The sequence below is a fragment of the Anolis carolinensis genome, chromosome 2 (assembly GCF_035594765.1).
Source record: "Anolis carolinensis isolate JA03-04 chromosome 2, rAnoCar3.1.pri, whole genome shotgun sequence".
NCBI classification, from domain to species: domain Eukaryota; kingdom Metazoa; phylum Chordata; class Lepidosauria; order Squamata; family Dactyloidae; genus Anolis; species Anolis carolinensis.
This window is the reverse complement of record NC_085842.1, coordinates 12,793,331-12,865,419: the sequence shown is the minus strand read 5'-3', so window position 1 is coordinate 12,865,419 and position 72,089 is coordinate 12,793,331. Positions and strand designations below refer to the sequence as shown.

Here is a 72,089-nt window from a genome sequence, read left to right as displayed (position 1 = left end):
CTTCTCTAAGCATCTGCAGGTCCTCCAGAACTATTCTATGTTCAACTTCTGGAGGAATTCAACCATAAAATTGTGATGGAAGACCTAGAGATTCCTAGAGACCTAGCTCTTCCCTAAGCATCTGCAGATCCTCCAGAGACATACTAGGTTCAACTTCTGGAGGAATTCAACCATATAATTGTGATGGAAGACCTAGAGATTCCTAGAGACCTAGCTCTTCTCTAAGCATCTGCAGGTCCTCCAGAGCCATTCTATGTTCAACTTCTGGAGGAATTCAACCATATAATTGTGATGGAAGACCTAGAGATTCCTAGAGACCTAGCTCTTCTCTAAGCATCTGCAGGTCCTCCAGAGCCATTCTATGTTCAACTTCTGGAGGAATTCAACCATAAAATTGTGCTGGAAGATCAGGAAATTCCGAGACCTAGCTCTTCCCTAAGCATCTGCAGATCCTCCAGAGCCATTCTATGGTTACCTTCTGGAGGAATTCAACAATAAAAATTTGTGCTGGAAGACCAAGAGATTCCTAGAGACCTAGCTCTTCTCTAAGCATCTGCAGATCCTCCAGAGACATACTAGGTTCAACTTCTGGAGGAATTCAACCATATAATTGTGCTGGAAGACCTAGAGATGCCTAGAGACCTAGATCTTCTCTAAGCATCTGCAGATCCTCCAGAGACATACTAGGTTCAACTTCTGGAGGAATTCAACCATATAATTGTGATGGAAGACCTAGAGATGCCTAGAGACCTAGCTCTTCTCTAAGCATTTGCAGGTCCTCTAGAGCCATTCTATGTTCAACTTCTGGAGGAATTCAACCATAAAATTGTGCTGGAAGATCAGGAAATTCCGAGACCTAGCTCTTCCCTAAGCATCTGCAGATCCTCCAGAGACATACTACGTTCAACTTCTGGAGGAATTCAACCATATAATTGTGATGGAAGACCTAGAGATGCCTAGAGACCTAGCTCTTCTCTAAGCATCTGCAGGTCCTCCAGAGCCATTCTATGTTCAACTTCTGGAGGAATTCAACCATAAAATTGTGCTGGAAGATCAGGAAATTCCGAGACCTAGCTCTTCCCTAAGCATCTGCAGATCCTCCAGAGCCATTCTATGGTTACCTTCTGGAGGAATTCAACAATAAAAATTTGTGCTGGAAGACCAAGAGATTCCTAGAGACCTAGCTCTTCTCTAAGCATCTGCAGATCCTCCAGAGACATACTAGGTTCAACTTCTGGAGGAATTCAACCATATAATTGTGCTGGAAGACCTAGAGATGCCTAGAGACCTAGATCTTCTCTAAGCATCTGCAGATCCTCCAGAGACATACTAGGTTCAACTTCTGGAGGAATTCAACCATATAATTGTGATGGAAGACCTAGAGATGCCTAGAGACCTAGCTCTTCTCTAAGCATTTGCAGGTCCTCTAGAGCCATTCTATGTTCAACTTCTGGAGGAATTCAACCATAAAATTGTGCTGGAAGATCAGGAAATTCCGAGACCTAGCTCTTCCCTAAGCATCTGCAGATCCTCCAGAGACATACTACGTTCAACTTCTGGAGGAATTCAACCATATAATTGTGATGGAAGACCTAGAGATGCCTAGAGACCTAGCTCTTCTCTAAGCATCTGCAGATCCTCCAGAGACATACTACGTTCAACTTCTGGAGGAATTCAACCATATAATTGTGATGGAAGACCTAGAGATGCCTAGAGACCTAGCTCTTCTCTAAGCATTTGCAGGTCCTCTAGAGCCATTCTATGTTCAACTTCTGGAGGAATTCAACCATAAAATTGTGCTGGAAGATCAGGAAATTCCGAGACCTAGCTCTTCCCTAAGCATCTGCAGATCCTCCAGAGACATACTAGGTTCAACTTCTGGAGGAATTCAACCATATAATTGTGATGGAAGACCTAGAGATGCCTAGAGACCTAGCTCTTCTCTAAGCATCTGCAGATCCTCCAGAGACATACTACGTTCAACTTCTGGAGGAATTCAACCATATAATTGTGATGGAAGACCTAGAGATGCCTAGAGACCTAGCTCTTCTCTAAGCATTTGCAGGTCCTCTAGAGCCATTCTATGTTCAACTTCTGGAGGAATTCAACCATAAAATTGTGCTGGAAGATCAGGAAATTCCGAGACCTAGCTCTTCCCTAAGCATCTGCAGATCCTCCAGAGACATACTAGGTTCAACTTCTGGAGGAATTCAACCATATAATTGTGATGGAAGACCTAGAGATTCCTAGAGACCTAGCTCTTCTCTAAGCATCTGCAGGTCCTCCAGAGCCATTCTATGTTCAACTTCTGGAGGAATTCAACCATAAAATTGTGCTGGAAGACCAAGAGATTCCTAGAAACCGAGATCTTCTCTAAGCATCTGCAGGTCCTCCAGAGCCATTCTATGGTTACCTTCTGGAGGAATTCAACAATAAAAATTTGTGCTGGAAGACCAAGAGATTCCTAGAGACCTAGCTCTTCTCTAAGCATCTGCAGGTCCTCTAGAGCCATTCTATCTTCAACTTCTGGAGGAATTCAACCATAAAATTGTGCTGGAAGATCAGGAAATTCCGAGACCTAGCTCTTCCCTAAGCATCTGCAGATCCTCCAGAGACATACTAGGTTCAACTTCTGGAGGAATTCAACCATATAATTGTGATGGAAGACCTAGAGATTCCTAGAGACCTAGCTCTTCTCTAAGCATCTGCAGGTCCTCCAGAGCCATTCTATGTTCAACTTCTGGAGGAATTCAACCATAAAATTGTGCTGGAAGACCAAGAGATTCCTAGAAACCGAGATCTTCTCTAAGCATCTGCAGGTCCTCCAGAGCCATTCTATGGTTACCTTCTGGAGGAATTCAACAATAAAAATTTGTGCTGGAAGACCAAGAGATTCCTAGAGACCTAGCTCTTCTCTAAGCATCTGCAGGTCCTCTAGAGCCATTCTATCTTCAACTTCTGGAGGAATTCAACCATAAAATTGTGCTGGAAGATCAGGAAATTCCGCGACCTAGCTCTTCCCTAAGCATCTGCAGATCCTCCAGAGACATACTACGTTCAACTTCTGGAGGAATTCAACCATATAATTGTGATGGAAGACCTAGAGATGCCTAGAGACCTAGCTCTTCTCTAAGCATCTGCAGGTCCTCCAGAGCCATTCTATGTTCAACTTCTGGAGGAATTCAACCATAAAATTGTGCTGGAAGACCAAGAGATTCCTAGAAACCGAGATCTTCTCTAAGCATCTGCAGGTCCTCCAGAGCCATTCTATGGTTACCTTCTGGAGGAATTCAACAATAAAAATTTGTGCTGGAAGACCAAGAGATTCCTAGAGACCTAGCTCTTCTCTAAGCATCTGCAGGTCCTCTAGAGCCATTCTATCTTCAACTTCTGGAGGAATTCAACCATAAAATTGTGCTGGAAGATCAGGAAATTCCGAGACCTAGCTCTTCCCTAAGCATCTGCAGATCCTCCAGAGACATACTACGTTCAACTTCTGGAGGAATTCAACCATATAATTGTGATGGAAGACCTAGAGATGCCTAGAGACCTAGCTCTTCTCTAAGCATCTGCAGATCCTCCAGAGACATACTACGTTCAACTTCTGGAGGAATTCAACCATATAATTGTGATGGAAGACCTAGAGATGCCTAGAGACCTAGCTCTTCTCTAAGCATTTGCAGGTCCTCTAGAGCCATTCTATGTTCAACTTCTGGAGGAATTCAACCATAAAATTGTGCTGGAAGATCAGGAAATTCCGAGACCTAGCTCTTCCCTAAGCATCTGCAGATCCTCCAGAGACATACTAGGTTCAACTTCTGGAGGAATTCAACCATATAATTGTGATGGAAGACCTAGAGATGCCTAGAGACCTAGCTCTTCTCTAAGCATCTGCAGATCCTCCAGAGACATACTACGTTCAACTTCTGGAGGAATTCAACCATATAATTGTGATGGAAGACCTAGAGATGCCTAGAGACCTAGCTCTTCTCTAAGCATTTGCAGGTCCTCTAGAGCCATTCTATGTTCAACTTCTGGAGGAATTCAACCATAAAATTGTGCTGGAAGATCAGGAAATTCCGAGACCTAGCTCTTCCCTAAGCATCTGCAGATCCTCCAGAGACATACTAGGTTCAACTTCTGGAGGAATTCAACCATATAATTGTGATGGAAGACCTAGAGATTCCTAGAGACCTAGCTCTTCTCTAAGCATCTGCAGGTCCTCCAGAGCCATTCTATGTTCAACTTCTGGAGGAATTCAACCATAAAATTGTGCTGGAAGACCAAGAGATTCCTAGAAACCGAGATCTTCTCTAAGCATCTGCAGGTCCTCCAGAGCCATTCTATGGTTACCTTCTGGAGGAATTCAACAATAAAAATTTGTGCTGGAAGACCAAGAGATTCCTAGAGACCTAGCTCTTCTCTAAGCATCTGCAGGTCCTCTAGAGCCATTCTATCTTCAACTTCTGGAGGAATTCAACCATAAAATTGTGCTGCAAGACCAAGAGATTCCTAGAGACCTAGTTCTTCTCTAAGCATCTGCAGGTCCTCCAGAGACATTCCATGTTCAACTTCTGGAGGAATCTAACCATAAAATTGTGCTGAAAAACCTAGAGATTCCAACAAAGAGCACTCCTCTAAGCATCTGTAGGTCCTCTAGAGTAGGCATGGGCCAACTTTGGCCCTCCAGGTGTTTTGGACTTCAACTTGCACAATTCCTAAAGCCAGTAGGTAGCCTGTTATGAATTGTGGGAGTTGAAGTCCAAAACACCTGGAGGGCAACGTCTGGAGGACATCAACCACAGAACCACACTGGGAGACCTAGAGATTCCTAGAGAAGTGTTCTTCCAGGTCTAAATAATAAGAGCAGATATGTATTTGTGGTTCTTCATGGAGCTGCTGTGCTCCTCACAACTCAATAGGAAAGTTGAAGGCCAACCATATGTTCTCGGAGAAGATTAGCTGAGAACTGATTCTCAAGGAGAAGCAACAAAGCAGGATGAACTCCTTTAATCAAACAGAACAAAACTGAAAACAGGGAGATTAAAAAAGAGAAAGAAAAGAAAATATTCTCAACTAAACCAACTTTATATTGCATGTGCAGCTCTCCTTACCGCAGTTCTGGTTGACCACCATGGACCCAACCCCAGTCCACGGAAAATTATTAATATATTGCTCTGAAAATAGGAGGCAAATCATGGCTTATTTTCATGGGAAGATGACTTGGGGAAGGAAGAATATGACCCACAGACCACACAATTCCCACCAACAACCAATAGAGTTCAGCCTCAGTTGTCACACTGGAATTACTAGTCCACAGGTGGGTTTTCGATTGATCGTTAAGGCAAGTTAAGCCAAAGTTATGGACCCATAGGCTCATCCAATATGAATTGTGTGGCTTTCCAGATGTTCCTGAACTACAATTCCCATCAGCCCCAGCCAATGGGAAGGGATTGCGGAACTGCAACTCAACATGTGCTGCACTTGGAAGTTCTTCTCATGTTCCAGATGAGTTTTACCTGGAGGTCTTGTTGGATCTTCTTTTGATTAGTAGGTGGTCTCCATGAAGACAGGAGCATGTTCCATTTCTAGAGATCCTCACTTTTTGAGGGCCTTCACCCCAAGTTCAGGTGTGTTTGTGTCCATACTGGCCTCTTCTTCCATCAAGAGATGGGGATGTTTTGGAAGGTCTCCATGAAGACAGGAGTGTGTTTTATTTCTAGAGCTCCTAGGTCTGTTGAGGGCCTTCAACTCTTATGATTCTATGATTTCAGGTGTGTACGAGTCCATATTGGGTTCTTGATGTAAGAGGAACCCAATATGGACACACACACACACCTGGAAACTTTGGAAGAATTGTTCACCTCATTGGGGTTGTGTCACTTCTTTTTCATGTTTCCATAACATGCTTTGCTTTTCCTTCACACGTTGGAGAAGCTCAAGGAAGTAAGACTGGGGTTGGATGGCCCTTGTGGCCCCTTCCAACTCTTATGATTCTGTGATGGATCTTCAAACCTGGCTCATTTCCCACTTTTGTTTAGTTTGAGAAGACGGAGCTTCTGAGATGGAGAAGAGCTTCATGGAAAAGGGCCTTCTCCGATGTCCTGTTGGGCTGGAGACAACGGCCTGGAGAGACAAACTTGACCCATCGCTTGGTTTTATTGCATACATTGGTTCTGGTGTCCACTCAGGCACACGATTATGAGTCAAAGATGTCCATACCATTGAAATGGTGTAGCCCTTGAGATACAACTCCTAGGAACCAAAGGAGGAGGAACAAGAAGTTTCAGGAGAGCCACACAACTCCAACCTGGGCTTGCGTTCTTCTGGACTGACTTCTACTCTAATAGACCGAATGACCAACCAGCAAGCCAACACCTGTGTAAACTCTGCTGCTTTCATGGGTTGACCCAAGTTGGAATGAAGTGTTGGGTCTAGCCCTTACACCGCGTCTCTGTTGTGCGAATTATTTGTCGTGATCTGGGGCCCGGCGTGTGGCGGAGCCTCTTTCTGGCCCCCTTGCCCGCTCTTCGCCTCGTGCACCTTCTGGTGCATCTTGTGGTTCCAGCTGTGGCTGAAGCAGCGTCCGCACTGGGCGCACCGGTAGGGCTTCTCCCCGGTGTGAGTCCTGAGGTGCGTCCGGAGGTTGGCGCTGTAGCTGAAGCACCTCCCGCACTCGGGGCACTCGTGGGGCTTCTCCCCGGTGTGGGTCCGCTGGTGCAGCCTCAGCTTCGTGTTGAACTTGAAGGCCTTCCCGCACTCCAGGCACTGGTGCCTCTTCGGGCCCCCGTCTTTTGACAGGCGCCCCTGCTGAGCCTTCTGATACTCGCGCAACGGGATTTTGGGGAGGTAAGTCCCTTCGGGGGAGATGAACGTGACGCCGTAGTCCCAATCCGGGCTTTCGGCGACCGCCTCCTTCTGATTCCCGCGGGTTTTACTCTTCTTGTTGGAATCATCTGAAAGAATCAAAAGAGAGTATCCGTTTGGGAAGAGTAGATCTCCAAGTCACCCCAACCTCTCAACCAACAGAAAATACTGGAAGGGTTTGTTGGATTATGGTTGTATGTGTATGAAATGTAAATCAAGTGTTTTCTGCTGTCAAGCAAGAGTGTATTTTTCAGTAATGAAACAGTTAACAGCAGGCTAGTTTTGACTGACAGCCTGTTGTGATTGCTATGACCTATCAGGCATGACTTCCAGCCTTTGGGGGTCGGAACTTCCTCCGGACTGAGGAATGTGTTTTATCTTATCTGTGGTGTTCGGCGTGAGCATTCGCTGAAGATGGACAATGAATGCTATGCTCTGAAGCCGAGAAATGCAACTGTAAATAGATATGTAAATAAAGTTTAACAACAGTTGATTTTCAACTGACCCCTTCGCCTGCTGGAGTGTTTTTTGACCAGTGCTGATTCTCCGCATGGGAATACAGTCTGGAGAAGGAAGTGAGACCGGGATGATGAATTTTGGAATCCACTCTGCACCCCATCATCCCCTGACAGGGTTGAGGAGAGAAATATACTCCAGATGATGGGAATTGCAGTTCACTCTGCATCCCGGAAGAACCCCCAGAGAACACTGTCAACTCTATTGATGATACTTATGGACCAAATTTGGCACAAAGACCCATCATGACCAATTTTAAGTATTGATGGGGGTGACACTGGGACAAAGGAAATGGATCCTTATGCATTTTTGAAATGGGATCGTTCATAAAATCCAAAACCAAACAATGACTTCTTCTAATAAATAGCATTACAAAATATCTAACCCGGGGATCTAATGTTTATCCTTACCGAATTACCTAACGCAAGCATTATTATATACCGTGTTTCCCCGAAAATAAGACAGTGTCTCATATTACTTTTTGCTCTCAAAGATGCTCTACGTCTTATTTTCAGGGGATGTCTTATTTTTCCATGAAGAAGAATTCACATTTATTGTTGAACAAAAAAAAATGAACATTTATTATATACTGTACAGTAGTTGTCATCACAAACCAGCATAACTAGACAAATTGCGAATCCTATCAAGAATTTCTTATTACTGCCATTATTTCCATGCACAACACTCTATGGTAGGTACATTTACCGATCCTGCATGCTTCCAAACAAAAACTTTGCTAGGTCTTACTTTCGGGGGAGGTCTTATATTTAGCAATTCAACAAAACCTCTAGTAGGTCTTATTTTCTGGGGATGTCTTATTTTAGGGGAAACAGGGTACCTAAGCTAGTCTCTATACACATAATAAAAGTGAAAAATGTGTATGTATGTGGAGGAGGTGTCCACTTACACAGCCTTCCACCTCCACAAACAACTATAGTTCCCATTGAGCAGGAGACACCCATGGCCCTCCCTCCACTGACATGCAGGTTATAGTGAACACCATAAACATGATGCCCAAACCCTGCCCGTGTCCTCCACAAACACCATCCTGCCCCCACCCAAGTGGAGGCTTTCATTGGGGGGCCCATTTTATCCTAGATGTTCTGTTTTTCCTCCAGAATGGACATTTCAGGGTTCCTTCATTTGCATAACCCCACCCACTGCCTCTACCTTAACCCTTAACCCTTCCCTACCCGTTCCTATAGCACACAGGACCTACATCCAGAGAGCACTGTGAACCCAACCAACGATGGCCATCCTTCTTTGGGTTCAGTGCACAATAGGGCCATGGAGGTACCCGCTGATGCCCAGGATAGGGATTCTGTGATGATCATTATTATAAGTACTCATGGTTCGTTTTGGATTTTATGAAGTGGCATTCCAGTATTTCCCATTCCATGGAAAACAGGTACCTTGAGCTGGAGAGGCGACGTCCTCAAAACTCTCCTCCACGACTTCCATGAGCAGAGTGCTCTCTCCAGGATCTGTAGAGATCCATTCGTCCTCTGCAGAAGGTTCGGCTTTTCTCTTAAGGGTCACTGGATCCTCAAAACTCTCGACTTTCATGTGCAATGGACTCTCTCTTGGACCTGGTGGGATCCATTCCTCCTCTGCTGAAGGCTCGTTCTCTCTCTTAATGGCCACCAGATTCCGAAAACTCTTTCTCGGATCTGGTAGGATTGATGCTTCTTCTGTTGAAGACTCAGGGCCCTTCTTAATGGTCACCTGATTCTCAAAATTTTTGACTGTCATGTCTTGACTCTCTCTCGGACATGATGGGATCCATTCCTCCCCAGCAGAAGATTTGGGTTCTCTCTTAATGGTCACCAGATTCTGAAAATGAAATGGCAGAATCAAAGACAGGTTAATGTGGATGGAAGTTCTTCTGAAGGACCTCAAGTCTCCTTGATTTCACAGAGAGCTTCGGACTGAGTCACAAGGAGAAAATACAGAGGGGGCCTCAATATCCGTTGGGATTTGGTTACAGAACCCCCCTTAGATACCAAAATCTGTGGATGTTCAGGTCCAGAAAGACATATTGACAAGCCATCTATACATATAAAAATGTAATGTGCGTTTTCCCCATGAAGTGAACAACAAAACCACTGAACCAAATCACAACAAATTTGGCCACAAAAGACATAGTCATTATCAGAGTGGCTTTGCTAGGCACACACAGCAGAAGTCTCTCACTAGGAAGCTCTGGATAAATGACGACACTGCAGTCTTCAGTTTTCTATCAAAAGTTTACTTACGAACGGAAATCCACAAGACAATACACAGCTCTCACGCAGGCACACACGGGAAGGGGCAGAGAGAGGAAGTTGAGGCTATTTATCTCATCCTCTGCTGTCTGATGCAATCCAAGCTTAACCTTTTACACACTGGTATAGTAGGTAGTATATGATGCAATCACAGTGTATGATGCAATCCCCAGCACAGATTGCACACATGACTCAATTACATTTAAACAACTCTATATACAATCATTCCTACTTCAACAATCATCCAATCTATGTCTTTCAATAAAAAACCTAGAAAAATAAAGTCCAAATAACAGAAAAAAAAACCCAATTGCCTACCAACTTGAATAGCACTGAACAGGCTTGCAGCTTCAAAGCCAGGCTGCTTCCTAACCAGAGGTATCCTAACCACCAGACTATGCCACAGCAACACGTGGCCGGGCACAGCTAGTCCTTTACATAAAAGATGAGTTCTGGAGGATCCTTGAAGTGATACTAGAGCAAAGTCCTGCCTACACATCATCATAGCACTTGTCAAAACCAAGGTTGACTCGACAGGGGCAGAATCAGGAGGTAAAGAGGGCCGACTGTTCTCCCCTCCCAATCCCCGACCCTTCTTTCCTTTTACCTGATTTAATGGGGCGTCCAGAGTATCTATTCCACCCCGAAGAGAAGGCAACCTAGAAGGAACCTTGAGGGTTGTTTTATGGCCTCCGACTTCCATGTCTTCTCCTGGAAAAAAAGGATGAATAAGGTGGGGAAGTGTTTCGCTCCATGTAAATATTTTCAGACCTCAAACGAAATCAAGACTCCCTCTTCTAGGGGTGTGGAATCCCCAGTGTCATCCATCTATTCATCCACTTGTCTATCTATCCATCCAACTACAGATCCACCTATCTATCTATCCATCCATCCAATCACCTACTTACCTGTCCATTGATCTATTTAGGCATCCATCCATCTTCACATCTGTCTATCCAGTCATCCATCCATCTTTCTATCCATCTTCACATCCATCTTAGCCATTCACCCATCTTTCCACCCATCCATCTACTCACCCACCGACCCACCTACTTATCCATCCGTCTATCCACCCACCCACCTACCTATCCATCTATCCATCCAGCTACCTACCTACTCATCAACCCACCCACACACCTACCTATCCATCAGTCCATCTAGCCATCCATCCATTCAACTACCTACCTGTCTACCCATCCATCTATCCATCCTTCAACCCACCTACATACCTATCCATCCTTCCATCCATCTAGACATCCACCCACCTGTCTATCCATCCATCCTTCCATCAATCCAGCTATCTATCTATCCACCTATCCACTCATCAATCTACCTACCTATCTGTCCATCTAGCCATTCTTCCAACTGCCTACCTACCTACCTACTTTCCAATCCGTCCAGCCAGCAAACCATTCATCCATCTACTGTACCTACCTATCTACCCATCCATCCACCTAGCTACCCCCTTAACTATCCACCCACCCACCCACCTACCTATCCATCCATCTATCTAGCCATCCATCCATCTACCTACCTACCTCTTTTCCTATCCAGCCAACCAGCAAGTTATTCATCCATCTACCTACCTATCTACCCATCCAGCCACCTACCTATCCATCTATCCATCCAACTACCTACCTACTCATCAACCCACCCACACACCTACCTATCCATCAGCCCATCTATCTAGCCATCCATCCATTCAACTACCTACCTGTCTACCCATCCACCCATCGATCCATCCATCTATCCATCCTTCAACCCACCTACATACTCACCTATCCATCCTTCCATCCATCTAGACATCCACCCACCTGTCTATCCATCCATCCTTCCATCAATCCAGCTATCTATCTATCCACCTATCCACTCATCAATCTACCTACCTATCTGTCCATCTAGCCATTCTTCCATCTGCCAACCTACCTACCTACTTTCCAATCCGTCCAGCCAGCAAACCATTCATCCATCTACTGTACCTACTACCCATCCATCCACCTAGCTACCTCCTTAACTATCCACCCACCCACCTACCTATCTACCCATCCATCCACCTAGCTACCTCCTTAACTATCCACCCACCCACCTACCTATCTATCCATCCATCCATCTAGCTACCTCCTTAACTATCCACCCACCCACCTACCTATCTATCCATCCATCCATCTAGCTACCTCCTTAACTATCCACCCACCCACCTACCTATCTATCCATCCATCCATCTAGCTACCTCCTTAACTATCCACCCACCCACCTACCTATCTATCCATCCATCCATCTAGCTACCTCCTTAACTATCCACCCACCCACCTACCTATCTATCCATCCATCCATCTAGCTACCTCCTTAACTATCCACCCACCCACCTACCTATCTACCCATCCATCCACTAGCTACCTCCTTAACTATCCACCCACCCACCTACCTATCTACCCATCCATCCACCTAGCTACCTCCTTAACTATCCACCCACCCACCTACCTATCTATCCATCCATCCATCTAGCTACCTCCTTAACTATCCACCCACCCACCTACCTATCTACCCATCCATCCACCTAGCTACCTCCTTAACTATCCACCCACCCACCTACCTATCTATCCATCCATCCATCTAGCTACCTCCTTAACTATCCACCCACCCACCTACCTATCTATCCATCCATCCATCTAGCTACCTCCTTAACTATCCACCCACCCACCTACCTATCTATCCATCCATCCATCTAGCTACCTCCTTAACTATCCACCCACCCACCTACCTATCTACCCATCCATCCACTAGCTACCTCCTTAACTATCCACCCACCCACCTACCTATCTACCCATCCATCCACCTAGCTACCTCCTTAACTATCCACCCACCCACCTACCTATCTATCCATCCATCCATCTAGCTACCTCCTTAACTATCCACCCACCCACCTACCTATCTACCCATCCATCCACCTAGCTACCTCCTTAACTATCCACCCACCCACCTACCTATCTATCCATCCATCCATCTAGCTACCTCCTTAACTATCCACCCACCCACCTACCTATCTATCCATCCATCCATCTAGCTACCTCCTTAACTATCCACCCACCCACCTACCTATCTATCCATCCATCCATCTAGCTACCTCCTTAACTATCCACCCACCCACCTACCTATCTACCCATCCATCCACTAGCTACCTCCTTAACTATCCACCCACCCACCTACCTATCTACCCATCCATCCACCTAGCTACCTCCTTAACTATCCACCCACCCACCTACCTATCTATCCATCCATCCATCTAGCTACCTCCTTAACTATCCACCCACCCACCTACCTATCTACCCATCCATCCACCTAGCTACCTCCTTAACTATCCACCCACCCACCTACCTATCTATCCATCCATCCATCTAGCTACCTCCTTAACTATCCACCCACCCACCTACCTATCTATCCATCCATCCATCTAGCTACCTCCTTAACTATCCACCCACCCACCTACCTATCTACCCATCCATCCACCTAGCTACCTCCTTAACTATCCACCCACCCACCTACCTATCTATCCATCCATCCATCTAGCTACCTCCTTAACTATCCACCCACCCACCTACCTATCTACCCATCCATCCACTAGCTACCTCCTTAACTATCCACCCACCCACCTACCTATCTATCCATCCATCCATCTAGCTACCTCCTTAACTATCCACCCACCCACCTACCTATCTATCCATCCATCCATCTAGCTACCTCCTTAACTATCCACCCACCCACCTACCTATCTATCCATCCATCCATCTAGCTACCTCCTTAACTATCCACCCACCCACCTACCTATCTATCCATCCATCCATCTAGCTACCTCCTTAACTATCCACCCACCCACCTACCTATCTATCCATCCATCCATCTAGCTACCTCCTTAACTATCCACCCACCCACCTACCTATCTACCCATCCATCCACTAGCTACCTCCTTAACTATCCACCCACCCACCTACCTATCTACCCATCCATCCACCTAGCTACCTCCTTAACTATCCACCCACCCACCTACCTATCTATCCATCCATCCATCTAGCTACCTCCTTAACTATCCACCTACCTACCCATCCATCTATCTAGCCATCCATCCATCCATCTACCTACCTACCTCCTTTCCTATCCAGCCAACCAGCAAGTTATTCATCCACCTACCTACCTACCCATCCAGCCACCTACCTATCCATCCACCTACCCACCTATCTGTCCCTCCGTCTTATCTATCCATCCATCTACCTATCGATCTATCACAGATGGGCAAATGGGGTCTCTCTGGCAATGTGAGGACTCTATAGTCAAGGTCACCATGAAAACCTACCACAGAATCATCTGAAGAACCTAGGAAATGGGGTTGTTGTGTGTTTTCCAGGCTGTATGGTCATGTTCCAGGAGTATTCTCTCCTGACGTTTCGCCCTCATCTATGGCAGGTATCCTCTGAGGTTGTGAGGTATATCTATGGATGCCTTCCAAAGATGTGGGCGAAACGTCAGGAGAGAATACTTCTGGAACATGGCCGTACAGTCCGGAAAACACACAACAACTCTGTGATCCCGGTCATGAAAGCCTGGCATACTCACTTTGACTTTTATATCTATCGAAGATAACCAAGAGAGCAAAACATTGTGACAGCAAAGTCAAAACAAAGGAGTGGTTAGTTGGATGACAGTAACACTCTCCTATTCTCATTGTATGTTTTTAAGGCAAAAAGTCAATTTTAATGTTTTAGTCTGCGATTAAAGTTATTAAGAAGGGAAAGCTAATTTTAATGAATGGCCTAAATTATGGATTGGAGAAATTACTGACATTATCAATCATATAATGATATTCATAATGCTGGGGGAAAAAGAGAGACTAATAGATAGATTTCCCTATGGATATGCAAATATTCCAAAATCTCAAATTTTGCATAACACGTCCTCTATCTTACAAGTTTCTTGGTGGTTTTAGTTTGCATCATATATTATTAATATATATTTTAATATACTATTGTTTATATTCAATGTCTTATGTTTTAATGCTATCTGCAGATATTGCAATCCAATTATATTATTGGTATATATTATAGAATATGTTTAACGCTGTTATATTCAAAGATAAATATGTGTTATATTACATTTTAATGCCATTGCATTTTAATGGCATCATTGTATACATTGTACTATATCATATAATTACTTTACATTATAGTATATGTTTAATAGCCGTCTTTGATGTCTTATATTGTATTTTTAATGATATCATTAGAAAGATTGTCTCATATTATTATAGTATTATACTACAGAGTGTACAATTACTTGTCTTCAAGGACTTGTATTTTAATGGCATCATTATACATATCGTATCGTATTATTACTATAACATATTATAGTACACTATTGCTTATTATATATATTGTATTATAATTATATATTAAAATACAGTATTGTTTATCTTCAATGTCATACCTTGCATTTTAATAGCATTGCATTTTAATAGCATGTAATATATTATTCATGTAATATATTATTATATTACTATATTGCATTATAATACAATAGTGTTATAGTAATAATATAACACCATTGTATTATAGTGTAATGCCATTAAAATACAATATAAGGCATTTAAGAGAATGTCTTGTATTGTATTTTAATGGCAATGCATTTTAATAGCCTTGTATGACAATGTTACAATATTACATTACTATCTGTTATATTTATGTTTTAATATATATTACTATTATTCTTATATATTATACAATATTGCACATGCACTATTACAGTATTATATATTATAGCATTATTATGCATTGCAATAATATAATGTAATGATGTAGTATAATAGTGTATTATTATAATACATCACAATCTAAGGTGCATTATTATCTATTATATTATTACTATTACATTATATATTATAGTATTATGCATTGTAATAATATAATATTGCAATGATAAAGTGTAATAATGTATTATTATAACACATCACAATATAAGTTGTATTATTATCTATAATATTATTACTATTACATTATTATATATTATAGTATTATTATACATTGCAATAATATAATATTGCAATGATGTAGTACAAGAATGTATTATTATAATACGTCACAATATAAGACGTATTATTATCTATTATATTATTACTATTACATTATTATATATTATAGTATTATTATGCATTGCAATAATATAATATTGCAATGATGCAGTACAATAATGTACTATTATTATAATACATCACAATATAAGATTATTATTATCTATTATATTATTACTATTATGTTATTATATATTATAACATTATTATGCATTGCATAATAATATTATATTATTACTATTACGTTATTATATATTATAACATTTTATGCATTGCATAATGATATTATATTATTACTATTACGTTATTATATATTATAACATTATTATGCATTGCATAATAATATTATATCATTACTATTACGTTATTATATATTATAACATTTGTATGCATTGCATAATAATATTATATTATTACTATTACGTTATTATATATTATAACATTTGTATGCATTGCATAATAATATTATATTATTACTATTACGTTATTATATATTATAACATTATTATGCATTGCATAATATTATATTATTACTATTACGTTATTATATATTATAACATTTTATGCATTGCATAATGATATTATATTATTACTATTACGTTATTATATATTATAACATTATTATGCATTGCATAATAATATTATATTATTACTATTATGTTATTATATATTATAACATTTTTATGCATTGCAGAATATTATATTATTACTATTACGTTATTATATATTATAACATTTGTATGCATTGCATAATAATATTATATTATTACTATTACGTTATTATATATTATAGCATTATTATGCATTGCATAATAATATTATATTATTACTATTACGTTATTATATATAACATTTTATGCATTGCATAATAATATTATATTATTACTATTACGTTATTATATATTATAACATGTTTATGCATTGCATAATAATATTATATTATTACTATTACGTTATTATATATTATAACATTTGTATGCATTGCATAATAATATTATATTATTACTATTACGTTATTATATATTATAGCATTATGCATTGCATAATAATATTATATTATTACTATTACGTTATTATATATTATAACATTTTATGCATTGCATAATAATATTATATTATTACTATTACGTTATTATATATTATAACATGTTTATGCATTGCATAATAATATTATATTATTACTATTACGTTATTATATATTATAACATTCTTATGCATTGCAATAATATAATATTGCAATGATGTAGTACAATAATGTATTATTATAATAATACGTCACAATATAAGATTATTATTATCTATTATTACTATTACATTATTATATATTATAGTATCATTATGCACTGCAATAATATAATATTGCAATGATATAGTACAATAATGTATTATTATAATACATCACAATAAATTTATTATTATCCATTATATTATTACTATATATTATAGTATCATTATGCATTGCAGTAATCCAGTATTGCAATGATGTAGTACAATAATATATTATTATAATACATCCCAATATATTTATTATTGTTTAATCTATTATATTTTTATGTGTTATAATAATTCATTGTTGCTTTGCATTCCTACAATGTTATTGTGTTTGCACTGGATTTTAACAGGAAACATCTCCAGGCCATATTGTTTCATGCAGCACTTTTTCTAGGGTTTTATTTTGCAGCCTTTTAAACACTGCATTTATGTTTTCTAGGCAACTGGCCTGTGCTGCTCCAGCCATTAAGAAACAGCTCATATTCTCCCCCCAATGAACCCAACAATCTTCCTCCATTTTTTATTTTTGCAAAGGTTAGTCAATGCACTGGGATTCATGCACCCAGGCCTCCCTTCCCGGGGTGCATTCATCCCAGTGCATTAATTAATTGGGCCTTAATGAGCCCCCTTCCAAGCCAAAACAACAACAAAAACTCAAGGCAAACCTTGCAACGTCCTTCTCTCCTTCTTGGGCACAAAGGCAAAGGGAGGCAACACTTCGGGTTCCCAAGCGACTTGTAGCGAGTCATTGAGAAAAGGGAGCGCCAGTGCGCATGCTCATACAGAGGGCATTCGCACGGGAGCCGGAAGTGTCGGGGCTTCTTTGCCTCTCCTCGTTGGCTTGTTCTCTTTGTCCCCCATTCCAACCTTGGCCGAGATTCCATTGCTAACAACAACAACAACAACAACAACAACAACAACAACAACAACAACAACAACAACAATAATAATTGATTGAAGTCAAAAATCAGAAACTCCTCAAAGCACAGCAGACAAAAAACCAGTACAAGAAAGCCGCACTACAAACTAGAGCTGACAGCTGGCACAACAAAACATTGCATGGAAAGTTCCTTGACAAAATTGAAGGAAAAGCTGATAAAGAGAAGACCTGGCTCTGGCTCACGAATGGGACCCTGAAGAAGGAGACAGAAGGCCTGATCCTTGCAGCCCAGGAGCAAGACATCAGGACAAAGGCAATTAATAATAATAATAATAATAATAATAATAATAATAATAATAATAATAATAGAAGACCTGGCTCTGGCTCACAAATGGGACCCTGAAGAAGGAGACAGAAGGCCTGATCCTTGCAGCCCAGGAGCAAGCCATTAGGACAAAGGCAATTAATAATAATAATAATAATAATAATAATAATAGAAGACCTGGCTCTGGCTCACGAATGGGACCCTGAAGAAGGAGACAGAAGGCCTGATCCTTGCAGCCCAGGAGCAAGACATCAGGACAAAGGCAATTAATAATAATAATAATAATAATAATAATAATAATAATAATAATAATAGAAGACCTGGCTCTGGCTCACAAATGGGACCCTGAAGAAGGAGACAGAAGGCCTGATCCTTGCAGCCCAGGAGCAAGCCATCAGGACAAAGGCAATTAATAATAATAATAATAATAATAATAATAATAATAATAATAATAATAGAAGACCTGGCTCTGGCTCACAAATGGGACCCTGAAGAAGGAGACAGAAGGCCTGATCCTTGCAGCCCAGGAGCAAGACATCAGGACAAAGGCAATTAATAATAATAATAATAATAATAATAATAATAATAATAATAATAATAGAAGACCTGGCTCTGGCTCACAAATGGGACCCTGAAGAAGGAGACAGAAGGCCTGATCCTTGCAGCCCAGGAGCAAGACATCAGGACAAAGGCAATTAATAATAATAATAATAATAATAATAATAATAATAATAGAAGACCTGGCTCTGGCTCACGAATGGGACCCTGAAGAAGGAGACAGAAGGCCTGATCCTTGCAGCCCAGGAGCAAGACATCAGGACAAAGGCAATTAATAATAATAATAATAATAATAATAATAATAATAATAGAAGACCTGGCTCTGGCTCACGAATGGGACCCTGAAGAAGGAGACAGAAGGCCTGATCCTTGCAGCCCAGGAGCAAGACATCAGGACAAAGGCAATTAATAATAATAATAATAATAATAATAATAATAGAAGACCTGGCTCTGGCTCACGAATGGGACCCTGAAGAAGGAGACAGAAGGCCTGATCCTTGCAGCCCAGGAGCAAGACATCAGGACAAAGGCAATTAATAATAATAATAATAATAATAATAATAATAATAATAATAATAATAGAAGACCTGGCTCTGGCTCACGAATGGGACCCTGAAGAAGGAGACAGAAGGCCTGATCCTTGCAGCCCAGGAGCAAGACATCAGGACAAAGGCAATTAATAATAATAATAATAATAATAATAATAATAATAATAATAATAATAGAAGACCTGGCTCTGGCTCACGAATGGGACCCTGAAGAAGGAGACAGAAGGCCTGATCCTTGCAGCCCAGGAGCAAGACATCAGGACAAAGGCAATTAATAATAATAATAATAATAATAATAATAATAATAATAATAATAGAAGACCTGGCTCTGGCTCACGAATGGGACCCTGAAGAAGGAGACAGAAGGCCTGATCCTTGCAGCCCAGGAGCAAGACATCAGGACAAAGGCAATTAATAATAATAATAATAATAATAATAATAATAATAATAATAATAGAAGACCTGGCTCTGGCTCACGAATGGGACCCTGAAGAAGGAGACAGAAGGCCTGATCCTTGCAGCCCAGGAGCAAGACATCAGGACAAAGGCAATTAATAATAATAATAATAATAATAATAATAATAATAGAAGACCTGGCTCTGGCTCACGAATGGGACCCTGAAGAAGGAGACAGAAGGCCTGATCCTTGCAGCCCAGGAGCAAGACATCAGGACAAAGGCAATTAATAATAATAATAATAATAATAATAATAGAAGACCTGGCTCTGACTCACGAATGGGACCCTGAAGAAGGAGACATAAGGCCTGATCCTTGCAGCCCAGGAGCAAGACATCAGAACAAAGGCAATTAAGGCCAAGATCGAAAAATCAGCTGATGACCCAAAATGCAGACTCTGCAAGGAAACCAAAGGAACCATGGATCATATCCTCAGCTACTGTAAGAAAATCGCACAGACAGACTACAAACAGAGGCACAATTACGTGGTCCATTGGAACTTCTGCCTCAAGTCCCACCTCCCAGCAGCAAAGAACTGGTGGGACCACAAACCTGCAAAAGTATTGGAAAATGAGCACGCAAAGATACTGTGGGACTTCCGAATCCAGACTGACAAAGTTCTGGAACACAACACACCAGACATCACAGTTGTGGAAAAGAAAAAGGTTTGGATCATTGATGTCACCATCCCAGGTGACAGTCGCATTGACGAAAAACAACAGGAAAAACTCAGCCGCTATCAGGACCTCAAGAATGAACTTCAAAGACTCTGGCAGAAACCAGTGCAGGTGGTCCCGGTGGTGATGGGCACACTGGGTGCTGTGCCAAAAGATCTCAGCCGGCATTTGGAAACAATAGACATTGACAAAATTACGATCTGCCAACTTCAAAAGGCCACCCTACTGGGATCTGCACGCATCATCCAAAAATACATCACACAGTCCTAGACACTTGGGAAGTGTTCGACTTGTGATTTTGTGATATGAAATCCAGCATATCTATCTTGTTTGCTGTGTCATAATAAAATAATAATAATAATAATAATAATAATAATAATAATAATACTTTCACATTTGATGTACATGGATGACCTGAAGCTGTATGGGAAAACGGAAACTGAAATCCAGTCTCTGACCAACACTGATATCAGCATGGAGTTTGGTTTGGACACGTTGGTCAAGGAACTTCCCATGCAATGTTTTGTTGTGCCAGCTGTCAGCTCTAGTTTGTAGTGCAGTTTTCTTGTACTGGTTTTTTGTCTGCTGTGCTTTGAGGAGTTTCAATCAAAGCAGGTTCTTCACTTTGCTTTCTATATTCTGCCAAGGCATGTTCTTCTTCTTTGACTGCTTGTTTTACTTGTAAGAGTCCTCTGCCCCCTGATCTTCTAGGCAGATATAGCCGGTCAACATCACTGCGAGGGTGCAGGGAATGATGAATGGTCATGAGTTTTCTTGTTTTTCTGTCCAAATTGTCCAGTTCCATCTGTGTCCAGTTTATGATGCCAGCAGTATATCTTATGACAGGTGTTTATGGCCCAGGTGTTTATGGCCTTGATGGTGTTGCCTCCATTGAGCTTGCTTTTGAGAATTTTTCTGACCCTTTGTGTGTATTCTCTGCTGACCACAGTTTTCACATGTTCATGCTTGATGTTGTCCAGCTGTAATATGCCCAGATATTTATAGGCCTCTGGCTGGTGAGACTTTATTGTTTGGCCATTGGGCATATTTATGCCCTCACTTTCAATGATTTTCCCCTTCTTCAATGCCACTGTCGAACATTTGTCCAAACCAAACTCCATGTTGATATCAGTGCTAAAAATTCGGACAGTGTTGGTCAGAGACTGGATTTCAGTTTCCGTTTTTCCATACAGCTTCAGGTCATTCATGTACATCAGATGTGAAATTTTGTGAGAATTCTTAGATGTTTGATAGTCGAGGTTTGTTTTTTGTAAGATTGTTGACAGAGGGATCATGGCGATAATGAAAAGCAGAGGGGACAATGAGTCTCCCTGGAAAACAAGTCCATAACTTTCATTTCCAACAAACAGTTCAGTTTTCCAGTGCTCCATCATGTTTTCAATGAAGGTGCCAACTGTTTTACAAATCCCGATGGCGTCCAGGCACTTGATGATCCAGCTGTGTGGGAGTGAGTCAAAGGCCTTTTTGTAGTCAATCCACGTCGTGTGAAGATTAGCTTTTCGGCTCTTACAGTTCTCCAGGATCATTTTGTCAATCAATAACTGGTCTTTTGTGCCCCTGCTTTTCCGTTTGTTGCCTTTCTGTTCGTCTGGCAAGATGTTTTTTTCTTCAAGATAGTCTTGAATTCTGTCAGCTATGATGCCAGTCAGTAGTTTAAACATAGTGGGCAGACACGTTATTGGCCTGTAGTTTCCTGGTGCTGCTCCTTTTGCTGGATCCTTTTGTATCAGGTATGTTCTTCCAGTTGTTAGCCATTCACTGATACTTCCTTTCTGCAGCATCTCATTGAATTGTTGGGCCATTTTTCCATGTAAACTAATCAGATGTTTGAGCCCAAATCCATGAAGTTGATCACTACCAGGCGATTTAATGCCTTCTTTGCCTCGGTCTTCTCAGAAAAAGAAAGCCAGCTTCAACCTCAGCAACACGGAATGGACGAAGGATTGGGGGAAATCCAACCCCAAATAGGGAAACAAGTTGTCCAGGAACACTTGGCCTCTCTAAACGAATTCAAGTCCCCAGGGCCAGATCAGCTACACCCAAGAGTACTGAAGGAACTAGCGGAAGTTATTTCAGAACCACTGGCAATTATCTTCGAGAGTTCTTGGAGAACGGGAGAAGTCCCAGCAGATTGGAGGAGGGCGAATGTGGTCCCTATCTTCAAGAAGGGAAAAAAGAACGACCCAAACAATTACCGTCCGGTCAGCCTCACATCGATACCAGGCAAAATTCTGGAAAAGATCATTAAGGAAGTGGTCTGCGAACACTTAGAAACAAATGCGGTCATTGCTAATAGTCAACACGGATTTACCAAAAACAAGTTATGCCAGACTAATCTGATCTCTTTTTTCGATAGAGTTACGAGTTGGGTCGATACAGGGAATGCTGTGGATGTAGCGTACCTGGATTTCAGTAAGGCCTTCGACAAAGTCCCCCACGACCTTCTGGCAAACAAACTAGTCAAATGTGGGCTAGACAAAACTACGGTTAGGTGGATCTGTAATTGGCTAAGCGAACGAACCCAAAGGGTGCTCACCAATGCGTCGTCTTCATCATGGAAAGAAGTGACAAGTGGAGTGCCGCAGGGCTCCGTCCTGGGCCCGGTTCTGTTCAACATCTTTATTAACGACTTAGACGAAGGGTTAGAAGGCACGATCATCAAGTTTGCAGACGACACCAAACTGGGAGGGATAGCTAACACTCCAGAAGACAGGAGCAGAATTCAAAACGATCTTGACAGACTAGAGAGATGGGCCAAAACTAACAAAATGAAGTTCAACAGGGACAAATGCAAGATACTTCATTTCGGCAGAAAAAATGGAAATCAAAGATACAGAATGGGGGACGCCTGGCTTGACAGCAGTGTGTGCGAAAAAGACCTTGGAGTCCTCGTGGACAACAAGTTAAACATGAGCCAACAATGTGATGCGGCTGCTAAAAAAGCCAATGGGATTCTGGCCTGCATCAATAGGGGAATAGCGTCTAGATCCAGGGAAGTTATGCTCCCCCTCTATTCTGCCTTGGTCAGACCACACCTGGAATACTGTGTCCAGTTTTGGGCACCGCAGATGAAGGGAGATGTTGACAAGCTGGAAAGCGTCCAGAGGAGGGCAACTAAAATGATTAAGGGTCTGGAGAACAAGCCCTATGAGGAGCGGCTTAAAGAGCTGGACATGTTTAGCCTGCAGAAGAGAAGGCTGAGAGGAGACATAATAGCCATGTACAAATACATGAAGGGAAGTCATAGGGAGGAGGGAGCAAGCTTGTTTTCTGCTGCCCTGCAGACTAGGACACGGAACAATGGCTTCAAACTACAGGAAAGGAGATTCCACCTGAACATCAGGAAGAACTTCCTCACTGTGAGAAAGGCTGTTCAGCAGTGGAACTCTCTCCCCGGGGCCGTGGTGGAGGCTCCTTCCTTGGAGGCTTTTAAGCAGAGGCTGGATGGCCATCTGTCGGGGGTGCTTTGAATACGATTTCCTGCTTCTTGGCAGGGGGTTGGACTGGATGGCCCATGTGGTCTCTTCCAACTCTACTATTCTATGATTCTATGATTCTATGATGTCCAGTTCTTGGCTTTTTGCTGATCATTTCAGTTGTTATTTCCATCAGTTCCATTTTGTTCTGTGAGAATTTTCCTTCAAACTCCTTTATCCACCCAGCGTTTTTGTTGTAGTTTTTATTGTTTTCCCAAAGTTCTTTCCAGAACTTTGTTGTTGCAGTTTTCTCTGGTTTTATGGTTACTGTGTCTGTTGTTTGGTTCAGACTCTGGTAGAACCGTCTTTGGTCTGATTGAAACAGTTGATTTTGTCTGTACTGGATGATTCTGGCTTCATGTCTTTCAATTTTTCTGGCTGTTGTTGTAATTTGTTCTTTCACGATTTCCAAAGCTTCTTCAATTTTTCTGGTGTTCAGCCAGTACTTTCGGATCAGGTATTGCTTGATGTTGTCATTCTTCAGTTTCTTCTCTTTCATATTTTTCAGGTTATTTGCATCTGATCTTAGTTTCTTGATTTTCAACTCTAGCCTGACCTTCCACTTTGGTTTTCCAGTCGATTTTCTTTGGGGCTGCCTTGGTTGTAGGAGCCCAAGTTCTTCTGTTACTATCACTGCTGCACTGTAGGCATACTGGTTTGTTTGTTCAATTGATGTTATTTGGACAGTTGTCAAGACCCAGGCTGCAGAGCACCAATAACCATGCGCAGAGGCCAGAAACTATCTAATATCTTTATTAAAGGAATATATAAAGTTAATAAAAACAAGTGAAGAATATAGTTCAGAAGTAGACCTTTCAGGAAAGGTCAAATATAGTCCAGGAAAACAATGTTCAATATGAGATATTAAAGTCCAAAGTTATAATCCAATAACCGAAACACACACCTTGCCAAGCAAAGCGTGGGGAAATGACAGGGTCCTTTAGTCCAATGGAGCTTGGCAACAAAGGCTGGAAGCAAACTAGATGCTTGGCAAACAAGGCTTGATACGTGGCAACAAGAGGCAAGAAGCAAGAACGAGGTCCGTGGCAAGATCCGAGGACAAGGCAGGCTTGAAACTGGAACAAGGTCCGAGGGAACTGGAGTAGCGTAGTCCACACACAATCTACTCCCGAAGCTGACGAATTGACTCCGCAAGGATTCCTTTGCGGGCAAACACCTATATAGGATCTTGTTTTCCCGCCAAGGAACACTTTCTCTGGGGAACAAGAAACGAAACCTATACTGTGTCCAGATGCAGGACTCCTTAAAGTTTCCCAAGGGAAACAGACTTAATCAGCTAATTGTCTGGCAGCTATCCTGGCGCTCCGGCGAGTCGCCTCCCGAGCGCTTCTATCTTGATTATAATAAAGCCGGCGAGAAAATGGGGGAGATTTCTGCTCAAGGCTTGTTTGGCTGACTTCTTGTGGGCAAACATCTTGCAGGTGCAAGGGCTCCAAATCTGGCAGAAACGGTGGGAAACCCAAGTTTTCCTCTTCATCTGCCACAATAGTACTAGGAACGGGACTACATGGCCCATGAGTCATCACAACAGTGGAGAGTGCTGCATTCACATCTTTCATGAGAGGCGCCAGGTGTCTCTTGGGCACTGTTTTTAGAGTTGGGAGCCGCTGTCTTATTGCATTTGCTGCAGCATGAGCCATGATCTTATCCTTGAGCTCTTGTTGTCTTGCTGTCAAGGTTCCTGGTGGTTCAACAGGTGTTTCAAGTGCTGGTTCATGAAATTCTTGCAAAAGCTCCACACTTTCTTCTGGTTCAATCTGTTCCACCATTCCAAGTGTTGCTGGAGTCTCTGCTGCTGTCTGTGCTGTGGTCTGATGGTAATTTGCTTTGCAAATTTTCTGGATTTCTTCAAGTTCAACTTCACTGAACACTTCGTTGGTCAGCCAGTCGGGGTTCTGTTATCTGTGAGTCAGGGTACTCTTGTTTCCACAGTTGATGCATCCTTTTTTGGTAGCCACGCCTTTGAGGTTCAGATTTGTAGTAGCATTTCATAATTGTGCGGTTTTCTGGCATTGTATATTTTTGCCGCTTCTGTGACTGTTCATTTGGGTTTTGATGATTCCGTAGCCCACTTGTCAATGGATGTCCAGAATCAGCAGCATCCACCGCGGTCCTTTTTATCCTGGGCGACGACCGAGCCAGTATAGACTTCGTTTGGGTTTGATTCTCCATAATGCTAATGGGTAATAGTAGCAACAATAATAGAGATAAATAATAAATGTAATAATACCAATAATAATAGAGAAAAATAATAAATGTACCATATATTCTCGAGTATAAGCTGACCCAAATATAAGCCAACCAGGACCCTCACCCGAGTATAAACCGAGGGGTTTTTTTTTCAGTCTTAAAAAGAGGGCTGAAAAACTAAGCTTATACTCGAGTATATACAGTATATAATAAAAGTGAATGTTTGTATGTATGTGTGTACATACCCTGGCGTGTTTTGGGGGACGATGGACCATGATAATGGGACTTGCAATACCTTCACTCACTTCCAGAGACCATTACGACCCACACCAATGACTATTCAAAACCAAACCTGGCACACAGAGCCCCGATGACCCACTCTACAGCCTGGTCCTGTTTGAAGGAGGATGGACTATGGATGATGGGACTTGCAATACCTTCACTCACTTTCTGAGAGCACTGCAACTCCCAACGACGAATCAGTACCAAACTTGGCACATAGAGCCCTCATGACCCACTCTACATCCTGGTGGGGTTTCACAGGGGATGGACCATGGATGATGGGCCTTTCACTCATTTCCCGAGACCACTGCAACCCCCACCAATGTCTGATCAAGACCATACTTGACACATAGTGTCTCCATGACCTACTTTACATCCTGGCGATGTTTAGAGCAGGATGGACCATGGACCATGGGACATATGGGAGTTGTAGTTCACCCGCACCCACTAAACTCAGCTGACATTAGATCTAGACTACACTTCTCAAATAACCCAGGAACCGCTGGGTCCCCAAGCTAGTAAATAAATAAAAGGTCTGGAGACCCTGAATCCCCATGAGGAGCATCTTAAGTACTGGGCATGTCTAGCCTGCAGAAGAGATGGTTGAGAGGAGGCATGATGAGGGTCATGGATGAAGATGTGAAAGGGCGTCCTAAGGAAGAGGGAGCAGGCTTGTTTTCTGCTGCCCTGGAAACCTGGACTCCATGGAGACATGGGTTCAAATAACAGGTAAGGAGATGCCAATGAACATGAGGAGGAACGTAAGAGCTGTTCAGCAGTGGAACTCTCTGCCTCGGAGTCTGGAGGAAGCTCCTTCCTTGGAAACTTTTAAACAGAGGCTGGATGGCCACCTGTAAGGGATACTTTGTGCTTTTCCTGCATGGAAGAAGGGGGCTGGACTGGATGGCCCCTGGGGTCTCCTCCAATTCTATAGTTTGGTGATCTTTGTTCTTCTCCGCTCTCTTTGCAAAGGGCCCAGGCCAGGTCTCTTGTAATTGTTATTATTCTATGATTATGTGTGTTTATTATGCCCCTCTTTTCTGCTCCAGGAGGAGACTGGCTGCATGCAGGCTGGGCCATTGGGGTTGCATTGCAAAGGAAGGAAGGAAGGAAGGAAGGAAGGAAGGAAGGAAGGAAGGAAGGAAGGAAGGAAGGAAGGAAGGAAGGAAGGGCTACCCATGAGCAATTTACCACCAGCTTGGATCGTTACCTTGACGTGGTGCTGGGGCTTGAGTGCCTCGATGAAGCCATGAGCTATACCGTGCAGGGCCACCCAAGACGGAAAGGTCATGGCAGAGAGGTCAGACCAAGCACGATCCCTGGGGAAGGTAATGTAAGGGAGTGTGTAAAGCGGAACCAGCAGCGTCCAGTTAACACCATGTGCGAAAGACTCAGACCAGGCAGAGGAATTGAAAGAACAAAGGAACTTTACTTGTTGAGTTGAAGTTAAGTAAACAGTTCAGCAATCGTACAATGTCCTTGTAGTTGCATAGGATCAATAACTAATCAATCAGCATTCAATATATACAGCATAGCATATTTAAACCGCTACTTGACTGTAGCTAGAGAGCCTGTCTTTTCTGTGCTCTCCCTGCAAGCTCAGATTCCCAACTGACAAACCCAGCCATCTGCCAGCAAACCGATACATTGTTTGAGGCGTGGCTTGCCTCCGCAAAAGCCCAGCTCCCTTTTTGCAGAGATCCTCTGTAAGCAACTTTGCAAGGATTTCTTTACACACACACATAGCAATTTGGCGCAATAGGTAATGGCAACCCACTCCAGTATTCTTGCCATGAAAACTAAGTGGATCAGTACAACCAGAGAAGTGTCGGTATACCATCGGAAGATAGGACCCCCAGGTCGGAAGATGGTTAAAATGCTACTGGGGAGGAGCAGAGGACTAATCCAAGTAGCCCCAGATGTGATGACGGTTAGCTCAAAGCCAGAAGGAAAGCTAATGGCAGACGGTGCTAGAGGTGAAGGGCGAATCCAATGTTCTAAAGATCAACACACTATAGGAACCTGGAATGTAAGATCTATGAGCCAGGACAAACTGGACGTGGTTATTGGTGAGATGTCAAGATTAAAGATAGACATTCTGGGAGTCAGTGAACTGAAATGGACTGGAATGGGCCACTTCACAACAGGTGACCACCAGATCTACTACTGCGGACAAGAGGAACATTGAAGAAATGGAGTAGCCTCCATAGTTAATAATAAAGTTGCGAAAGCATTGATTGGAATACAACCCAAAAAATGATAGAATGATCTCAATTTGAGTTAAAGGCAAGCCATTTAACATCACAGTGATCCAAACATACGCCCCAACCACAGCTGCTGAAGCAGAATTAGATAAGTTCTACGAGGATCTGCAGCACTTAGTGGATAACACACCAAAAAGAGACATTATTCTCATTACAGGAGATTGGAATGCTAAGGTGGGCAGTCAAATGATAACCGGGATCACAGGCAAGCATGGTCTGGGACAACCAAATGAAGCAGGATGTAGGCTGATAGAATTTTGCCAGGAAAACTCAATGTGCATAACAAACACTTTCTCTTAACAACCTAAAAGACGGCTTTACACATGGACTTCACCAGATGGTCAACACCGAAATCAGATTGACTACATCCTTTGCAGCCAAAGGTGGCGGACATCCATCCAGTCGGTGAAAACAAGACCTGGAGCTGACTGTAATTCAGATCACGAACTTCTTATTGCAAAATTTAGAATCAGACTAAAGAGAATGGGGAAAATACACAGACCAATTAGATTTGATCTCACAAATATTCCCAGTGAATATGCAGTGGAGGTGAATAATAGATTTCAGGGACTAGATTTAATATATAGAGTCCCAGAAGAACTATGGACAGAAGTCCACAACATTGTTCAGGAGGCAGCAACAAAGTACGTCCCAAAGAAAAAGAAAATCAAGAAGGCAAGATGGTTGTCTGTTGAGACACTGAAAGTAGCCCAAGGAAGAAGGAAGGCGAAAGGAAACAGCGATAGGGGGAGATACGCCCAATTAAATGCACAATTCCAGAGGTTAGCCAGGAGAGACAATGAACTATTTTTGAACAAGCAATGCATGGAAATGGAAGAAGACAATAGGATAGGAAGGACTAGAGATCTCTTCCAGAAAATCAGAAACATCAGAGGCAAATTTCTGGCAAAAATGGGCATGATCAAAAACAGAGATGGTGTCAGGACCCTGGCTGCAGAGCACCAATAACCTTACACAGAGGCCAGTCTCTATCTAATATCTTTATTAAAGAAATATATAAAATCAATAAAAACAAGTGAAGAATATAGTTCAGAAGCAGACCTTTCAGATGAGGTCAAATATAGTCCAGAAATGTATTGTCCAATATAAGATATTAGAGTTCAAAGTTTTAATCCACTTGACCGAAACACACACTTTGCCAAGCAATAGTGTGGGGAAATAACAGAGTCTTTAAAGTCCAATGAAGCTTGACAACAAGGCTGGAAATAAACTTGATTCTTGACTAGATCCGTGACTGGAGGCAAGACGAACATGAAGCATGAACAGAGTCCGTGGTAAAACCGTGAGACAAGGCAAGGCTTGAAGCTAGATCCGGAAAGCAAGGAACTGGGATTACGAAGTCCACACACGATCTCTCTCCTCAAGCTGATCAATTGACTCCGCAAAGAATCCCTCGCGCCAAACACCTATATTGGGTCTCGTTTTCCCGCCAACAGAACTCTTTCCCTAGAGAACGAGAAGCGAAACCCAACTCTGTCCAGATGCATGACTCCTTAGAATTTCCCAAGGGAAGCAGACCTAATCAGCCATTTGTTTGGCAGCGATTCTCAGGCTTCTCCGATTAGCCTCCCTGACTCCCCTATCTTTAGAATAATTTTCCCTCCTGGAAAACGGGGGGGAGTTCTGCCCAAGGCCTGTTTGGCTGAACTCTTGTGGGCAAACATCAACATCCTGCAGGTGAAGAGACTCCGGCTCTTGTTGAACCGGCGAAAACCCCATGTTTTCCTCTTCGTCTGCCACAATAGTACTAGGAACAGGACAACAAGGCCCATGAGTCATCACAGATGGCAGGGACCTAACAGAAGCTGAAGAGATCAAGAATAGGTGGCGAGAATATACAGAAGATCTGTTTAGGAAGGATAATAATATAGAGGATAGCTTTGACGGTGTGGTGAGTGAATTAGAACCAGACATCCTGAGGAGTGAGGTTGAATGGGCCTTAAGAAGCATTGCTAACAACAAGGCAGCAGGAGACGATGGGATCCCAGCTGACCTGTCTCCTGAACCCTGGAGCCTTGAATCTCTGGACTGACTATTGACTACAGTATATACTCTTGATCCATGGACTTTAATAAGGTCAGTCTTGGCCTCACCCTGAAGGGCGGAAATCACCGTGGGCGCCCAAAGGAAAGGATGTTTTGGAGCTTAATTTGTTGCTGGGCAAGATGGCGGCATGAAAACAGCCTCCGTGATTAGCTCCGCCGACGAGGAGCAAAAATACCGCCACTTATCTTTGTTATACGGCCCCACCGTACCCCCAACCGGCTGCTATTAGAGGGGTGAGGCTGCTGGCTAACTCTGGAACGTGGCCTTACTGTAAGGGCTGTAGGAGCTGCCGACCGAGCTGCAGAAGACCAGGAAGGAGAGGAGAAGCCCGGCCGCCATTACGGCTGCTCGATCTGAGATTCCCGACGGTGGTGGTGAGCATTGGGGGGGAGCTCGATTGCTCCCAGCTCTCTTCTGTTTATCCGAGGCCACGCCGAACCGGGTGGCCTCGCCCCGGTTTCGTCCTCAATCTCTGGAGGCAGCGCCGAACCGGGCTGCCTCCCCGAGTGCTCTTACCAGCCTTGGAGGCTTTTTTCTGCGCCTGCCTCGGCCTCCGGTGACCACCCTCAGCTTCCTATCCGCTTCCTTTTCAGCCTTGGAGGCTTTGGAGGCAGCTTCGAATCGGGCGCCCCCCCCCCCTTCAGCTGTCAGATAACAACGAGGCCTCTGGAAGCCGCGCCGAACCGGGCGGCTTCCTGTAGCCTTCACTCAGCCTCGAAGAGAATCTAGGCCTTTGGAGGCCACGCCGGACCGGGTGGCCTCCTCCAACCTCTTTTCGGCCTTGCAAAAAACTAGGCCCGTGGAGGCCGCGCCGAACCGGGCGGCCACCTTTAGCCCTCTCTCCGACTCTTTAAAGAGAATCGGCCTTCGGGGACCGCTCCGGACTGGGCGGCCTCCCGCAGCTCTTTCAGCACTGTGCCTTGGGGGTTTTCGGGCCTACCCTGAGAGCTGTTGGAACTGTTTGAAGGCTGTGGTGGATCGTGGAGGAGAGGAGGAGGGAGGAAGAAGCCCGTCCGCCGTTCCAGCGGTCCTTTCTTGGCACTGGAGGTCGTGTTACGGGAGAAGACAACCTCAGAGCAGAGAAGACAAGCTCTGCTCCACTGCTTCTACAGCGGACCAGGAGGCCTCGAGATATCATCAATTGGGTGGACCTGTATGAAGCAGCTTCTATAAGATCCTGAGTGTTTACAGCCTGCCAATTTTTATTATTATTATTATTATTATTATTTTTTGTGTGTGTGTATGTGTACGTGTTTGTGTGTGTGTGTTAACAGAGTCGGGAGTGAGAAAGTTTTTAACTTAATTCAGGGAAGTAGTATTGGTCGTGAGAGGTGGCAGGTCCTTAACCTGGTATTAATGTCATAGGAAGTGATCACATAGGATTGGAGAGCACCGTGAGTTTACTGTTTGGTAATTGATGGTTCTAGAATGTGAATTGATGGTTTGTGTATGTTGGTGGATGTACTGTTGAATGAAAGCTTGGACGGAACGAGGTGTTAATCTTGAAAGAGTAGAGTGGTATACTATAGGAAGGTTCTCTGAGAAGGTAACAGGAAATGAGTTGGAAGGAAACTTCAGGGAAGAATGAACTCTCACACCTATGTGATCTGTTGGGAAAATCGTTCAGTACCGTCTTGCAACAACTGGAAATACTGAACACGAAACTTGACCATCTCTTCAAAGGAATTTCCCTGATTGTGAAAAATCCTTCTCCTACGGACATTATAACAACTATATCAACCAGGCCCATTAACATGAATAAGGAACTAAGCACTCTGGAAGGCCGGGGAGGAATTAAGCTTAAGGAGGAGAAGGTAGTCGTCGGATCAGGCCTTGGAGTAACTAGAAAGGGGGGTGGGGCCTTATCTGGGGGAGTGAACCTGGGAAGGATGGACAAGAAGGAAACCAACAATGTTCTGCAGAAGCCGAATAATGAGCTGTCCTCTAAATTGGTCGAACAATCTTTGGATACTTCCTGCAATTCTCAACATCTTTTACGAACAAATAAGGTTGCAGTGGAAGTTTCAGACTCATTATTGAATAGAGGCAGGTGGACTTCTAAGCGAGCGGTCCAGATATCTCTCTCACAAATTTTATCCATAAGCTGGTCGGAAGTGAAGATCAAGACTATCGACTGGCTTTGTAGGGAGTACCAATCCTGGAACCGCTCCCTGTGTCTTATCATTGGCTTGGAAGATAAAATATTAAGGGATAAATTGTATTTGTGTGGGCCTAAACTGCAACAGTGGGGCATCACTCTTAGGAGGGTGCTAGTAGACATCGGGCTGAGTATGGATATTCAAGATTCCCCAATGCTAAGGCATGCTTGTTCTACCCCCCAGTCCCACAACAAGTCTCCACTCTTGTCTAGTCATCTTCCTATTTATGATGAGGCCAAATCAATCGACTCCTCTCTCCCATTAATGGAGAGAAGCTCCTTTCTTAAACAAACAAGCACTTTTGGAGGCTTTCCTTTCCAGGACAGTTGACTAGTCCCGGCAACTGGCAATCCCGCCCAGTTCGTCCATCAGGGGGAGGAGGGCTTGCATGGAGGTGGCTCCATTGAGGTGATATGGGGGAGGAGAAAGCACGGTCACCACCAACCCAGGGAGAAGCGCAACAGAGTTTTTGCGACCCTGGAGAGGATTAGGTGTGGTAGTCTTCAGGACAGACCCCCCAACCTTAAGGTCCTGCTTTTGAACGCCAGATCTGTCAATGGTAAAACAGCTGTCATCCAGGATTTGATCCTGGATGAGGGGGCAGATCTGGCATGCATCACCGAGACATGGCTGGATGAGCTGGGAGGTGTGAATCTTACCCAGCTGTGTCCTCCTGGTTTCGGGGTGCATCAACAGGCCAGAGTTGGGGGGCGGGGAGGAGGAGTTGCGGTGATCTTTCGGCAGTCCATCGCCCTGATCAGATGCACCGTTCCACAATCCCCGAGGTTCGAGTGTGTCTTCCTGAAGGTGGGAGCCCGAGACGGCTTGGGGATTCTGTTGGTGTACCGTCCACCCCGCGACCCAGCAGTCTCTCTGTCCGAGCTAGCAGATGTGGTCTCCAATGCGGCCCTTGTCTCCCAACAACTGATAGTTTTGGGAGACTTTAACATTCATGCCGAGTCCACATTGACAGGTGCAGCTCAGGATTTCATGGTTGCCATGACAACCATGGGGCTGTCTCAAGTTATATCAGGGCCCACACATCAGGCAGGACACACCTTGGACCTTGTTTTTGTTGTGGACGGTGGGACAGTCAGAGTGGAAGAGCAAAATATTCTTCCATTGTCATGGTCTGACCATCATCTGATCTGTTTAAGTATCGCCGTGCCTTCTAACCTCCGCAGGGGTGGTGGACCCATTAAGATGGTCCGCCCCAGGAGACTGATGGATCCGGATGGACTTCTGAGGTCTCTTGGGGATCTTCCTGTCCTGGAGACTGGCGATCCTGTCGATGTCCTGGTTGATCGCTATAATAGTGAGCTATCAAGGGCATTGGACACGATCGCTCCCGAACGTCCCCTCTCTCTGCGTAGAGTCGCGTCGACTCCTTGGTTTACCGAGGAGTTGGCTGTGATGAAGCGTGCGAGGAGGGGACTAGAGTGCATCTGGAGGAAATCTCGGGACGTGTCTGACCAAGCACGGGCTAAAGCCGCTATTAAGGCGTACTCCGTGGCTCTGCGAGCAGCCAGGAAAGTTTTCACGACTGCCCGCATAGCGTCTGCAGCCAACAGGCCATCGGAGTTGTTCTGAGTTGTGGGGGAGCTCCTGCGGCCTCCTGAGGCCCAGGGGCTTCCCGATGACTTGGCAACTCGGTGCAGCGATTTCGCGCACCACTTTGCAGGCAAAGTTGCTCAGATATGCCTTGAGCTAGACTCCAGCTCAGTTGTGGTCTCAGCGGAGGTAACTGAGGTACCTGTCTGTTCGATCTTATGGGATTCTTTCCGGCTTGTTCTCCCTGATGACGTGGAGGGGATTCTTGGGTCTGTGAGGGCGACCACCTGCGCTCTGGATCCTTGTCCCTCTTGGCTGGTCAAGCTGGCCAAAGATGGGTTGTTGGATTGGTTTGTGACTATAATAAATGCTTCGTTGGTTCAGGGGTCGGTTCCATCCTACTTTAAGCAGGCGGTAGTAAAACCACTACTAAAAAAGCCCTCGCTTGATCCATCTATTTGTAACAACTACAGACCAATCTCCAACCTCCCGTTTTTGGGCAAGGTTCTGGAGCGGGTGGTTGCCACGCAGCTCCAGGAATTTCTCGATGACACTGATTTTCTGGACCGATCGCAGTCTGGCTTCAGGCCTGGGCACAGTACCGAGACGGCTCTGGTCGCCTTGGTGGATGACCTCCGCAGGGAGCTGGACAGGGGGAGTGTGACCCTGCTGGTTCTCTTGGACATCTCAGCGGCTTTCGATACCATCGACCATGGTATCCTTCTGGGGCGGCTCTCCGGGATGGGGCTCGGTGGCACGGTTCTGCAGTGGCTCCGGTCCTTCCTGGAGGGTCGTTCCCAGATGGTGAAGCTGGGGGATACCTGCTCGGACCCCTGGCCATTGACCTGTGGGGTCCCGCAAGGGTCTATTTTATCCCCCATGCTATTTAACATCTACATGAAACCGTTGGGAGAGGTCATCCGGAGTTTTGGAGGGTGTTGCCATCTCTACGCAGATGACACGCAAATCCACTACTCATTTCCATCTAACTCCAAGGAAGCCCCTCGGATGCTGAACCAGTGCCTGGCCGCTGTGGCGGACTGGATGAGGAGGAACAAGCTGAGGATCAATCCTGACAAGACAGAGGCCCTCCTGGTCAGTCGCCCATCTGATCGGGGTATTGGGTGGCAACCTGTGCTGGACGGGGTTGCACTCCCCCTGAAATCACAGGTCCGCAGTTTGGGGGTCCTCCTGGATTCAGCGCTGACGCTTGAGGCTCAGGTGTCGGCGGTGGCCGGGAGGGCTTTCGCACAACTCAAACTTGTGCGCCAACTGCGACCATACCTCGTGAAGTCTGACTTGACCACGGTGGTGCATGCCTTAGTTACCTCTAGACTGGACTACTGTAATGCGCTCTACGTGGGGCTTCCCTTGAAGACGGCCCGGAAACTACAATTGGTCCAGCGCTCGGCAGCCAGATTAATAACAGGGGCGAGCTACAGGGAACGATCTACTCCCCTGTTTAAAGAGCTTCACTGGCTGCCATTCATTTTCCGGTCCCAATTCAAGGTGCAGACAATCATCTATAAAGCCCTAAACGGTTTGGGACCCGCCTACCTCAGGGACCGTATCTCCTACCATAAACCTGCTCGTTCCCTTCGTTCATCCGGGGAGGCCTTCCTTTCGCCACTGCCTCTGTCCCAGGCCCGTCTTGTGGGAACGAGGGAGAGGGCTTTTTCTGCTGTGGCCCCCCGACTGTGGAATTCATTGCCCACTGAGATTAGGCAAGCCCCCACCTTGTTAGCCTTTAAGAAAGATCTAAAAACATGGCTTTTCCGATGTGCCTTTGGGGAGTAAATGTAATATATTACTCTGGCTATTCCCCTTGGATTTTATCCTTTATCCTTTAGACTGCTTTACCATTTTATTTCCCTGTTTCCCCTTGTTCCTATGTCTCTCTCTCCCGAGTTTTAATTAAGTGTTCATGTGGCCTGCCCTGGTTTTCATTGTTTTCTCCGATTTGGATTGTAATATATATACGATGATTTTGTACTGTTATATTGTGTTATGATTTGCTGTTTATTTTGTTATATTGTATGGTGTCTGGGCATGGCCCCATGTAAGCCGCCCCGAGTCCCCATAGGGGAGATGGTGGCGGGATATAAATAAAGTTTTATTATTATTATTATTATTATTATTATGTTTCACTACCGGACTGGACCTTTTGATTACGGTGTTTGTCTGATCCTGCATTGGCATTTGCTATCAGTCTTTGTTTTATATTCTGTGGCTGAGTGCTATCTTTAGGTTTTGTATTTGGACTATGAAAACAGTCAAGACAGTCAGTGCCGCTTTAATTAAACTATTTGACACAAGCTGTGTTGAAGTGGGAATGATTGTATATAGAGTTGTTTAAATGTAATTGAGTCATGGTGGTGCAATGTGTGCTGAAGATTGCATCATACACTGTGTGCTACTTACTATGCAAGTGTGTAAAGGGTTAAACTTGGATTGCATCAGACAGCAGAGAATGAGATAAATAGCCCTCTACTTCCTATCTCTTCCCTTCCCGTGTGTGCCTGCATGAGAGCTGTGTATCGTAGATTTCCGTTCATAAGTAAACTTTTGATAGATAACTGAAGACTGCAGCGTTGTTATTTATCCAGAGCTTCTTCGTCAGAGACTTCTGCTGCGTGTGCCTAGCAAAGCCACTCTGACAAGCTGGACATGTGTTTTGGTTCACCTCTGTCTCTGTACTGGCAGAGCCCTGGCATTTGTGACGCTCTACTGTCGACACTTCTGATCTGCTTCTACTCCTGCTTTACCATTTTGAATGCTTTTTCTGAAAATCACCACCCAACACAGACACCCTTTGAAACAGAGACCCTTCGAAATCCAACTTAAAAGAATTGAGGAATTTAAACTAAAAGAACCGCCCCTTTCAAGCCAATAGCAGAAGAAAAGGAACAAAGTGGATTGGCTGTTGTTAGGTGAAGTGGCCCTCTGGGATGTCACTGGGAAAGAAGGCGATTAGCTGCTTGTGCTCGCTTCGGCAGCACATATACTAAAATTGGAACGATACAGAGATTAGCTGCTGCTAGGAGATATGTGGCTTGGCGCCAGAAGGGCTTTGGCTATGGAGGAAGAGACCTTCCCATACTTCTTTGGTGGATGTAAAAGTCTGGCCACAGAAACCCACTATTTAAGCAATGTATTCAACGCGTAACACGTTTTAAGGCATTTATTAAAAGATTGAGACATCCAAGAGGAAAGAGAACAAGGATCTCTGGTTGATTTCATACAATTGAAAATGATATACACAGAGAGAGAATTGTTTATATGGTTGACTAAAACTTTAAAGAAAGGAAGCAATCTGGCCCTAGAGTTGTGTTGGAGGACATAGCTTCCTACAGAGAACCCTTCTCTGGGCATTTCTGGGTCCTCCAGCACGAGTCTATGGTGAACCTTCAACAAGATTTCTAAAGAGGTTAGAGGTTACAAAACAGCATTAGTTTACGATTTATCTATAAGCCCAGTGAATGTAAAGAAAAGTTTTTCTGATTCATCAAAGTTGCTTAGTGGGGATCCATTCTGAAGTTGATAAGTCGTTGCTCGTCTTTTGGAAGTATATGCGTTTCCTGTAAATAGATCACGTCATGTCCCATTTCTTCTAAGTAGTGAAAAACACATCTGTACACAAAGAGACGGACATAAGATACACCTGCGGTTCTATGATGAACCTCATTTTTGGAGGCGTTTATATAGAAAATGTATACCAACTCTAAGCTCACTCTTTAAAAAGGCAATGACTTCCCAATATTTCACCCTAAGATGTCAACCACATGTAAAACTGCTTCCACTCCTGCATGGATCCGATAAGATGTGTGGTTACTGGTACAACGACGGGGGCATCAAATGGCATGGACACATTTGCTATAGAAGAGTATTTTGTCCCAACACGTGAAGTCTATGGATTCCCTTCTTTATGAACCCTTTTATGCGCAGCAAGGTTTCCACTGTAACTGAAACTCTGCCCACACTCAGAGCATTGATATGGCTTCTCTCCAGAATGGCTCCTCTGGTGAACAGTGAGATTAGACCCATTTCTGAAACTCTGTCCACACTCAGAGCATTGATATGGCTTCTCTCCAGAATGGATCCTCTGGTGAACAGTGAGATCCGGCCCACATCTGAAGCTCTTTCTGCACTCAAAGCAAGAATACGGCTTCTCCCCAGTGTGGATTTTCCGATGCAAATTCAGGGCTGAGTTCTGGGTGAAGCTTTTCCCGCACTCCAAACATGCGTAGGGCTTCTCTCCCGTGTGGGTTCTTTGGTGGTCAGTAAGGGTCGTCCCCGTTGTAAATGCCTTCCCACATGCCGTACATCCGTAAGGTCTCTCTCCTGTGTGGATTCTCCGGTGGACAGTAAGGTGGCTTGTCTGAGTAAAGGTTTTTCCGCACTCGGCACACTGGTAGGGCTTCTCCCCTGTATGAACTCTCCGGTGAACGACGAGGTGCGGTTTCTGATGGAAGGTCTTCCCACATTCTAAGCATTCGTATGGCTTTTCCCCCGTGTGAACCCGCCGGTGTGTAATTAGGGTCAAGCTATGAGCAAAGCGTCTTCCACATTCGGGACACACATAGAGTTTCTCTCTGGTGTGAACCTTCTGGTGGGATTTGAGGCTAGAACTACTACGGAAGTTGTTTCCACATTGCGGACACGTAAAGGGTTTTTCCCCAGTGTGGATCTTCAGATGCTCAGCCAGAGCAGAATCATAAGCAAAGCCTTTCCCACACTCCAGGCATTTGTAGGGCTTCTCTCCGGTGTGGGTCCTTTGATGGGAACGCAGACTTCCACTCTGAGTGAAGCTCTTCCCACACTCCAGGCATTTATAGGGTTTCTCCCCAGTGTGAATTCTGTGATGTTTCTGTAGACACTTTATCTGAGTGAAGCTCTTCCCACACTCCAGGCATGTATAGGTTTTCTCCACAGGGTGTGTTCTTGGATATGAATGTACGCCTCCACTTTCAGTGAAGCTCTTTCCACATTCTGGTTTCTTCCCTGTACAAATTCCCTGTATGAAATGTACAAACTGTTGTTAAAATATGAAAGGGAGAAAGAACAAGCAAAAAACCACATGATTAATGGGTCCACAATCTAGTTTCTGAAAAGCATTTGGAATAACGAGAGAAAATATGGACAAAGAGTTGAAATCTACTTTGGGTAATGATTAGAAAGAAAACATTTACAAGATGTTGCTCACGTATGCATTTTCTGATGCTATTTATGAGAAATACAGTGAAATCTATCTATCTATCTATCTATCTATCTATCTATCTATCTATCTATCTATCTATCTATCTATCTAGATCAGGGATCCCCAAACTAAGGCCCGGGGGCCGGATGCTGCCCATCGAAGCCATTTATCCGGCCCCCACGGCACAAAGGCAGAAGGGGGTTGGGCTAAATGACCCAAGGGGTCTCTTCTTCTCTTAAAACCATTATTATTATTATTGTTGTTGTTGTTGTTGTTGTTATTATTATTTGAAACACAACAAGATGAGTCCACAGCAGACACTCCGCTGGCTGTTGTCTTGGATCACATGTCGGACACTTCCCAAGTGTCTAGGACTGTGTGATGTATCGGCGAATAATGTGTGCAGATCCCAGTAAGGTGGCCTTCTGCAGCTGGCAGATGGTAATTTTGTTAGTGCCGATTGTGTTAAGTGCAGGCCAAGGTCTTTAGCCGATTACCACTGGGACCACCTTGACTGGCTTGTGCCAGAGTCTTTGTAATTTGATCTTTGAATCCTCATATCGTGTCAGCTTTTCTAGTTGTTTCTCCTCAATCCTGCTGTCACCTTGGATTGCAACATCGACAATCCATACTTTGTTTTTTAACACGATTGTGAGGTCAGGAGTATTGTGTTCCAAAATCCTGTATTATTATTATTATTATTATTATTATTATTATTATTATTATTATTAACATTGAGGCGATTGTGAGGTCAGGAGTATTGTGTCCCAAAACCCTGTATTATAATTATTATTATTATTATTATTATTATTATTATTATTATTATTAACATTGAGGTGGGGTGGCCATCTGTCAGGGATGCTGTGCTTGTGCTTTCGGTGCACAAAGGCAGAAGGAGATTGGACTAAATGGCACAAAGGGTCTCTGCCAACCCTCTTTTTTATTATTATTGTTGTTGTTATGATAATTATAATAATTATTATTGCTCAGTGGCCACTATAGTCCGGCCCTCCAACGGTCCAAAGGATCGTGACATGGTCCCCTGTTTAAAAAGTTTGGGACCCCTGATCTAGATGCAGCTATCCACCACTGCTGCAACATGCTGCCAGGTGGAAAACCTGCTCTTTCCTCAGGCGACGCAGACTGAGGGTCCCTCCCCTTCTTCTGGCTCAAAGCTGGATCCAGAGCCCAAGGGCCTCCCACAAAAGGTGCGTTTAGTCCTGGTCCCTACCTTCTGATTTGTGGCTTGAGAAGCACCTTCGTCCTGATCCGGGAGGGTCCTGTCCTTCCTCGGCTGCTTCTCCAAGTTTCCTCCTCCTCTTCTTCCTCCTCCGTCCTTCGCTCTCCACTGAGAGGATCTCAAGGACATCCCATGCGGACCCTGAAAACAACCTCTCTTCCGGCCATAATCTGAAGGAAGGACAAGGAAAGAATGTATTTATTTATTTACAGCATTTATATTCCGCCCTTCTCACCCGGAAGGGGACTCAGGGTGCATAACAGAACATATACATGGTAAACATTAAATGCCCATTAGACAAACAGAACAGACAACAGATAGAGGTAGTATGTTGCCGTTTTCCAACTTCGGTGTCCTTGGAGATTCTGCTTGATTCTGGCCACAGGGGGTGCTGTTGCTCTATGATGACAAGCCCTTGATCACAGACTTTTTCCTCCTGTTCTTTGATCGCCGGCATTTTCTGGTATTTCCTTTTTATGGTGCCATAAAATACCTCCCTGTTTAAGCGATGCCTAATTTCTCTGGGCTGAAGGTCAGGCGCTCACCCGGACCTGGGCTCGAACTGCCAACCTTTTGGTTGGTAAAGATCTACTGCTGTTGGTGATTAGCCAGCTGTGCTAAAGCCCAGCCCTACAAAAAGACCTGACAGTGAGTGCAGATGAGAGAGAACACTGGCAGCCATTGATTGGTGGCTTCTTTTGACTAATTTTACAGTGGATTCTCCACTTTAATGGTTGGTTTGTTGCAGCATACGTTACCCGTCCATTTGAGTGCAGCAGGCAAGGAAGAGACGGAGACAGCAGATCGATTTCCAGGTCTTTACTTTTTTGCAAAATAGGGTGATCAGTGATCAAAGGACTGTCACAAAAGCCATGTTGAATCACGCCAGTATATATAGTACAATTTGTGCTGACGAAATCAGTTTTCTACACATGCGCAGAAGATACAACATTTGGAAATTTTCCTGATATAATTATTAAACTGGTGAAAAACAAGTGTTCACGTGTACAGTTGCCCTCGACCTTCTAGTTTTAGGTCATCTTCCAGGTCAGGGGGATACAACATTTGCTGACGTTTCAACATCTCCTGACTATACTTTATGTAATTCAGACATCAGGTGATTCCAAAGATCAAATGTTCTATTTCTTACCATTTGATTTTTAAACTCTTTTAAATGATTATTATATTACTGATTTTAAAAGTAGATTTCATCTTAAAACAAACTCTTTAAAAATATAGATTTCATCTTATATAAGAACTATTAATCTCATTTATTTATTGTCTTCTTTTTCCTATCTTTTATAAATGCTTTGAATATATATATATATGTATTCTTACTAAAGCTATAATCAATCAACGAATATTAAGCTGATCTTCCTTAGTGTCTGTTCTTGATTATTTTTCTAATATTAAATGTAATATAATGTACTTTCCTAAGTAAGACTAAAAAATAATAATAATTCAAAATAAGTTTTTCTAAAGTGCTTGCTATTTACACATAGTTTCTGTAAGATGGTGCTCTATTACTGTATCAACTAGATGTTCCAAGTTGTATTAACACATCCCGATCGATATATTGATTCATCAAGTTTACCATGCCCTGCCAGTTTGACCTACGTACTTTGTAAATAGAGGCAGAATAAACAAGCAGTTTAAACATGCTACTGTGCCAAGGGGAGAAATCAATAGATATGTTCTTGTGGAAATGTACAGGAAGAAAACAGCTTTAAGCATCTTCTGAACCAAGGTAATTTAGAATCTTTATAACTCTAATTTTCATCTTAATTACTATTATATTTTCCCAACTGCCCTCACAGGTTGACCCTAGAATTGGGGTGGAGGACCTCCAAAGGCTAGAAAAGGGTTCCCTGTGTTGGAAATAGCAACCTTCTTCAAACCTCTACTAGTAATTTGTTTTGTATATGGTTCTTTTTGCTTACTGTATTGTATGTGTATGTTTTGTTATGCAGCATTCCCTTTACTCTATGTTTCTTGAGATTGTGGGAGGGGCTGCAGACCACATGATCTGGGACTGCCCAGAGCTCAGACTCCATTTTAGAGGACAAATGTCATTAGACGATGGACTGTTAATACCAAACTCATTTTGCTGTTGATTGTAAGAAAGATGTCCCATGTTATCTCCATAGAGAAACCACTTCAAATCCATCTGTAACTGGATTGAGAAGTTATCTGCCTGTATGCTGAATACATGAAGGTTGTGAGTAAACCAGATACGTCACTTTAAACAAATACTATTTTATTTTGGTCTCTTGAGAGCATGATACAGAAACAAGCTATTTTATGGGAGGGTAGATGTTTTGGGGCAGTAAAAAGAAACACTTCTGAAGAACTGTTATATTTTGTGCATTGACATAATCTCTGTTCCTAACGGAGCAGAAACAACCAGGTTATCAGTCTTAACAGCTGAAAACCAAATTGCCTTGCCTAAGTCCATGTGGATATATACCATGTGGATATATATGAAGAGAAGATTTTACCCAAACACGTTTTTTGTCTCTTCTCTGGAAGATCACACCTTTACATAAGGTTATGATTTTCAATTGGCTAGAAATTTCTCTGTCCTCTAGTGCAACTCTATGGAGGGCAACATCGGTCTTATTGTGGTGGCCTTCAATGGTCCTTTTGTAATTGTCAGGCTATATAAATACTCCTGAACATATGGGGAAATAACCTGAGATACCTTTATCACTCACTATTCCCATTGATATAAATAAATGAATAATAATGATAATAATAATACTAGGAAGGAGAAGAAAAACAAACAACTATGTTGCGCAGACACTGAAGGCCTAATACATGGCACTATATAAGTACACTAGCTGTGCCCGGCCACGCGTTGCTGTGGCTAGGACTTTATTTTTCTTTTCTTTTTGTTGTATGAACGTAGAGGCATGGATGAGAGGTTGTGCTGTCAATTTTCGAGGTTGTGGGGCATTTAGTTTAGTTGTTTTGTCCGGTGCCGTGATTCCATTACCCTTTTATATATATAGATGGATTACAATAACAACAATAACAATACTAATAATAATAATAACAACAACAACAGAAAGATGAAGCTATGTTGCTCTGGCATTGAACGCCTAATACAGGATGCGATATAAATAAGTGCACAATAACAATAAACAACAACAACATAATACACTATATAAATAAGTGCATAATAATAAAAACAATAATAGTAAAAATAAACTAAATTGAAAACGTAATACATGATGCTACAATAACAAATGAACAACAGAAAGGTGAAACGATGTGGCTCTTGCACTGGAAGTGCCATATAAAATTAATGATAATACTAATAGAAAGATGAAACAATGTTGCTCTGGAATTTACAGCTGAATACATGGCACTGTATCTATGAATGCATATTAATATTAATTAACAATATTAATATTAATAATAAAAAGATGAACTTATGTTGTCCTGGCATGGAAAGCTTAATACATGGCACTGTCTATATAAATACAGAAGAGGAAGTAGTAGAAGAAGAAGAACAGCAGCGGAAGAAACTATCTGGCTCAGGTGCTGAAGGCTTTTTACATGGCATTATGTAAATCCATGAATAATAATGGATAATAATAATAACAACAGAAAGATGGACTTATGTTGCTCTGGCATGGAAAGCCGAATACATAGTGCTATGTAAAATCAGTAATACTAGCAACAGAAAGATGAAGCCACTGTTGGAGGTTGTAGATGTAAATAAACAGAAGCTTTACCATGGTTTCTGAACCAAAATATACCCTGCAGTGTAATAACGTGTCACTCAGGTTTGTGTAACAAGTAACAGTAATCTTACTTCACTACAAAAGATCAAACAGAGCAACAATACAGTAGAGTCTCGCTTATCCAATGTAAACGGGCTGATAGAACGTTGGATAAGTGAATATGTTGGATAATAAGGAGAGATTAAGAAAAAGCCTATTAAACAGCAAAATAGGTTATGATTTTACAAATTAAGCACCAAAACATCATGTTAGACAACAAATTTGGCAGAAAAAGTAGTTCAATACACGGTAATGCTATGTAGTAATTACTGTATTTACGAATTTAGCACCAAAATATCACGATATATTGAAAGCACTGACTACAAAAATGCGTTGGATAATCCAGAACGTTGGATAAGCGAGTGTTGGATAAGTGAGACTCTACTGTACTAACAACAGAAAGATGAAGCCACTGTTGGAGGTTGTAGATGTAAATAAACAGAAGCTTTATCACGGTTTCTGAACCAAAATATACCCTGCAGTGTAATAACGTGCCACTCAGGTTTGTGTAACAAGTAACAGTAACCTTACTTCACTACAAAAGATCAAACAGAGCAACAATATATACAATAGTCTCTCTGAATTCGCCTATCTATATTTTATAAATGCATTTTATGAATGTTATATGTAAGTTAATTTTTTAACTGATTTATAGTGTATTGTACTGTTTTTATATGTCTGTTTTATTGTAAGCCGCCCTGAGTCCCCTGTTGGGTGAGAAGGGCGGGATATAAATATTGTAATAAATAAATAAATAAATTCTTACAGAGAGCAGAGGGAATAAACAATCCTTTTAAACAGTCTTTGCTTCGGAGAGTTGGCGGCCTTTTCATTCCTGACTATTTCCAGTCAGCGCTCTCTTCACTCTCTGAGGTGAAATGGCAGCTCATACTGGTTCTATAAGCAGCAAGTTAGACAGTAGCCAATCAGAATTCTAGATCCTGGCACGCTCAGCCAATCAGCTGCTGACACATACCTTTCTAGTCAACCCATTGCGTCATGGTGCCTTTTACTAATCCCCACAGCCCCCTCCCCGCCTGAAAGCCATGCGTTGATTCCGAAGGACAGTCCAAAGCTCATGAAATATTTGCATCATGGCTACAATGCTAAACACAACAATTAATACAATTTCATTTGAAAGATAAATATCAGTTGGGATCCTCAAGCTTCTGAAGATACAACAAAGCAAAAGGGGAACCCAAAGGAAAGAGAGAGAGAGAGAGAGTGTGTGTCCTGACCCGGAGAAGCCTCCTGGCCCCGATCCTCCTTCAAGACCTCCGTGGACGGGCGGCCCCGATCCATCCTTCCTCAACGCGCAGACCCTTCTCCGAAAGGCACGGGACCCTGGAAAGAAGGGAATCTCTTGAGGATGCCTGTCATAAAATATCTTGTTTCTATATCTAGCTCTCAATAGGCAAAAATAAAATAGCCTTTGTTAAAAGTAACGTATCTGGTTTACTCACAACCTTCATGTATTCAGCATACAGGCACATAACTTGTCCTAAGGAAGAGGGAGCAGGCTTGTTTTCTGCTGACTTGGAAACTAGGACTCAGTGGAGCCCTGGGTTCAAATGGCCGGATAGGAGATGCCAATGAACATGAGGAAGAACTTAAGAGCTGTTCAGCAGGGGAACTCTCTGCCTCAGAGTCTGGAGGAAGCTCCTTCCTTGGAAACTTTTTAAACTGGAGGCTGGATGGCCATCTGTAAGGAATATTTTGTGCTTTCACTGCATAGAAGGAGGGGGCTGGACTGGATGGCCCTAGTTCTATGTTCTCTGTTCTCCTCCCACTCTCTTTGCAATTATTATTATTATTCTATTATTATTATTATTATTATTTTATTATGACACGGCAAACAAGATAGATATGCTGGAATTCGTATCACAAAATCACAAGTCGAACACTTCCTAAGTGTCTAGGACTGTGTGATGTGAAGACGTGGCTCTGGCTCACGAATGGGACCCTGAAGAAGGAGACAGAAGGCCTGATCCTTGCAGCCCAGGAGCAAGACATCAGAACAAAGGCAATTAAGGCCAAGATCAAAAAATCAGCTGATGACCCAAAATGCAGACTGTGCAAGGAAACCAACGAAACCATTGATCATATCCTCAGCTGCTGTAAGAAAATTGCACAGACAGACTACAAACAGAGGCACATCCATGTGGCCCAAATGATTCATTGGAACTTATGCCTCAAGTACCACCTGCCAGCAGGAAAGAACTGGTGGGATCACAAACCTGCAAAAGTATTGGTGATGGGCACATTGGGTGCCGTGCCAAGAGATCTCAGCCGGCATTTGGAAAAATAGACATTGACAAAATTACGATCTGCCAACTGCAAAAGGCCACCCTGCTGGGACCACCTGTACTGGTTTCTGCCAGAGTCTTTGAGGTTCAGTCTTGAGGTCCTGATAGCGGCTGAGTTTTTCCTGTTGTTTTTCGTCAATGCGACTGTCACCTGGGATGGCAACATCAATGATCCAAACCTTTTTCTTTTCCACAACTGTGATGTCTGGTGTGTTGTGTTCCAGAACTTTGTCAGTCTGGATTCGGAAGTCCCACAGTATCTTTGCGTGCTCATTTTCCAATACTTTTGCAGGTTTGTGATCCCACCAGTTCTTTGCTGCTGGGAGGTGGGACTTGAGGCATAAGTTCCAATGAATCATTTGGGCCACATAGTTGTGCCTCTGTTTGTAGTCTGTCTGTGCGATTTTCTTACAGCAACTGAGGAGATGATCAATGGTTTCGTCAGTTTCCTTGCAGAGTCTGCATTTTGGGTCATCAGCTGATTTTTCGATCTTGGCCTGAATTGCCTTTGTCCTGATGGCTTGCTCCTGGGCTGCAAGGATCAGGCCTTCTGTCTCCTTCTTCAGGGTCCCATTCGTGAGCCAGAGCCAGGTCTTCTCCTTATCAGATTTTCCTTCAATTTTGTCAAGGAACTTTCCATCCAATGTTTTGTTGTGCCAGCTGTCAGCTCTAGTTTGTAGTGCTGTTTTCTTGTACTGATATTATTATTATTATTATTATTATTATTATTATTATTATTATTATTATTATTATTATTATTATTATTATTATTATTATGTGTCTGTATGCCCCACTTTTTTGGCTGCCATTGGGGTTGCATTGCAAAGGAAGGAAGGAAGAGCAACTCACCACCTCCTGAGATCTTCGCAAGAAAGAAAGGAAAGAAGGAAGGAAGGAAAGAAGAAATAAAGTTGTGGTTTTGCTCCAGAGAGGCCCGGGAGAGATGGAGAGCAGCCCACACTTCCGGTTCCTGTTGGACACTCCCTGCCTGCAGCTGATCCTTGGGGGGGAGGCCAGTCCATGAATGAAGGAATGAATGAATGAATGAATGAATGAAGAAAGGAAGGAATGAATGGGAAATGCTTGCAGGGAGTGAGCCTTGCAAAGGAAAGATTGCAGCTCCATTTGCAACTGAAAGGAAGCCTCCACTTAAGGGTGTCTGGCAGCAAGAGTAAAACTCTGCCCAGGCACACATTCCATTTGCAACTTGAAACTTGCAGGATATAAACACTTGCCATAGAAGCAAACATGGAAACTAGACAGCTGAAAGCACCACCAACCTATCACAACTGCTTGGTCTGTAATATTATTCATTTTTTGTATCCCGCTTTTATCCCCCTTGGGGGGATTCAAAGCAGTTTACAACATAATAATGGCAAAATTTAATGCCTAACGTGCATATTAAAACCAAATCACAAAATCTAAACAAGAAACATATAGCTATGCATTAAAATCAATACGACGATTAAACATAAGATAAGATGGGGCTGTGGCGCAGACGGGAGAGCAATGAGTCACTGACCAGGAGGTCATAAGTTCGAGGCCCGCTCGGAGCTATGTTTGTTTGTCTTTGTCCTGTGTTAAAAGGCATTGAATGTTTGCCTAATATGTGTAATGTGATCCGCCCTGAGTCCCCTTCGGGGCGAGAAGGGCGGAATATAAATGATGTAAATAAATAAATAATAAATAAATAAACCAATGGCACAGCGGGTCTAACTGGTGGGATACTGAACTTGCTGAGCGAATGGACGGTGGTTCGAATCCACGGAGCAGAGTGAGCTCCCACTGTTAGCCCCAGCTTCTACCAACCTAGCAATTCGAAAACATGCATGTGCGAGTAGATCAATAGGTACCGGTGGGAAGTTAATGATGCTCCATGTAGTCATGCCCATGGCCACATGCCCTTGGAGGTGTCTACGGACAATGCCAGCTCTTCATTTTACCTTTACCTATTCTATGCGTATGTTGATTTTCCAGTTTACTTCCTTGATGTGGGAGGGACTATAGACATGTGATTGTACTGAGCATGTTCAGACTCAGGACTCTGTTTTGTATTCAGTGTGTGTTTGTTCTTCGATGAAAGCAGATGTATGTGTCCAGACCTCAGTGGAAATAATATCCCCTGATGGCGCAGCGTGTTAAAGCGCTGAGCTGCTGAACTTCTGGACCGAAAGGCCGCAGGTTTGAATTGGAGGCGCGGACAGAGCCCCCACTGTTAGCCCCAGCTTCTGCCAACCCTAAAGTTCGAAAACATGCAAATGAGAGTAGATGAATAGGTACTGCTCTGGTGGGAAGGTAACGACGCTCCATGCAGTCATGCCAATGGCCACATGACCTTGGAGGAGTCTATGGACAACGCCGGCTCTTCGGCCCCCAGAGTCAGACATGACTGGACTCAATGTCGGGGGGAAACGTTTACCCTTTACCTTAACTACCACCAATTCCTCAATAGTTTATTTCCTATACCACCAGACTTCGCCACAGCAACGCATGGCCGGGCACAGTTAGTATCATATAAAAAAGTTAACCATTGAAAGCAGTGATTCCCAAAGTGGGCGCTACCGCCCCCTGGTGGGCGCTGCAGGGATCCAGGGGGGCGGTGATGGCCACAGGTGCATTTGGGGGCGATGAATAACTGTAACGGGCCAGTGACATAAAAGAAAGAAGAGAAGATTTAGAAAAAATGATTTATGTATTCTGCTCATAATGCTTAATTTTTCTTTGAACAACGTACTGGATGTTGGCTCGGTTCCCACATACTCCCTCACTTGCGTTGAAGTATGTACAATCGCGCACTGCTGCTGTTCACGTGGTGCCACTGAATTGCCGTTCAAAACACGTGAGCATTGCTGCGGGCAACTGCCACTTGTGCGATTGGTCAATCGCAAGGCCAAAGCCTGGAACGGCAGCAGCAGTCCTGACTACTGGCAGTACTACCAGCAGATTTTGGAGCACGCTATGAATCAGGAGATTTTCTGTAATTATTATGGGAAAATTACGGCGTAAGATAACTCTAAGTTAGATTGTTGTGATATTGTGACAAGTTAAAGTTAACTATCAAATAGTGCAACTATTATTGGTGAGTATTAGTTATTTATTTTGTAATAATTGTATGTGCTTTACAATTAATAATATTTGTTTCATTAGTATTTATTTTAATTTGTTTTTTACAAAAATATTTCAAAAATTACAAAAGAATTAATTTAAAATACCTCCATAAATTATTTTATTTTTTTACACATAATAATGGCTCAACCAAAGAAAAAATGTAGACAATATAATATCGAAGATTTGAAATATGGCTTTATTGAGTAGCCTGTAAACAATAAATTAATATATATATCTTTCTGTTTAATTGCTATTAAAAAATTTAAAAAATTAATTTCCAGGGGCCGCTGAGTAATATTTTTTCTGGAAAGGGGGCGGTAGGCCAAATAAGTTTGGGAACCACTGATTTAAAGGTATTCACAACCTCCGCTCACTGAGGTTATTATCGGACTGTTATCAGACTGGCAATGCCTATTATCATTCGCCTGGGAAGGCCTGCGTGAAGGGACTATCCAGTGACTTCAAACCACAGTCATCCCTGTGATATACTATCACATTTAATAAGTCACCAAACTTATTTAAAACCGACTCAAAATGAACAATTGAGTCTCCTTGATCCCATCAACCTAGAATCAATCTTCCCTGTGCCTCATCAGAGCACAGACTGCGATTTTAACTTCTCTGTGCTTCCCCAAACCTGGAACCAGTCTATTCCCTGTGATTCTTCCGATCACAGACTGACATTTGAACTTCCCTGTTTCTAACCACCTCAGAACCAGTCTTTCCCTGTGATTCTTCTGATCACAGACTGAACTCTCTTCAAAACATTCTCTCCTTTTTCATCCAGCTAGCTCCGCTCCTTTCTTGCTAGCTTTGAAATAGTTACATTTCTACAGAAGCAGCTATGTTTCTATGGCAGTCTGCCTCAGAATGCTGAGCTGGCTACCATCCCCCATGCACTGGTAACTCTAATACTTACCCATTCCAAACATATACCTATAATTAAACATCTGTAAACCAAAATTCATACTTCATTACAGCCTGGCTCCACAGAAAGGTTTTAATTTATGAAGGAAAAGGCCAATAAGGAGAGGGCTGATTGTGCCTCATTAGGGAGGGAGTTCCAGAGCTGCGGAGCCACCACCGAAAAGGCCCTCTCTCTCGTTCCCACCAAATGCACTGGTGGTGGGACTGAGAGTAGGGTCTCTCTTGAGGATCTCAGAGCTTGAGTGGGTTGGCAGAAGGAGACATAGTCCCTTAAATCGGGTGGGCCCGAACCATATAGGGCTTTGTAGGCTAAAGCTAGAACCTTGAACTGCACCCGGAAACAAACCGGAAGCCAGTGTAGCTGCTTCAGGAGCAGAGTAGTTTTTTTCTCTATATCCCGGTCCCGTGAGCAGTCTGGGAGCGGACCTTTGAACTAGCTGAAGTTTCCGAACACTCTTCTGGGGCAGCCCCACGTAGAGTGCGTTACAGTAATCTAGCCTGGATGTGACTAAGGAGTGTACTACATGACCAGATTGGGCTTTTCAAGGCATGGGCGCAGCTGGCGTACAGGTTTTAAGTGTGAAAAAGTCCTCCCGGCCACCGCCGACATCTGGGCCTCCAGGGCCAGCACCAAGTCCAGAAGGAGCCCCAGACTGAGAACCTGCGCCTTCAGGGGGAGTGTTGTTGGATTTTTGGTTGTGTGTATATGAAATGTAAATCAAGTGTTTCTGCTGTTTTGCAAGTGTGTGTTTCAGCAATGAAACAGTTAACAGCAGGCCAGTTTGACTGACATCCTGCTGTGACCTATGAGACATGATTTCCAGCCTTGGAGGTCGGAACTTCCTTCGGACTAAGGAATGTGCCTTCTTATCTCTTGTTGAGCTGTGTGTGCCGAGCCAAGAGGCAAAGGGAAAATGCCAGCTTCGAGCGATGGACTTTGCTGCTTTGTAAATATATATTTGTAAATATTAAATAAGTGTTTGAACTTCAGACTGCAGATGTCTGTGAGTCTGTACTGCTACTCAGAACGAGAGCAGCAGTCTGATATTGAAGAGGAATTGGTGAAGGGCAGAAGTTCACCAATTCGTCAGGGTGCTGGTTTGGAGCTGTTGGTCGATGGTTTTGAAGAAACCCACTGTAAAGAAGTGTGTGTTTTGTTTTGATTTATGGATGACATGTTTGTTTGATTTTGGTTTAAGTCATATTTGGCTGTTTAAAATGGGTAAGTATTAGAGTTGATAATATGTAGGGGAAGGTAACCAGCTCAGCATTCTGAGGCAGGTTACCATAGCAACGTGGGCGGAGCCAACCGTCATTTGGAAAGAAAAGGAGGGAACGTTTTAAACCCATTTTAGTCTGTGATTTTTAGTCACAGGAGAAGGACTGGTTCCAGTTTAGGAAACCAGGGAAGCAGACCTCTAATAGGGCCAGACTAAGCAAGTTGGGTGACTTGTTTAGGGTTGTTTGTAGAGGCTGTGGAATAAGGGGAAGTGATCCCAGTAGATCCAAGTGATCAGTTTAGTTTAGTTCATGGCTCTTCCGCTGTGCCTTCGGTGAGTAATTTCTGTTATTTCTGTGTTACTCCCACCCCGAACATCTATCCTCTAGATTACCCCACTTCCATATGTCCCTGCCCACAGTGGAGTACCCCTATGTCCCTCTCACTCCAGGTTTTATCTTTGTGTTCACGTGGCCTGCCCTTGTTTTACTGTTTTTTGATTTCTTGATGTAATGCCTATTATCATTTATTGTATTTTTAATGGTGCTATGATATGTTGTTTTATACTTTGTTATATTGTATTGCTCTGGGCATGGCCCCATGTTAGCCGCCCCGAGTCCCCGTTGGGGAGATGGTGGCAGGGTATAAATAAAGTTTTATTATTATTATATTATTATTAGAAGAAAGTATTTTGGAAGTTGGAACACCTCACATCTATTTGTAAGTTATTTAAGTGCCTCAAAGAAGTTATTGAACCACCAAGCTTTGTACATGAAATAAACTTGTTTTTGTTCTTTAAACCATCTAAGTCTCCGTCACACTCATATTATAAACTAAGCAACATTACCATCAAGAGTGAACTAAGTAAAGAAAGATCAAAAAGAATAAATTATCCTCTGCCTGACATCTCTCCAATTGGTGGCCGCAGTTGAATAAAGCATATTTATATTGGTGGCAGCAAATATAGTCAAATATATAATAATATAAAGTGATTTAAAAGGATTCCTCCCTGCCTCAGTCTTTTACACCCACCAACATGCACCCTGACCCCTGGCACTAATCTTGACAAGTGTGACCCCATCCAGCACAAGTTGCAACCCAACACCCTGATCAGCCCTACGAGTACCTCCGTCTTGTCTGACTCAATTTCAATTTGTTCAACCTCATCCAGTCCATCGCGACTGACAGGCACCGGTTCAAGGTTAGGACAGCATCCTTGGCATCAGATGGAAATGAGTAGTCGAGTTGGGTGTCATCTGTGTTGCTAGGTGAAGTGGCCTTCCCATACTTCTTTGGTGGATGTGAAACCCACTATTTAAGCAATGTATTCAACGAGTAACACATTTTAAGGCGTTTATTAAAAGAATGATACATCCAAGAGGAAAGAGAACAAGGATCTGTGATTGATTTCATACAATTGAGAATGAAAAGCTGTCATATATAGGATATATACACACAGAAAGAGATAATTGTTTATATGCTCGACTAAAACTTTAAAGAAAGGAAGGAATCTGGCCCTAGAGTTGTGTCGGAGGACATGGCTTCCAACAGAGAACCCTTCTCTGGGCATTTCTGGGTCCTCCAGGACGAGTCTATGGTGAACCTTCAATGAGATTCCTAAAGAGGTTATAGGTTACAAAGCAGTATTTTGATTTACTGTATATGCTCAAGTATAAGCCGACCCGAATATAAGCCGAGGCACCTAATTTTACCTCAAAAAACTGTGAAAACGTATTGACTTGAGTATAAGCCGAGAGTGAGAAATGCAGCAGCTACTGGTAAATTTCAAAAATAAAAATAGATACCAATAAAATTACATTAATTGAGGCATCAGTAGGTTAATTTTTTAAAATATTTACATAAAACTGTAATTTAAGATAAGACTGTCCAATGCTGATTAAATCATTATTATAACCTTCTTCGATGTAAATGTGCTTATGTATCTTTCAAATTATTGGGTAAAATAATAAATGTAAGAATAACAATAATAGAGTAAAATAATACATGTAATAATAATAATATAAAAATCAGCTGATGACCCAAAATGCAGACTGTGCAAGGAAACCGATGAAACCATTGATCATATCCTCAGCTGCTGTAAGAAAATCGCACAGACAGACTACAAACAGAAGCACAACTATGTGGCCCAAATGATTCATTGGAACTTATGCCTCAAGTACCACCTCGCAGCAGTAAAGAACTGGTGGGATCACAAACCTGCAAAAGTCTTGGAAAATGAGCACGCAAAGATACTGTCCGAATCCAGACTGACAAAGTTCTGGAACACAATACACCAGACATCACAGTTGTGGAAAAGAAAAAGGTTTGGATCATTGATGTTGCCATCCCAGGTGACAGTCGCATTGACGAAAAACAACAGGAAAAACTCAGCCGCTCTCAGGACCTCAAGATTGAACTTCAAAGACTCTGGCAGAAACCAGTGCAGGTGGTCCCGGTGGTGATGGGCACATTGGGTGCTGTGCCAAAAGATCTCAGCCGGCATTTGGAAACAATAGACATTGACAAAATTACGATCTGCCAACTGCAAAAGGCCACCCTACTGGGATCTGCATGCATCATCCGAAAATACATCACACAGTCCTAGACATTTGGGAAGTGTTTGACTTGTGATTTTGTGATACGAAATCCAGCATATCTATCTTGTTTGCTGTGTCATAATAAAATAATAATGATAATAGTAATATGATAAATGTAATAATAATAATGATAAAGTACAATAATAAATGTAATAATACTGATAGAGTAATATAAAAATGTATTTTTAATGATGGAATAAAATAGTAAATGTAATAATAATAGAGTAAAATAATAAATGTAATAATAAGAATGATAGAATAAAATAATAAATGTAATAATAATAATGATAAAATAAAATAATAAATGTAATAATAATAATAAGAGTAAAATAAGGTAGGAAGGAAGGAGAGAGAGGGGGGAAGCCAGACCAGAGAGGGAAGCAACTGAGCAGATCTCCCAGCCAGGTCTGAAGCCAGGAATCAAGGAGGGAGAGATTGAGAAGGAAAGCCAGACCAGAGAGGGAAGCAAGGGAGCAGATCTCCCAGCGAGAACTGAAGGCAGGAAGGAAGGAGAGAGAGAGATAGAGCCAGACCAGACAGAGAAGCAACGGAGCAGATCTCCCAGCCAGTACAGAAGCCAGGAATCAAGGAGTGAAGGAGGGAGGGGGAGGGAGGGAGGGAGAGAGAGAGAAAAAGAGAGAGAGGAAGCCAGACCAGAAAGGGAAAGCAAGGAAGCTGATCTCCCAGCCAGAACTGAAGGCAGGAAGGAAGGAGAGAGAGAGATAGAGCCAGACCAGACAGAGAAGCAAGGGAGCAGATCTCCCAGCCAGGACTAAAGCCAGGAATCAAGTGGAGAGATTGAGAGAGAGGAAAAGCCAGACCAGACACAGAAGCAACGGAGCAGATCTCCCAGCCAGGACTGAAGCCAGGAATCAAGGTGGGAGAGATTGAGAAGGAAAGCCAGACCAGAGAGGGAAGCAAGGGAGCAGATCTCCCAGCCAGGACTGAAGCCAGGAATCAAGAGGAGAGATTGAGAGAGAGGAAAAGCCAGATCAGACAGAGAAGCAAGGGAGCAGATCTCCCAGCCAGGACTGAAGCCAGGAATCAAGGAGGGAGATATTGAGAAGGAAAGCCAGACCAGAGAGGGAAGCAAGGGAGCAGATCTCCCAGCCAGTACAGAAGCCAGGAATCAAGGAGGGAGATATTGAGAAGGAAAGCCAGACCAGAGAGGGAAGCAAGGGAGCAGATCTCCCAGCCAGGACTGAAGCCAGGAATCAAGGAGGGAGATATTGAGAAGGAAAGCCAGACCAGACAGGGAAGCAAGGGAGCAGATCTCCCAGCCAGGACTGAAGCCAGGAATCAAGGAGGGAGATATTGAGAAGGAAAGCCAGACCAGACAGGGAAGCAACAGAGCAGATCTCCCAGCCAGTACAGAAGCCAGGAATCAAGGAGTGAAGGAGGGAGGGGGAGGGAGGGAGGGAGAGAGAGAGAAAAAGAGAGAGAGGAAGCCAGACCAGAAAGGGAAAGCAAGGAAGTTGATCTCCCAGCCAGGACTGAAGGCAGGAAGGAAGGAGAGAGAGAGAGAGAGCCAGACCAGACAGAGAAGCAACAGAGCATATCTCCCAGCCAGGACTGAAGCCAAGAATCAAGGAGGGAGAGATTGAGAAGGAAAGCCAGACCAGAGAGGGAAGCAACTGAGCAGAACTCCCAGCCAGGACTGAAGCCAGGAATCAAGAGGAGAGATTGAGAGAGAGGAAAAGCCAGACCAGACACAGAAGCAACGGAGCAGATCTCCCAGCCAGGACTGAAGCCAGGAATCAAGGAGGGAGAGATTGAGAAGGAAAGCCAGACCAGAGAGGGAAGCAAGGGAGCAGATCTCCCAGCCAGAACTGAAGGCAGGAAGGAAGGAGGGAAGAAGGGAGGGGGAGGGAGTGAAAGAGCGACAGAGCTAGAGGAACTAGACCAGAGAGAGGAAGCAATGGAGCAGATCTCCCAGCAAGGACTGGGAAAGCCAGACAGCCAGGGAAGCAACAGAGCAGATCTCCCAGCCAGGACAGAAGCCAGGAATCAAGGAGAGAAGGAGGGAGGGAGGGAGGGAGGGAGGGAGAGCGAGAGGGAGGGGGAAGCCAGACCAGAAAGGCAAAGCTAGGAAGCTGATCTCCCAGCCAGGGCTGAAGCCAGGAATCAAGGGGAGAGAGAGAGAGAGAGAGAGAGAGAGAGAGGAAAGCCAGACCAGAGAAGCAAGCATATCTCCCAGCCAGGACAGAAGCCAGAAAAACTCAGTGTATATTTTTCAATTTATCAATAAACCCAGAGAATATAAAGAAAAGTTTTTCTGATTCATCAAAGTTGCTTAGTGGGGGTCCAATCTGAAGTTGACAAGTCATCACTCATCTTTTGGAAGTACTGTATATGCGTTTCCTGTAATAAGATCAAGTCATGTCCCATTTTTTCTAAGTAGTGAAAAACACATCTGCACACGAAGAGACAGACATAATGTACACCAACTGTAAGCTCACTCTTCTGTTTTAAAAAGGCGATGACTTCTCAATATTTGCATTCTTTTCTAAGATGTCACCAACATGCAAAACTGCTTCCACTCCTGCATGGATCTGAAAGGATATGTGGGTAGTGGTACAACGAAGAGGGCATCTACATTATTGAATCGATAACATCATAGGGCGGGCCCACAGGCCTTGACATAGACACATTTGATATAGAAGAGCATTTTGTCCCCACATGTGAAGTCTGTCTATGGCTTCCCTTCCTTATGAACCTTTTTATGCGCAGCAAGGCTCGTGTTATGACTGAAACTCTGTCCACACTCAGAGCATCGATATGGCTTCTCTCTAGAATGGGTCCTCTGGTGAGAAGTGAGATCCGGCCCACATCTGAAGCTCTTTCCACACTCGAAGCAGGAATACGGCTTCTCCCCAGTGTGGGTTTTCCGATGCGTAAAAAGGGCTGCGCTCTGAGTGAAGCTTTTCCCGCACTCCAAACATTTATAAGGCTTCTCCCCAGTGTGGGTTCTTTGGTGATACTGAAGGGCCAAGTCTGTTTTAAAAGCCTTCCCACATACTGTGCATGCGTAAGGTCTCTCTCCTGTGTGGATTCTCCGGTGGACGGTAAGGTGGCTTCTCTGAGTAAAGGTTTTTCCACAGTCATCACACTGGTAGGGCTTCTCCCCCGTATGAACTCTCCGGTGAACGACGAGGTGCGGTCTCTGATGGAAGGTCTTCCCACAATCAGAGCATTCGTATGGCTTTTCCCCCGTGTGAAGCCGCCGGTGTGTAATTAGGGTTCCCTTATGAGCAAAGCTGCTTCCACATTCAGGACACACATAGAGTTTCTCTCTGGTGTGAACCTTCTGGTGGGATTTGAGGCTAGAACTACTACGGAAGTTGTTTCCACATTGCGGACACGTAAAGGGTTTTTCCCCAGTGTGGATCTTCAGGTGCCCAGCCAGAGCAGAATCATAAGCAAAGCCTTTCCCACACTCCAGGCATTTGTAGGGCTTCTCTCCCGTGTGGGTCCTTTGATGTGAACGTAGACCTCCACTCTCAGTGAAGCTCTTCCCACACTCCAGGCATTTATAGGGTTTCTCCCCAGTGTGGGTTCTTAGATGTGAACGTAGATGTCTATTCTCCGTGAAGCTCTTCCCACACTCCAGGCATTTATAGGGTTTCTCCCCAGTGTGGGTTCTTAGATGTGAACGTAGATGTCTATTCTCCGTGAAGCTCTTCTCACACTCCAGGCATTTGTAGGGTTTCTCCCCAGTGTGAATTCTGTGATGTGTCTGTAGATGTCTCTTCTGAATGAAGCTCTTCCCACACTCCAGGCATTTGTAGGGCTTCTCTCCGGTATGGGTCCTTTGATGTGAACGCAGATGCCTACTGTCAGCGAAGCTCTTCCCACATTCCAGGCATTCATAGGGTTTCTCCCCAGTGTGGGTTCTTAGATGTGAACGTAGACCTCCATTGTCAGCGAAGCTCTTCCCACACTCCAGGCATTTATAGGGTTTCTCCCCAGTATGAATTCTGTGATGTCTCTGTAGATGTTCCCTCCGAGTGAAGCTCTTCCCACACTCCAGGCATTTATAGGGTTTCTCGCCAGTGTGAATTCTGTGATGTGTCTGTAGATGTTCCCTCCGAGTGAAGCTCTTCCCACACTCCAGGCATTCATAAGGTTTCTTCACAGGGTGTGTTCTTGGATATGAATGTACGCTTCCGCTTTCAGTGAAGCTCTTTCCACACTCTGGTTTCTTCCCTGTATGAATTTCCTGTATGAAATGTACAAACTGTTGTTAAAATATGAAAGGGAGAAAGAAACAAGCAAAATATCACATGGTTAAATTGGCCCAAAATCTAGCTTCCCAAATCAATTTTCTCGAACAAAGAGTTTGAAGTCTACTTTGGGTAATGACTAGAAAGAAAATGTTTACAGGAGGGATAGTTTATGGTATCCGCTGTTGCCCACGTATGCATTTTCTGATGCTATTTATGAGAAATACAGTGATACCTTGACATAAGAGTTTAATTCGTTCTGTGACTGAGCTCTTAACTAAAATCACTCTTATCTCAAAGCAGATTCTCACATTGAAGTGGTACTAATCCGTTCTGGCCCTCAGGAACGGTTCCCATCTTAAAATAATATACATACAATGTATAAATGCACAATCACACTGAACAATAAAAAAAAAGAAAGATCAACTTTAAAATGGTAGAAGCACAAAGCTGTGGCAAGGAAGCACATTCGAGGCAAAGAAAATATGTGTTGGCCAGTCCTTCCCACAACTTTGTGCTTCTGCCAGGCTAAAGTTGATCTTTCTTTTTTATTATTGGCCAGTCTAACAGCAAGGCAGAACCTGCACATTCGCGTGGGACAATAATAAAAAAAGTAAGATCAATTCTAGAATGGCAGAAGCACAAAGTTGTGGGAAGGAGGCACAAAGCTCACAGTGAAGAGGCAGAAGCATCACTTCCTTCCTACTGTACTCAGTCCAGCCTCCTCCACTCTCTTGCTCTCTCTCCCTCTTTCTCTCCATGAAGCCAAACACACCAGGAATGTTAATGTGGGATTTGTGTATTGGTAGTGTTTAAATGAAATTTGTGTCTTGCCTGTATTGCATGCTGATTGCATCATCCAGAGTGTGCTATAGTTTGTAAAGAGTTAATTGCTAAGAAGCTGTGATGACCTTGATGTGTGGCTGGAACCAGGGAGTGTCCAGACACAAGTGTGTGCGCATTGCTGATTGCATCAGTTCTGTTCAGTTCAGTTCTGAGTTGTGTCGAGTGCTGTCTGCTGAGTGATGTGCCCATTGTCTGCAAGTCTGTTTGTCTTTATTACTGCTTTCAGTAAAAACGTGTATATAGTTTTACCAAAGTCTCTGGATGTCTCTTCGTTCTGCGTTTCACTGATTCCATCCAACTGCTGCTGCGCTGCGTAAATTACTCTGACATTTGTTTATGGGCCCAGTATCCTAGACTGGCCCCGATTCCAGACTGATACTGGAGTTTGGAGTGGAGAGAAAAGTTGGAGCTGCGAGTGTGAGCAGACCACCCAAAACCACCTAACCCAAGTTCCTCTAAGCGGACGAGAGCAAAGCAGGCAGCAATCTCCCAAAGCGGACAAAAGCATGGATGCATGAGGCACAGAGGCCGCTCCCTTGAAGCCTTAAAGCCCTCTACTCTTGCACTAGCGCTCCCTCTAGCACTAGCTCTTAACTCAAAAACGCTGCTCATATGTCAAAGCATAACCAGGGCCAAGCTACAGCACTAAATTCAAAACACTCTTTTGAAGTTAGGATGCTTTTAAATCCACTTTACACATTGTTAGCTTTACAATAGTATGATTTGTTCTATTAGTGCTGGCCATGGCTTCCAGGGCTATGGTTTGTCAATCCGAGGTCTCATGCTGAGCCTTCAATACATGTCCTTACTGTAGTCTTCAGGGCTGCATACCTGCATAGCTACAGGCCAGTAGCCAATGTGGTTGCATCTGAGCACTGCATACATATTTCTTACTTTTGGGGCCTCACCCCTAATGAAGTTGTTTTTGGAGTAGTTGGAATCCCACAATTCTTTTAAGTTGGCTAATGACAGGTATGGTCTAGATCAGTGGTCCCCAAACTAAGGTCCGGGGGCCGGATGCGGCCCTCCAAGGTCATTTACCTGGCCCCCACCATCAGTTTTATAATATAATATTTTATATCAGTTTTAATAATATAATATATTGTATATACATATAATATTGATAATAATATTATAATGTTATACAATATAATGCTAATAATAATACCATATAATAATAATATTAATTATATGTTATATATTACATAGAATAATACAGTATAGTGGTATAGTTCAATATAGTACAGTAGAGTCTCACTTATCCAAGCTAATTGGGCCGGCAGAAGCTTGGATAAGCGAATATCTTGGATAATAAGGAGGGATTAAGGAAAAGCCTATTAAATATCAAACTAGGTTATGATCTTACAAATTAAGCACCAAAACATCATGTTATACAACAAATTTGACAGAAAAAGTAGTTCAATACGCAGTAATGTTATATTGTAATTACTGTATTTACGAATTTAGCACCAAAATATCACGATATATTGAAAACGTTGAATACAAAAATGGCTTGGATAATCCAGAGGCTTGGATAAGCGAGGCTTGGATAAGTGAGACTCTACTGTAATATATAATGCAAATATTGTGCTATGCTAATAGTATAATATATTGTATTTATTTATTTATTTATTTGTTTATTTGCGACATTTATATACCGCCCTTCTCACCCCGAAGGGGACTCAGGGCGGTTCACAAGTATATATACATACAATATATTATATTATACAACTATATCGCAATATTATTAGTAATATTGCATGTAATATAAATATACAATTATAATAGTGAATTATAATTATTATTTATTATTATTATTTATTATTATAATTATTATTACATTGTATTACATCATAATATTATTATTATTACATGTATATACAATGTATTATAATATGTATTATAATATGTACATACAGCTGCTGTGAGTCCCCTTCGGGGTGAGAAGGGTGGGATATAAATGTAGTAAATAAATGCAGTAAATAAATAAATAAATTTAAACTTCAGCTCGGTTAAAGTCTGAAATGACTTGAAGGCTCACAACAACAACAACAATCCTAATTAACTTGACTATCTCCTTGGCCAGAAGCAGGCCCACACTTCCCATTGAAATCCTGATAGGTTTATGTTGGTTAAAATTGTTTTCATTTTTAAATATTGTAATGTTCTTTCATTGTTGTTGTTGTTGCTGCTGTTTTGCCCTACAAATAAGACATGTGCAGTGTGCATAGGAATTTGTTTGTATTTTTTTTCAAATGATAATTTGGCCACTCAACCGTCTGAAGGATTGTGGACCGGCCCTCTGCTTTAAAAGTTTGAGGACCCCCTGGTCCAGATCCATCAAGCCATGTAGAAGCAAGCGTTTGTGGGACAAGCAAACATATATACATGCAGTGCTCAAAGGCAACCACAAGAGGGAGTATATAGATATCGAAGATTAGTTGCTGTGTATGTATGCATCGCTCAGGTGCAGCCACAAGAGGGCAGTATATAAATAGAAAGGATCCGCTGCTGGAAGACAAAGTGACAGGAAGCCAAAAAACCACAGCCTTGAAGGACACAGTTGGGGCTAAAAGTTAGGCGATGATCCCTCGAAGTTCAAGGATGATGGTCCTCCATCTTTGCTATCTTGGGGATGGATCCGTAGATGGCTGAAGAGACCTATTCTTGATCTGCATGTTCTCCCACAGTGAGGACATCGCTTTCCAGGTGGAAGGGTTGGCTTGACGGGCCTTCCTCTTGGCACGTTTCTCCCTTAAGCCCTCCGTTCGTGCCTCTTCGAACTCCGCAGCACTGCTGGCCACAGCTGACCTCCAATTAGAGCGCTCAAGGGCCAGGGCTTCCCAGTTCTCAGTGTCTATGCCACAGCTTTTAAGCCCATCTTTAAATCTCTTTTCCTGCCCACCAACATTACGTTTCCCATCCTTGAGTTCGGAGTAGAGTAGCTGCTTTGGGAGACGGTGATCGGGCATTCGGACAACATGACCAGTCCAGCGGAGTTGATGGCGTAGGAGCATCGCTTCAATGCTGGTGGTCTTTGCTTCTTTCAGCACGCTGACATTTGTCCGCCTGTCTTCCCAAGAGATTTGCAGGATTTTTCTGAGGCAACGCTGATGGAAACGCTCCAGGAGTTGGGTGTGATGTCTGTAGACCGTCCATGTTTTGCAGGCGTAGAGCAGGGTTGGGAGGACAATGGCTTTGTAAACAAGCACCTTGGTCTCTCTACGGATGTCCCAGTCATCAAACACTCTTTGCTTCATTCAGAAAAATGCTGCACTCGCAGAGCTCAGGCAGTGTTGTATTTCAGTGTCATCTGTAGACCATCCACGTTTCGCAGGCGTAGAGCAGGGTTGGGACGACAATGGCTTTGTAAACAAGCACCTTGGTATCTCTACGGATGTCCCGGTCATCAAACACTCTCTGCTTCATTCAGAAAAATGCTGCACTTGCAGAGCTCAGGCGGTGTTGTATTTCAGTGTCGTCTGTAGACATTCCACGTTTCGCAGGCATAGAGCAGGGTTGGGAGGACAATGGTTTTGTAAACAAGCACCTTGGTATCTCTATGGATGTCCTGGTCATCAAACACTCTCTGCTTCATTCAGAAAAATGCTGCACTCGCAGAGCTCAGGCGGTGTTGTATTTCAGTGTCAATGTTGACTTTTGTGGAGAGGTGGCTGTCAAGGTAGCGGAAATGGTCAACATTTTCTAATGTTACACCGTTAAGCTGGCATTGCAAAGGGTTTAGCTGGCGCCTGTTGGAAGAGCACTTTGGTTTTCTCGATGTTCAGTGAGAGGCCGAGCTTCTCGTATGCTTCTGCGAAGGTGTTTAGAGTGGCTTGTAGGGAGTTGTAGTTGAGGCATACACCTCATAAAGAAGAAAACAATATAATGAAAGTTTATCATTAGGAAGGGGTATGTGGAAGGGTGTGTTCGTGGTGGTGAAAGGACCTTGCTCTGAAGCTGAGAGACTGTGACTCCCAAGACAAGGCGTGATCTGATGGTTGGAAGCTTTATCTACTATCGTAAATCTATCTATATCGATGCAGCTATCCACCACCACTGCAACATGCTGACAGATGGAGTCGAAAGATCTGCTCTTTCCGCAGGCGATGCAGACCCTAACCCTAATCCTGGTCCCTTCCCTTCTTCTGGATCAAGGCTGGATCCGGAGCCGAAGGACTTCCCACAAAAGGCGCATCCAGTCCTGGTCCCTACCTTCTGATTTGTGGCTTGAGAAGCACCTTCGTCCTGATCCGGGAGGGTCCTGTCCTTCCTCGGCTGCCTCTCCAGGCCTCCTCCTCCTCTTCTTCCTCCTCCATCCTTCGCTCTCCGCTGAGAGGATCTCAAGGACATCCCATGCGACCCCCGAGAAGGACCCCTCTTCTGGCCATAATCTGAAGGAAAAACGAGGGAAGAATTTATTTATTTAGTTATTTCTTTACAGCATTTATATTCCTCCCTTCTCACCCCGAAGTGGATCGCAGAACATATAGACGGCAAACATTCAATACAGAACAGACAACAGATAGAGGTAATATGTCGTAATTTTCCAACTTCGGTGTCCTTGGAGGTTATGCTCGATTCCGGCCACAGGAGGTGCTGTCTCTCCATCCTCTATGTCGACGAGCACAGACTTTTTCCTCCTGTTCTGTGATCGCCGGCATTTTCTGGTACAGTAGAGTCTCACTTATCCAAGCTAAACGGGCCAGCAGAAGCTTGGATAAGCGAATATCTTGGATAATAAGGAGGGATTAAGGAAAAGCCTATTAAACATCAAATTAGGTTGTGGTTTTACAAATTAAGCACCAAAACATCATGTTATACAACAAATTTGACAGATAAAGTAGTTCAATACGCAGTAATGTTATGTTGTAATTACTGTATTTACGAATTTAGCACCAAAATATCACAAAGTATTAAAAACATTGACTACAAAAATGTGTTGGATAATCCAGAACGTTGGATAAGTGAGACTCTACTGTATATAAAGCCCACTTGCCCAGTGTCCAACAGACCTCCCAACCTCTGAGGATTCCTGCAATAGATGTGGGTGAAACATCAGGAGAGAATGCTTCTGAAATATGGTCATACAGTCCAGAAAATTCAAAGCAGCCCAATAATAATAATAATAATAAGAATAGGAAGAAGAAAAGCAAACAACTATGTTGCTCAAGCAGTGAAGGCCCAATCATGGCACTATATAAATACATGAATTATAATGACAACAACAACAACAACAGCAACAAGAAACTAAATTGCTCTGGCACTAAAAGTTTAATTATGGATGGTGGTCTTTCAGCCTTGTCCATGCCTATTGGTTTTAACTGGTTTTTCCTCCGCGGTGCAATATGTTCTTAAACATAGTACAATGTTTATTTATTTATTGTGATATCATTTCTTAATATTTTTTATTGTTTATGATTATTTGTTATATATTACATCTTGTCTTTTTGGTTCCTGTGATTTGATTCTGTTGTGAGCCGCCCAGAGTCCTTGTGGAAAGAGGGCAAGATATAAATAAAGTATTATTATTATTATTATTATTAATAATAATAATAATAATAATACATGGAAGAGACCCCTTGGGCCATTTAGTCCAACCCCTTCTGCCTTTGTGCACCAAAAGCACAAGCAAAGCACCCCTGGCAGATGGCCACCCAGCCTCAATGTTAATAATAATAATAATAATAATAATAATAATAATAATAATAAGAGTTGGAAGAGACCCCTTGGGCCATGTAGTCCAACCCCCTTCTGCCTTTGTGCACCAAAAGCACTAGCAAAGCACCCCTGGAAGATGGCCACCCAGCCTCAATGTTAATAATAATCATCATCATCATCATCAATCACAGTCCTAAACACTTGGGAAGTATTCAACTTGTGATTTTGTGATATAAAATCCAGCATATATATCTTGTTTGCTGTGTTATACTGTGTCTTTGTGTCAACAACAACAACAACAATAATTAAGAGGGTTGTAAGATACGCCTTGGGCCATTTAGTCCAACCCCCTTCTTTGTGCATCAAAACCACTAGCAAAGCACCCCTTAATAATTAATTATTAAATAATAATTAAAATACCATTATAGACAAGCAAAGCTTTGAAAGGTGCACACCAACGGAGGAGAAAGGAGCCGTTGCCACTGCGGGGGCCAGATAAATGGTTTCGATGGTGTGAAGATGTTTTAATAACGGCTGTTTATTCCTTTCTTCTTATTATTTACTTCAGATGGTAGCGCACTTAGTTTATGATATATATGACAGAGGAAAAACAAGAACAAGTTTATTCGGGCACAAAGCTTAGTGGTTACATTGATGTTTCTCACGTAGAGGTATTCTTCTTATTAACAGTTACAATTCTCGAATAAGATGAATCAACTCTCTAAAATATTCCTTCTTTCACCTAAGGTAATTTAACCTTATTCCACTGCCACTTTTATACCACAGTCACTTCTGTGATCTGCTGTCAAAGATCCTCTGTTCCTTACTAGGACACAGATTATACTAAATAAGTCACCAAACTTATTTTAAACTGACTCAAAATGACCAATTGAGTCTCCCTGATCCCCTAACCTAGGATCAGTCTTCCCTGTGCCTCATCAGAGCACAGACTGACCCTCCTTTTTTAAACTTTGCACTTCTTCAGCAAAACGGCAGTTGGCTCCGCCCACTTCACCATGGCAACCAGCCTCTGAGTGCTGAGATGCAGCAACTGTAATTCTTACCTTTTTAAAACACAAACCCACAAATAAACATAACATTTGTATACGAAAATTCATACTTCATTACAGATGGGCCTTCGTTTGGGGAACCCTGGCTTAATACATAGCATTATGTAAATCCATAAATAATAATTATATCATCATCAACAACAACCACAGAAAGATAGACCTATGTTGCTTTGGCATGGAAAGCCGAATACATGGGGTTATAGAAGACAACAATAATGACAACAGAAAGATAAAACCACCTCCCCCATGAAAGCCATGCACTGATTCCGAAGGACAGTCGAAAGCTCATGTCTCAACGCTCATGAAATATTTGCACCACGGCTACAGTGTTAAATCCAACAATAAATATAATGACAATTTCTTTTACAGATAAATAGTTATTGGGATCCTTCAGGGTTCTAGAGACGTGGCGAAGCAAAAGGAAATCCAAAGGAAAGAGACAAGGAGAGAGAGAGAATCCTGACCGGGAGAGGCCTCCTGGCCCTGTTCCTCCTGAAGGACCTCTGTGGACGAGTGGCCCCGATCCATCCTTCCTCAAGGTTCAGCTCCTTCTCCGAAAGGCAAGGGACCCTGGAAAGAAGGAAACAAGGTGTTTTTGCCCAAGATTAATGCCCTATATCTCGATCTCTTTCATGGGACCACTTGGAGTTGGAGCTGACTGGATGGAGCCCCCATTATGATCTCTGGGCCCATGATCAGTGGGGAGAAATAGTGGGGTATAAATAATAATAATAGTCAGCAAAGAATACACACAAAGGGTCAGAAAAATTCTCAAAAGCAAGCTCAATGGAGGCAACACCATCAAGGCCATAAACACCTGGGCCATACCTGTCATAAGATATTGTCAGGACCCAGGCTGCAGGGCACCAATAACCATACACAGAGGCCAGAATCTATCTAATATCTTTATTGAAGGAGTATATAAAGTTAATAAAAACAAGTGTAGAAAATAGTCCAGAGTTAGACCTTTCAGGAAAGGTCAAAATTAGTCCAAAGAAACAATGTCCAATATGAAATATTAAGGTCCAAAGTTGTAATCCAATAACCGAAACACTCACTTGCCAAGCAAGTGAGGGGAGATGACAAGGTCCTTTAGTCCATGAACTTGAGCAAGGCTAGGAAAATAACTTGATACTTGGAACACAAGGCTTGATTCAAGACAACAAGGTAACGAGGAGCAAGAACAAGATCCGTGGAATTACTTGGTAAAATCCGGGAAAACAAAGCGAGGCTGAGTCCTGGAAAACAAGGCAAGGTCCGCGAAGGTAAACAAGGCTGGAAACAGGAGCGAAGGCTTGGAATCAGGGACAAGGCTTGAAACAGGAACGAGGCTTGGAAACGGAGCGCGCTGTCCACACACAACTTACTCCAGTAGCTGACGAATTGACTCCGCAAGATGTCTTTGTGGGTAAAACACCTAAATAGGGTCTAGTTTTCCCACCAAAGAGCAGTTCTCTGGGGAACTAGAAACGAAAGCTAATCTCTGAGTCCAGATGCATGACTCCTTAAGGTTTCCCATGGAAAGCAGGCTTAATCAGCTGAATTCTTAGCAGCTATCCTAGCACTCCTACGAGAGGCCGCTTGAACCGCTCTCGGATGTTTACAAAACTCGTGGCGAGAAAACACAGGAGATTCAGGCTCAGGGCTTGTTTGACAGATTTCTGGAAGACAAATCTCTTGCAGGTGCAAGGTTCCCAAATCTGGCTGGGAAGGTTCCAATTCTGACTGAGACGGTGAAAAACCCAAGTTCTCCTCTTCATCTGGGACTACAGTGCCATGAACGGGACTACATGGCCCATGACTCATCACAGATATACTGCTGGCATCATAAACTGGACACAGATGGAACTGGACAATTTGGACAGAAAAACAAGAAAACTCATGACCATTCATCATTCACTGCACCCTCACAGTGATGTTGACCGGCTATATCTGCCTAGAAGATCAGGGGGAAGAGGACTCTTGCAAGTAAAACAAGCAGTCAAAGAAGAAGAACATGCCCTGGCAGAATATGTAAAGCAAAGTGAAGAACCTGCTTTGATTGAAGTCAAAAATCAGAAACTCCTCAAAGCACAGCAGACAAAAAATCAGTACAAGAAAACCGCACTACAAACTAGAGCTGACAGCTGGCACAACAAAACATTGCATGGAAAGTTCCTTGACAAAATTGAAGGAAAAGCTGACAAGGAGAAGACCTGGCTCTGGCTCACAAATGGGACCCTGAAGAAGGAGGCAGAAGGCCTGATCCTTGCAGCCCAGGAGCAAGACATCAGATTTTGTGATATGAAATCCAGCGTGTCTATCTTGTTTGCTGTATCATAATAAAATAATAATAATAATAGATCTGCAAAGACTGTGGCACAAGCCAGTCAAGGTGGTCCCAGTGGTGACCGGCACAATGGGTGCAGTGCAATTAAAGTTCCACCTAAAAGAAATAATAACAGGTAAAGGTTTTCATTAAGTCAGTGGTGCTCATCTCAATTTCTAAGCCCAAGAGCTGGCATTGCCCATACATACCTCCAAGGTCATGTGGCCATGGGTATGACTGCATGGAGCACTGTTACCTTCCCACCGGAACGATACCTATTGATCTACTCACATTTGCATGTTTTTGAACTGCTGGGTTGGCAAGAGCTAGGGCTAAAAACGGGAGCTCACCCCACTCCCTGGATTCGAACTGCCGACCTTTTGGTCAGCAAGTTCAGCAGCTCAGCGGTTTAACCCTCTGTGCCACTGGGGGCTCCCAATAATAATAACAATAATAATAATCCAGCATATCTATCTTGTTTGCTGTGTCATACAATATAATAATAATTTTTTGTATCCCATCTTATTTCACCAAAGGGACTCAGCATCATAGCATTGCCAAGCCCATATGTGCATCTGTTTAGATCAGGCATGGGCAAATTTTGGCCCTCTGAAGTGTGTTGGACTGCAACTCCTTTGGACTGAAATTGTGGCGTTCCTAACAGTTGGTGGGCTCTGGGTGCAGGGCCTCAAGACCTTGGCTGGCACTTAAACATAATCGCCACTGAGCAAGTGACCACCCGTCAGCTGCAAAAGGCCACCAGACACGGATCTGCATGCATTATGTGCCGATACATCACACAGTCCTAGATCCCAGTCCAACGTGGGATTCAATACAACAGCCAGCAGAATGATCTTGTCTGCTGTGGATTCATCTTGTTGTGTATATAATAATAATAATGATAATAATAATAATAATAATAATAAACAGAGGCACAACTATGTGGCCCAAATGATTCATTGGAACTTATGCCTCAAGTATCACCTCCCTGCAGTTAAGAACTGGTGGGATCACAAACCTGCAAAGGTTGTGGAAAATGAACACGCAAAGATACTGAGGGACTTCCGAATCCAGACTGACAAAGTTCTGGAACACAACACACCAGACATCACAGTTGTGGAAAAGAACAAGGTTTGGATCATTGATGTTGCCATCCCAGGTGACAGTCGCATTGAAGAAAAACAACAAGAAAAACTCAGCCGCTCTCAGGACCTCAAGATTGAACTTCAAAGACTCTGGCAGAAACCAGTGCAGGTGGTCCCAGTGGTGATGGGCACACTGGGTGCCGTGCCAAAAGATCTCAGCCGGCATTTGGAAACAATAGACATTGACAAAATTACGATCTGCCAACTGCAAAAGGCCACCTTACTGGGATCTGCACGCATCATCCGAAAATACATCACACAGTCCTAGACACTTGGGAAGTGTTCGACTTGTGATTTTGTGATACGAAACCCAGCATATCTATCTTGTGTGCTGTGTCATACAACGTCGTTGTGTCAATAATAATAAGAAACGTTGGCACCTTTATTGAAAACATGATGGAGCACTGGAAAACTGAACTGTTTGTTGGAAATGAAAGCTATGGACTTGTCAACATCAGGAGAAGAATTTTCCAGAGAAACTCATTGTCCCCTCTGCTTTTCATTATTGCCATGATCCCTCTGTCAACAATCTTACAAAAAACAAATCTCAGCTATCAAACATCTAAGAAATCTCACAAAATTTCGCATCTGATGTACATGGATGACCTGAAGCTGTATGGGAAAACGGAAACTGAAACCCAGTCTCTGACCAACACTGTCCGAATTTTTAGCACTGATATCAACATGGAGTTTGGTTTGGACAAATGTTCGACAGTGGCATTGAAGAAGGGGAAAATCATTGAAAGTGAGGGCATAAATATGCCCAATGGCCAAACAATAATGCCTATAAATATCTGGGCATTCTACAGCTGGACAACATCAAGCATGAACATGTTGTTTGCTGTGTCATACTAAGACGTTGTGTCAATAATAATAATAGAGGCTGTGCTAAGGAAGAGGAAGCAAGCTAGGAGCAAACTAGGGCTCAATGGAGCCCTGGGTTCAAATGACAGGAGAGGGGATGCCAATGAACATGAGGAAAAGCTTAAGAGCTGTTCAGCAGTGGAACTCTCTGCCTCGGGTCCTTCCTTGGAAACTTTTAAACAGAGGCTGGATGGTAAGGAATATTTTGTGCTTTTCCTGCATGGAAGAAGGGGGTTGGACTGGATGGCCCCAGCTCTGTGCTCTCTGGTTCTCCTCCCACTCTCTTTGCAAAGGGCCCAAGTCTCTTGCAATTATTATTATTATTATTACTATTATTATTATTATTATTATTCTATGATTATTATGATGTGTCTGTATAGGCCCCTCTTTTCTGCTGCATGCAGGCTGGGCCATTGGGGTTGCATTGCAAAGGAAGGAATTAAGGAAGGAGCAACTCACCACCTCGTGGTATCTTCGCAGGAAAGAAAGAAAGAAGGAAGGAAGAAGGAAGAGAAGAAAAATAAAGTTGTGCTTCTGCTCCAAAGAGGCCCGGGCGAGATTGAGAGCAGCCCACACTTCCGGTTCCTGTTCGACACTCCCTGCCTGCAGCTGAATGCAGTCCATGAATGCATGAATGAGTGGGAAATGCCTGCAGGGAGTGAGCCTTGCAAATAAGAGATTGCAGCTCCATTTGCAAGTGAATTGAAGCCTCCACTTAAAGGTGTCAGGCAGCAAGAGTAAAACCCTGCCCAGGCAGACATATCACTTCCAACTTGAAACTTGGAGGATATTGTTACCAGGTGAGAGTATAGCGGAATCAGTAGCGTCCAGTTAACACCATGTGCAAAAGACTCAGACCAGGCAGAGGAATTTAAATGAACAAAGGAAACTTTACTCTTGCTTGTTGAGTTGAAATCAAATAAACAGTTCTGCAATCGTATAATGTCCATGTAGTTGCATAAGATCAATAACTAATCAATCAGCATACAATATATACAGCATAGCATATTCAAAATTACTACTTGACCGTAGCCAGAGAGAGCATGTCTTTTTCTGTGCTCTCTCTTGAAGCCCAGATTTC

The 72,089-nt window shown here is 43.1% G+C and overlaps 2 protein-coding genes across 2 annotated transcripts; both read right to left on the bottom strand.

Annotated features, from left to right (window-relative positions):
* Positions 1-4,994: 4,994 nt before the first annotated feature.
* LOC103282240 (zinc finger protein 629) lies at positions 4,995-17,807 on the bottom strand. Its single transcript, XM_062973224.1, has 4 exons — positions 17,700-17,807; positions 10,255-10,358; positions 8,796-9,216; positions 4,995-6,956 (listed from the first exon to the last, which is right to left on the bottom strand). The coding sequence occupies exons 2-4, from the start codon at positions 10,348-10,350 to the stop codon at positions 6,442-6,444; spliced, it is 1,032 nt and encodes a 343-aa protein (XP_062829294.1). The 5' UTR covers positions 10,351-10,358; positions 17,700-17,807; the 3' UTR covers positions 4,995-6,441.
* Positions 17,808-37,675: 19,868 nt separating this feature from the next.
* LOC100551906 (zinc finger protein 850) lies at positions 37,676-71,577 on the bottom strand. Its single transcript, XM_062969267.1, has 7 exons — positions 71,468-71,577; positions 67,156-67,261; positions 64,176-64,354; positions 57,591-59,110; positions 55,798-55,835; positions 40,938-41,116; positions 37,676-39,523 (listed from the first exon to the last, which is right to left on the bottom strand). The coding sequence occupies exons 2-7, from the start codon at positions 67,217-67,219 to the stop codon at positions 38,417-38,419; spliced, it is 3,087 nt and encodes a 1,028-aa protein (XP_062825337.1). The 5' UTR covers positions 67,220-67,261; positions 71,468-71,577; the 3' UTR covers positions 37,676-38,416.
* Between the last annotated feature and the right edge of the window lie 512 nt (positions 71,578-72,089).

Excerpts from the sequence above, each read along its gene's own strand:
- LOC103282240 (XM_062973224.1), bottom strand. The coding sequence starts at position 10,350 with ATGGAAGTCGGAGGCCATAAAACAACCCTCAAGGTTCCTTCTAGGTTG. Across the intron at positions 9,217-10,254 it reads TGGACGCCCCATTAAATCAG|AATCTGGTGACCATTAAGAG; the intron begins GTAAAAGGAAAG and ends TTTCATTTTCAG. Across the intron at positions 6,957-8,795 it reads CGTCGCCTCTCCAGCTCAAG|ATGATTCCAACAAGAAGAGT; the intron begins GTACCTGTTTTC and ends TGATTCTTTCAG.
- LOC100551906 (XM_062969267.1), bottom strand. The coding sequence starts at position 67,219 with ATGGATCGGGGCCACTCGTCCACAGAGGTCCTTCAGGAGGAACAGGGC. Across the intron at positions 55,836-57,590 it reads AAGGTTCATAAGGAAGGGAA|TCCTGGCTGGGAGATCTGCT; the intron begins GCCATAGACAGA and ends TCCTGGCTTCAG. Across the intron at positions 39,524-40,937 it reads CTCAAGCCACAAATCAGAAG|GGAATTTGTACAGGGAAGAA; the intron begins GTAGGGACCAGG and ends CATTTCATACAG.